Genomic DNA, 72,089 nt, shown 5'->3' with positions numbered 1-72,089 from the left:
CGAGAGAGGCAATGTCACAGCTAATGTTTTTAAAAAGTAGAATTTCTTATGGGAGTCCAGGAAGGGGCAGGGCAAGAAAGCAGTAGATGTGGGGAGGCAGAGCCCTAGGAAGCACGGAAGACTTCAAAGCAGAGAGACCTCAGCTGAAATCCTGGCTCCTCAGCATTACTCACAAGAGCCAAGACATGGCAACAACCTGGATGCCCATTGAAGAGGGATGGGTAAAGAAGATGCAGTATATACGTATATATACAATGGAACACAACTCAGCCATAACAAGAGAATGAAATAATGCCATTTGCAGCAACATGGATGGACCTAGAGATTGTCTTCCTAAGTAAAGTAAGTCAGAAAGAGAAAGATAAATATCACATGATATCACTTATACATGGAATCTAAAATATGACATAAATGAACTTATCTATGAAACAGAAACAGACCCACAGACATAGAGAACAGACTCATGGTTGCCAAGGGGGAGGTGGGGTGGGGAAGGGATGGATTGGGAGTTTGGGATTAGTGGATGCAAACTAGTATGTATAGAATGAATAAACAACAAGGTCCTGCTGTATAGCACAGGGACCTCTATTCAACATCCTGTGATAAACCATAGTGGAAAAAAATATTAAAAAGAATGTATCTACATGTATAACTGAATCCCTTTCTGTACAGCAGAAAAGAACACAACATTGTAAATCAACTATACTTCAAATCAATCAATCAATCAATCAACCAATCAATCAGTCAATCCTGGCTCTTCTTACTAACAGTAACTTGATCCTTCTCCTAAGCCTCTGCCCTTCTGTGCAGGATGGGGTGTAATGCCTGTACCCCAGGCTGAGAACCGAACGAGGCCATGTGTCTGCAGCACGCATTACTCTGCTCAGTGAAGGACTGTTAGTCGCTTATACATATGAAGTAGGTGGGCATAACTAGGGAACACTAGAGGCTCAGCAGGTACGAGTGCTGTTTGCCCCTCTACTCCTACGCCAACATCAACCACATCAGAAGTGGATCACTTTTGCCAAGTTGCTGTCTTCCCCCTCTCGGCTTTTCTGACGTAAGAGTGGAGCTGTTAGGGGACATCAGCAAAGCAGACAGTGTACCCGTGAGCGAGTCAGCTGGGTTGACGGGCTTGACTCTGGAAGGGTCATGTACACATCACCGACATGCCACCCCGTGAATTACTCCAGTCACGGAATCCACCCAACCGCGTAGCTGAGAGCTGCTCAGCTGGGAAGAAATAAAAGTTCTGACCCAAGATCCAAGTCGCAGAGGAAGAAATGGTGTTTTGGTACCTGCACACTTCAAAGAAGGACGTCTGGCCAGGTGGACACAGCCCCTGGACATTCAGACACCAGGGATGGCAGGAGAGAGAGAGAGGAAACGAGATAACAAGAAATGAAAGAGGGATTGGAAAAAGCAAGGGAGAGAGCCTACAGGAAACCTTAGCCCAATTTGTTCCTCTGCTGAGGGCCCTGGTGATCATCCTCTGTAGCCCAGCATTGGTGTTAGTGAGGGTTTAGACGGACCGTGAAGCCCTAGATGCCCTGCAGAAGCTATAGTGAGATCACTGCTGGACTGGAAAGCGTATGCAATTTGAAACAGGAAGACCCAGCTTGACTACTGTTTCCACTTCTTGCTGGTTTTGTAACCCTGAGTAAGTCATGATCGTCTCTTTGCGCCTCAATGTCTTTGTTTGTAAAAATGAAGGTTAGTCCTGGTGGACTCAAAGCTTTCTTCAGGCTCAGATTATAAGGGTCCCCGGAGAGGGCATAAGACCAGAGAGCAAAGCTTCCCTCCCACATGGAGTCTGGGTGTCCTTTGTCTGTATTTCTCTGGGGGAGGGGACAATGGTTTTCTCTAAAATTCTCACTGAGTCAAGAAAACAATGACGTACTTAAGAGTCTTGATGGCCGAGAAACTCAGGCTGTGAATTTGGTCCAAAGACTCTGTTCTGTAACAGGCTCTTCAGACTCTCAGTAGAAGGATGTCTTTGCTTCCGCTGCTCCGAGGTGTATGTGAGAGGGCGGGGAGTCAGGAGGGAGGGGGGTGGCCAACCCCACACACACTGTCTTGCAGCTCAGCGCATCTGTGTCCCTGTACGTCCCCAGCATGTGCCCGCTGCCTGCTTGCCAATTTCCGTGCCTTTCAGCACACGTTCTCCGTTCCTGGACTGTTTCACATCCCAGCTGGTGTTCCTTTCTCCCACAGGCTGCCTCAGAACACACAGCCCTGCTGTCTGTCCACCCACCTCCCCCCAAAACTGCATTCTTTTTCCAGCAGTGCCATGCCTCCCAGCCTGGGGTTGGGGGAGCAGGGGCGGGGGGGCGTCCCGCTGCGAGCCCATTGTCCCTGAGGACCAAAGAGCATGCAGCCAATCCTTGTCCCCTTCCTCTCCCTTTCATTGCACACACACACACACACACACACACACACAGATGGGTTCACACAACCCTTATTTCAGCCTTCCCTCTTCCTTTGGCACATTTCTTTTTATGTAGACGTCTTCGAAATGAATTCAGTTTAGTTGTAAAGCTAGAGTCAGGGACTGGATGTCTCCCTTCTGTATAAATGGTAAGTCAGGGCATTCACTCCACACACATTTGTGATAAGCCCACCATGTGTCAGGCGTTGGGCTGGCTGGGGTGAGTGCGGCAATGAATCAGACACGATCCAGAGAGTGGTAAGCACCAAACCACTGATGAGTGAGTCACCCAGACACTGTTCCTTGAACAGAGTTAACCAACGCAGTCAAGGTAATGATCTCCTCAAGGGACTCTTGTCAGTAGCTCAGTTCTGCTGCTGCCCGAATGGCCAACATGCTCTCCGCAGCATTTCTGCCAAGGTTCCCTGTTCTGCTCCTCACTCTGATGTCACGGGAGGTGTGTAATCTGAGTTGCGGAAAGGGCACTGGGTAGGGGTGAGGAGCCCTACAATCTAGCCCCGGCAACGCCACCTTTGTGGCCTGGGTACAGCTGTGTGTGGCTGTGTGACCTGGGGAGTCGGGAGCCCATTGTTCCCAGGTCCCCATTATCTGCTGCACGCCATTCATTAGAGAAAAAGAGCAAGGCAGAGTCTGAAATCACCAAGCCGGGGAAATGACAGAGGAAATGACTCTCATAGGGGAAGAGGGCCAAAGGGATGTCTGTGATATCCAGAGGAACCAAGGTAACTGAGGCTCCCTAGGGAGAGGCAATGGGATGGAGACAGGAGCAATTAAGCCAGCAGAGAAACCCTGCCTGGGTACTTGGATTGACATCAAGAATGACATCATCATCCCACCCCAGGAAAAGCCTAATGAGAATATGGCTTCTGAAGATAGCAGACTTGATTATTAAAGGCACGCACACGTACGTGTGTGTGTGTGTGTGTGTGTGTGTGTGTGTGTGTGTGCGCACTTCTCCCTGATTACATCTGAGTGCAGGCTACTTCCCCATATCCAAGCCCAGATCATCCTTTCGAGGACCCTGTCTTTGCATTCTAATTGTCCCCCAGTCTGAGCTACTTTATTTCTTCTCCCCCTTTCCTTTCTTCTTTTTCTCTTCCTCTGTTCCTTTCTCCCTCCCTCTCTCTCTTTGATAAGCACACACGATTTTTTTTTTAACTCAGCATAAAATAGTATAAAGTGAAAAGTCTCCCTTTCTTCCCTCCCCCTGCCTCCTACTTCTGGAGTTCCCCTCCCCAGAAACAGTCACTATTACCATCTTCTTAAATTTCGAAGGTATTTTCTGCCCAGACCTGCACTTAGGTATTCCCAGCGCCCCTTTCAAAGAAAGGTGCTGCCTCTTTGTTTTTCTAAGTTTTGTTCAGCCTCAGTGTAACTAGTTTAAACAGTGCACATGTCCCCAGAAAGTTGTATAAATTAAATTTGGGGGGATAGGTATAAAGAGGAAAAAAGTTATAAAAGTTATTTAAAAAGAGAAAATGTTCTAAGCCTTATTAGGCGATTTAAAACTGTAGAGAAACAAAAACAAAACAAAAAATTCTTCCTCCCCTCCCTCATCATTTAACCAGCTGTGTGTGTAGTTTCGTTTTGGGGGTTTCTATCAGTTAAGCATGCCTGTGTTTGAATTGTTCTCATGATTTAACACCTGCATTATGACTTATAGGATGATGTGCATTTTATAGTTTTCCATAATGAGTCAAGAGAGCCCATCAGTATTCAAATGCCAGCAGGATAGTGGTGCCCCAGAAAAGTGCACTGCAAGTGACCTAAATGAGGATCAAGTTTAGACACTATTCTGAAACTGCCAGCAAGAGATTCTCAAGTAAGGGATGAGTACCTACCAGATGCCCAACACAGCCTGAGGCAGTGTCGGAAAGGTAAGATGCTTACAGCCTAGGTTAAGACAAATCTTGAATCAATTTGAAGGAAATCATAAAACATATTGGAATTACATGCTGATTTCATGCATAATTGTACCAGATTTCTGGTGTAGCTGGAAATCAGAGAAGGAAGGGAGGGGAGGTCAGGATGACCAGAGGAGTGGAAAGGCTTGCCGAAGGCACTGGAAGTTGAGTGGGGCTTTAAAGGACAGGTAACATTGGACAAGGGGAAAGGGTGTATGTTAGCATCCCATAACTGTCCTAACAAAGCACCACAAACTAGGTGGCTTAAAACAACAGAAATTTACTCTCTCACAGTGCTGGAGGCCAACATCTGAAATCAAGGTGTAGGCAGGACCACCCTCCCCCTGAAACCTGTAGGGCAGAATCCTTCCTTGCCTCTTCCCGCTCCTGGTGGTGGCCAGCAGTCTTGGCGTTCGTTGGCTTATAAATGCATCACTCCGGTCTCTGCCTCTGCCATCATGCGGCATCATCTTCTTTTTTCCGGTGTGTCTCTGTTTTTACTTACCGTTTTCCTCTCTTAAAATGCCATGAGTCATGTGACTGAAGGGCCCACCCTACTCCAGTGTGATCTCACCTTCACATCTGCAGTGACCTTATTTCCAAATAAGGTCACATTCTGAGGTTCTGGGGGTTAGGACTCCAACATATCTTTCATAGGGGGACACAATTCAAACTGAAACAAATGTTAAGGATTTTCCATGTGACTCCATTTCCAGCCCATCTCACCTCCCGCCACCACCCAAAGTCAGCGTGCAGTGAATTCAGCTCTTCTTTTCCAAGGACCTCCACCTCTCCTAATAGCCCATCCACACAGCCTCGCTGTAGGATTTCTCATCACCCAGAATTCCTGCTCCTGCAAAATAGCAAACTCAGATGCTCTTGTTCGAGCCCAGTTTCCTGCCCTTCTACTGTGCCTTCTCTCTCCCTCCGTCCACATATGCCAGTCCCTCAGTCCCTCTTCCCAATCTGCACCCACCTCCTGGATTCACATCCCTTTTCACCACCTTGGACCCACTGATTCACCTGTGCTCTCATCAATACTATCACCGTCCCTGCCCTCCTGACAGCCCATGTGCCGAAACTTGCAGGAGGGCTGACTCTTCCAGCCACAGATCCATCCTGCAGGAGAGAGAAAAAAAAAAAAAAATCTTTGCATATTCACTTTCAGTAAATACTTTCAGTCTTAGTTATGTCTTAGCTTATGCATTCTCATTCCCACTTGATACCTTTTCCTGTTTCCCACATCAACTTCCCAAACCCTTCCCACCCTCTCCAGTCCAAACCTTGTCCCTCTGGAATTGACATATTTCTCTATAATGCAGAGTAAATACAGTCATCAAATATAAACTTGTTTAACCTCCTCCTTCCAGAACTCAAAGTGTACACCCAGCTTTACTCTCATGCAGTCCCTACCCTGAAGTCCCACAGCATTTTTCATAAGGAGAATAGAATTCATGATATCAAATCCCCCCCCAGGTGCCAGGCTGTATGGTCAGGCCACTCAAGATGGCTGTTCTCTTGCTCTCTGTACATCCCCTGCCTGACCAGGGCCTGCTTTTCCTACACGCTACCTCCATGATTGACCTTCCTATACATGTGCCTCTGCCCCAGCGAGTGGCTGTCCTTATCAAAGGGACAGTAAGGGGCATGCCCCTCTGCTGGTTTCCCTGGTAACTGATGAGCCCACCTGATATCAATTCCCCCTATAACTGGGAATCTCCCCTTCCCCCTGGAATGAAGAATGTTGCCACATCCTGCCTGCCGTCCACAGCACTCGGTGGGGTATTGCTCCGGGACCCTGCTTCAGATGTGTGAGCTCCCCCGTCCATTAAACCATTGATGTCTCTGTCGCTGACTCTGAGCTCTTTCTTTGGTCTAGAAGCTGAGCAAGTACAGGCCTTGCAGGCCTGTGGGGTGCAGGCCAACACAAGCATTATGCTAGGTGTTTTCCTATATTATCTCATGTGTATTTCTACTGTGACACATTGTTCTATTCTGCTTGTTTACCCTTCTATCTGACCCTCCAACTACAAGCTTCTTGGGCAAATCTCTTGGCCATCTCTCCTCATCATGCACTATTTCATGTAATCCTCTAAAACTTTATGAACTAAGTAGCGAACTGCTATTATCTCTAAGTCACAGATGAGGAAACAAGTTCACCAAGGTTAAGCCACTTGGCCATCCTTATATCGTCTGGAAATAGCAGAGCCAGATGCGAGCACGAGACTACCCAGCTGCAAAGCCCATGCGCTCACCACCACATCACGCTGAACAAGGGAAGGGACTCGGTGCTAACAGAGGCCCAGACAGGAGAGAAAATGAGGGTCAGCTTCTGTTTGTTCCATCCGCCACTTCCTTCCTCTTTAACCAGGAACCAACCTCAAAGTCTGGGGTAAGAAATATCTAAGAATTATTCAAGCTCAATGGGGCATCATTTCATTCACACGTTCAACAGATATTTAATGAGTGCCCCATGTGTGTCAACCTGTGCTAGAAGCTGTAGACACAAAACAGAGCTGGGCCCTGACCCTCTCTCCACTCCCCATGGAACTTGCAGGCTAAGGACCCACTCCAAGAAAGACACAACCTCCCAGAAGGTGGCCACCCCCAGCCCCATGCACAGCCTATCCACAGTCCTTCCATTTAGTTCAGGAAATTTGGGCCGCATGGCAAGGGATATATCTCTTCCTTGGAGGGGGAGAGGGTGGGGATGAGGAAAAGGTGGGTTGGACTCTAGCTTTGCCTTCCTCTCCTTGAACAAGGCCCCTTCCCATCACTGAATTCATGGATCACAGGTAGGGTTCAGAACCACTGCTGAGGTCCCTAACTGAGGAGGCAGAATTCCAAACCAGCTCTAACTGCAGCCACGCACCTGTCCCTGCTGCCCACGTGAAATGTGTGCTTATCTCCTGATAGGCTTCTGCTCATACCAGCTTTCACAACTGTAGCCACTGGTGTTTGGATTGCATAATTCTGTGCAATGTGGGGCTGTCCTGTACATTGTTAGATATTTAGCAGTATCCGTGGCCTCTACCCACAGCATCCCAGTAGCAACAACACCACCATCCCACTCACGACAACCAGAAGTGTCTTTCAGACATCGCTAAACACTCCCTGGAGGGGGAAGGGGGCAGAGGGGAAGGCACAATCAGCCCCATTCTAGTGCATTAGAAATGTCTCAGATGGACAAAACTATAATTCGAAAAGATACACGCTCCCCTGTGTTCATAGCAGCACTATTCACAATAGCCAAGACATGGAAACAACCCAAATATCCATCAACAGATGAATGGATAAAGATGTGGTACATATATATAATGTAATACTACTCAGCCATCTAAAAGAACAAAATAATGCTATCTGCAGCAACATGGATGCAGCTAGAGATTATCAAACTAAGTGAGGTTAAGTCAGACAGAGAAAGGCAAATATCATATGATACAACTTGTATATGGAATCTAAAATATGACACAAATGAACCTATCTATGAAACAGAAACAGAATTCACAGACATAGAGAACAGACTGGTGGTTGCCAAGGAGGAGGGGGTTGAAGGAGGGATGGAATGGGAGGTTGGGGTTACCAGGTATAAGCTTTTATATATAGAATGGATAAACAACAGGTCCTACTGTAAAGCACAGAGAACTATATTCAATATCCTATGATAAACCATAATGGAAAATAACTGAATCACTTTGCTGTACAACAGTAATTAACACAACATTGTAAATCAACCATACTTCAACGAAAAAAAGTAAGAAAGAAGAAAAAGATTTAAAAAATATGGTAAGGATTGGTGCCCATGTTTTGGTGGTATTGTCACATATTATTATAATTGCCCTTTCCATGGTCCTAAACTGTAATCAAGTTTCAAAATTTTAAAAAAAATTGCTTGGATGACCTCCAAGTTACCAAGTGGGGATCCACACGACCTGAGTGCCACAGAGAAGCCACCCTGAGGAGGAGAGCCCAGTGCAGCCAGGAATCTCCCTCGGAAGATGACTGCAGATGTGAGGGATGCAGGCAGCCTCCACACACGCAGCTCAGTTCACCTGGAGACCCGGGAATGCTGAGCCATCGAAGTGTGCCCAGAGCCACAGGACATTTGCAGCAAGGCCCACGACCGGGTAACTTACAGGTTAATCGTCCCTGACGTCTCAGATCTGAATGGCTCAATCGTGTGCTTCCCCCCTCCCCCATCATTTCCTGCCAGCTACCTGGTCACCATCACTTCCTGAAATGCTTTCGTTAGAGTATCATCTCTTTTTCTCACACCCTCGCCTCTAAAATGTGAACCTCCCTAGGAGAGCACCGTAAATCGCTGACCTTTTTTTTTGAATTAACTATCAAATCCTTTGACCTCAGGCCCTGCGGTGATTAGACACGTCAGCCGGCTTTGATGGGAAGTTTTCTGTGTCTCTGGGATCTTCTCAATAAATGGCGTTGCAGCCGTGCCTTCTACGTGCCAGGATGAAATTGGCTGCATTTGAGTGTGTCCGTTTGAAGAGAGTTTTTTTTCATCCTAACTCAGCGAACCCCAGAATATCTTAACTAGCACACGGATGCTGCATGAGAGGCCTCCCCACAGGCGGGTCCTCTGTGAGCTCAAGGACCCTAGCTTTGGGGCATAAAATAAAAGCTGGGGCAGCAAAGCAGAGGAGGACAGAGGAAGCGAAGGGGGAGACACTTGTCAATTTGACTTCCTACCTGCTTGTGACGAAGGCCGGTGGAGACCATGACCTGCTAGAATGGTTTCTTGGGGCGCTTTCATTCAGTAAGTATCGATTGACAATTTACGTTGTGCCAGACCCAGCAGGACTGATTGGAACTGTCTTCCTTTGCAGGACTCGTTCTAAAGCAGAACTGAACTCAATGGTTCCCCAGTAAGGACTGGATCATGTGCCATTGGGAGTGTGTTGCCAAGAAATGGGGTCATGTATCCTGCCCCAAATCAGTTCAGTTCTAACCAGTTAGAATACAGACAGGAAGGCCAAAGAGACCCTGATCCCAGTGGCTGCCCCCAAGAATTTCTGACCCTAAGTGTGCAACAGAAGAGTTCTAGGAAATACCTGGGCCTTCAAGATTGTCTTCAACCAACACAGAGGCCCAGGCTGATGTCATGCAATTGTGTGGACCTCACCCTAGAACCCAAACCACTGGGCGAGCTGAAGTCCATCCCTCACAGTTCTCCACAGCAAGGAAATTAAGTCATTTGAATGAACACTCTACTCTCTGTGACTCTCCCCTTCCTGCATGGCTACAGATGTCCAGAAAGTGGCTTGGCCACTGGAAGAGCTACATTCCAGTGTTGCTCAATGTGGCATCCTAGCCACCTGCATCAAAGGCACTTGTGGAGTGTGTTTAAAATGTGGGTTAAATGGGACTTCCCTGGTGGTCCAGTGGTTAAGAATCCGCCTTCCAATGCAGGGGACGCAGGTTTGGTCCCTGGTCAGGGAACTAAGATCCCACATGCCGCAGGGGAACTAAGCCCGCATGCCACAACTACTGACTCCACAGCCACAACTAGAGAGAAGCCAGTGACCCACAATGAAAGATCCCGTATGCTGCAACTAAGACCCGATGTAGCCAAATGAATAAATAAATGTTTTCTAATATGTTAAAAAAGCAGCCCCACCCTGGTCTAGATAAATCAATGCCAAGGTGGTAAGGACCAAGTATCTGATTATTTCAATCACGCTAGGTGATTCTTACCCACACTGATTTGGGAATTGTCAGAAGGTGAAAAGAGCACAGATGTTGAGGTCAGGCTCTCTAGGTTAAAACCCAGTTCTGCTAGTTCTGGACCGTATGACCATAAGCAAGTTATTCAGCCTCCTCTTCATTTCTAAAATGGGGAAGATAAAACCTCCCTGATGGGGTTTGGTATGAGAAGCAGTACAGTGATGTGCAGGAAGGCTCAGTCCACTGGATGTGCTCAGTAATGGTGGGCTGCTGTTACTGTCACCACAGTTGTGTGGAATTTAGACAAAGGATCAAACCTACTCCTGGTCCTCGGAGTGGCTGAATTTTTCTGGAACCTTCCAGCTGCATCCCTGTTGCAGTTTACAACAGCCAAAACTGGGAGGTTCGTGTCACCCAGGATCATTGCTCCCCTCCACTGGAAACTCCGAGCCCCTGAGGACCTAACAGACCTTTTAAGCCATCAGAACTCCCAGAGGGAAAGGCAGACAGATTGCTGGGGAGGAAGATCCTGCTAATGCGTCCACTCCTTTATAAACCCTCAAGCCCGAGCACCTCTGAAGGCCCTGATCTCAGCAACACACACATCACAGTGACCTAGCCTTGCCCGAAGCTTCTCTGAGCCAGGGTGGGTACCTACCATGCAACTGGCAGGCACAGTGTGATAAGTAAGCTATTTTCTGAGTCTGTACCAGGAATGTTTAATGTCCCAGAGCTCATACACATGGAAGAGGCTGCTAAACAGCAGTGTCAGGGAGTTCTGCATAAGAGCATCGTGCATTTTGCAAGAAAATTATTTTTAAAAGCTTCCCACTGACAGTTTCCTCAAAGAGAGACAATGGTTCCTTTCAGAGTCTCCTGAGTTCTAACACAGATGAGCAGCTTAGACCTGCTTATAGGGTGACTAAGTGCTCCTTTATGCTCTTCTTTCTGTCCTGGATTATTCTAAACCCTCAGATTCAGAGAGAAATCAAGTCCCAAGTCTGGGTGTTCAGCAGGAGGTGTCCTGATCACCAGGTTCTGAATTGAAAGGACAAGACTTCATTTTCAAAAGGGGGGTTTCTCCAGGTAGGTATTCTTGGGACTAATCCTTAGTTCATAGCCTCAACCCATCACCATCCAAATTCATCCCAGGAACCTGTGAGTGTTAAGGTCCTGATACAGACTGAATGTCTGTGTCCCCCCAAACCTCATATGTTAAAACAATCTCTAATGAGATGGTATTAGGAGGTGGGGCCTTTGGAGGTGATTAGGTCATGAAAGTGGAGCCCTCAAGAATGGGATTAGTGCCCTTCTAAAATAATCCCCAAAGACCTCCTTCCCCCCTTTCACCATGTGAGGACACTGCAAGAAGAAGGGACAGCCACCTATGAACGTGGAAGAAGGCCCTCACCAGACACTGAATCTATGGACACCTTGATCTTGGACTTACCGGCCTCCAGCACTGTGATAAATAAATTTCTGTTGTCTATAGGCCACCCAGTCTATGGTATTATGTGATAGCAGCCCAAACCAAGACAGGTCCTATAAGAAGTCATCCCAGGTAGGATTTCAAAGACTTATTGAAATATTTCAGGAATTTCAAACATAAGGGACTTCACCTGTGTTTTTGATTTGTTTCTTAATTTGGGTGGTAAATGCCTGGATATCCATCATTTTATCCTTTACAAATTATACATGTCTGAAATATTTAATTAAAAGTAACATTTCCAGATATGCAATGAATATGCCCAGGAAAAATTCTTCTCAACAGTCCCTAATCAATCCAGGTATCACCAGCCTGTGACATGTATTCCTGCTCCCTCTTCTTTGATCATCTTAGCACATGGGACCTATGAGCCTCTTTTGAGAGCAGAGACCTTTGAATTTCCAACATATTGCACAGGGATGGACATCTGGTAAGTACTATTTATTGAATTTTTTGTTCATTAAATTGAGGCCTCTGGAATCTCTTAGAACCACAGCTTTTTCCCTCTTTCTTCTCCCCAAACAGATCCACTGCAGGCTGGCTGAGGCCATTCCAGTGCACATATATCTTATGATAGGGTGATGGACTCTCAGGTTGTACAATGTGGATTTTATAAATTACATGTATACATGCTCATATTAATGAAGTCAGTTTGGCATGAGTTTAAAGCATAACTAGTTTCCAAAGCTTATTCTGTTCTCATACTCCCTTTAGCTATCCCTCTGTTTGTTTTTGGTTTATTTTTTTCCCCTTTAGCCTAGACCCTTGAGTTATTTTTCTTTTTTCAAGGTGACCCCACTTCCATCTTCCGTTTCAAAAGGCACTCAAACTCTGATCAAAGAAACGTGCTGCCTGGGCTTCCTCCCGTTCATGGCTCACAGCAGCCCCCTCCCCGCTCCCTTACTGAATTCCCATCACTCCTCTCTGCTTCCCTCTTCTCAGCTCATGGATTCTTGGAAAGTCCAGGTTCCCTCACAGTGAGATTCCCCAGAGTCACCATCTAGGCTTTCCCACCCCAAGCCCTTCCTACTCCTCTGCCTTCCCTCGTCCAGAACCAGAGGCCACCTCTGGGATCACACCTCCAGGTCACTCTTTCTTCCTATACTCTGCTTCCTCCACCTGTGAGTACAAATGAGCTGCGCCAGGCATCTTCAGGCAAGAGGTTCTCCTGGGCTTCAGAGACATCTCTGCAATGGAGCCACGATGTTCCCACCGGTCTCCTCAAACCCAGTTGCAGTCCACAATGCTCTTGAATATCTGTAAGGACGATGCTCTTTCCTCTGACTTATGTGAACTTAAAATGGGAGGTGGGGGACTTCCTTGGTGGCACAATGGTTAAGAATCCTCCCGCCAATGTAAGAGACATGGGTTCGATCCCTGGTCCGGGAAGATCCCATATGCTGAGGAGTAACTAAGCCCGTGCGCCATAACTACTGAGCCTGCGCTCTAGGGCCTGCAAGCCACAACTACTGAGCCCATATGCCACAACTAATGAAACCCTCGCCCCTAGAGCCTGTGTTCCACAGCAAGAGAAGCCACCGCAATGAGAAGCCTGCGCACTGCAACGAAGAGCAGCCCCCACTTGCCACAACTAGAGAAAGCCCGCATGCAGCAACAAAGACCCAACGCAGGCAATAAATATATTAATTAATTAATTTTAAAAAGCAACAAAAAACAGGAGGTGGGGTACAGACACAGCTTGTCTTTCTGGAACCCCACAATGCTGTCAACTTTCTCAATTCAACTTGTATACAGTGAGGGTCCCTGGGCCCACAGGTGCAATGAGGGTAGGTGGGTAGGGACAGCTTGAATAACAGCCCATCATAACCAACCGCTCTTCCTCTCTGACCCACAGGCCTTATTGCCAGCTCTGGCGTACCCTCCAGAACAATTTCTTCCTTTACAGGAAACTTTCTCTAGGGGATACCTTATTTCCTTCCTGCCATCTTATTTGCCCAATGCCCCTCCTTCTCCATACCTTCATTCCTCTCCCACATCCAACAGAAGGGTCTGTGGGTATCTTCAGCCCAAATTGTGGATAGGGTTTCTGTTGTCACTGTTTATCAGAAAGGCTACTCAGTGAACGTAACAGATTCTTGGAACTAGGAAATGTCTCCTAGCTCTGCACCCCACGTACACCTGGACCAGCTGAGATACCCTGTCATGCTGACATTGGCCTTGTTGAAAGTGATTGCACATCACTTCTCACTTACCTCTCACTCCCAGGACTTCAGCCAAGTAGCTGTGTCCTCCAAATCAAAAGTCCTCTAAGTAAATAGGTTTTTCCTGCTACACGGTGGATTAAAATCAATTTTAGAAAATAATACCCTTAATCATCTAACTCTCAGTTGACCCTAGATTGGGTAGTGCTCTTCAAGGACTAGGAATCAGAGCAAAAAATTTTTCTGGAGATAAATTCACTGGTAGCTTTACCTAATTTTGAGCTAGAGTATCTCACATTTGATCATTTTTCATCCCAAGGAGAGAAAGCAATATTGGTAAGGGCTGAACTCAATGTCTTTGCATCCTCCTCCTCCAAGGTGCTTGGGAAGAGTCAGACGCCCATCACTAACACTGACTCTACATGTGAACACATCTACCTCTAGGAACAATAATCATTGTTTCCCTCCCTAAGAGCTTTGTACTGTCAGATGGATCTCTCATTGGTGGCCACCTAGACTTAGGAACCAGAGTCAAAATTCTGACCAAAAAAGGTTTAGTATCTGAACAGACAGTAACTAAATAACTAACAAATTCTTAAAATGATGAAAACAAATTTATGCAGTGTGCATAAGGGAGAAAGAAGAAACAATAGACTTACTCATTATTACTAAATTCATTTATAGAACACTGAACATGAAATGGTGAATACAATATTCATTGACTAAAGATATGAATTCACCAAAAGTTTCTTGGAAGAAATTGGGAATTAGGGTTGTTTATGGTATGAGAGGGAACACAAGCTAATACCATTAGTTACTTTAAGTAATTAGTATTTGGGTGATAAGAAGGGGAGGTGGGTACTGATAGCTTAGGTTCAGTTACCTAGAAGCTGACCCTGAGATGAAGATTTATTAAGAAAGTGCTCCCAGAAAAAAATCAGCAAGAAGGCTGACAAAAAATTTATCTACTAAACATAGATGACTTTAAATGTAAAAAAAAAAAAAAAGTGCCTCTGAAAGCCTTGCTATTCTAAGTGTGGCATCACCTACAAGACTCTCAGAAATGCAGAATCTCAGGTCCCACTCTAGACCTACTGACTCAGAATCTGAATATTGAAAATACATCCAGGCAGTTTGAGTGTATACTAAATTTTAAGGCACATTTCTTTATATAAAGCTGGGTTACAGCTATGATCAGTCTAAAAAGAACAAGAGATTCTAATGTCTACTGCATAAAGATCCATTAGCCAATTCATATGTCCAAATTTTGTTTAAACTTCTATTATAAGTAAGGAATAATTATCTGTTAAAATTTGTTTCTGCTATTAAATGATGAACTCTGAGAGGTCAGGGATGGTAATATGTGAGATATATAAAAAAATATATATGAAATCTCCAAATGCATAGTTAAGATTTAGTAAATGTACTTGAGTCCCATCTCTTGATGGCAATATAAAATGAGCAAAAATGAATACTTCAAAATTTTTAGCAACAACACTAATGGCTAATTCTGTAACAAACACTTATGGAATATCTATCATGTTCCAAGCATGTGCTAGACATGAGAGTGAAAAGCTGAAATGACAGAAAATAGGAGAGAAAAGGTAAAATTAAGGACCAATCCAGAAGATCCAAAAACTGAATCATAGAAATGGTAAAAATATAGAACAGAGAAAATAGAAAGGAGAAAGCTATCTATAAAATAATTCAAGAAAATTTTCCAGAACTGAAAAGACATTGAATTACCTGATCCAAAAGGCCCACTGAATCTCTAACATAGTAGATGAAACTAGACTGTGGCACTGAGATTGAGGGAAAGATTCTACAAGTCTCCAGAGAGAAAGGCAAGTTATATACAAAGTCTGAGAGATGAGCATGGCTTTAGACTTTTCAACAGTAACACTAGAAGCAAGAGGCAAAGCTTCTAAAATTATGAAGGAAAGTTACCTCCAAATTAGAACGGTCTACACAGCTGAATTATCAATCCTATATGAAGATGGAAAATAAGGATATTTAAATACATAAAATGTCTTAAAAATTTTACCTCCTGTGTCCTCTTTCTCAACATGTAACTAGATGGTATCAATAGAGTACCATAGAATAAATCAAGAGAGCAGTAAATGCAAGAGAGAAAGAAGTGAATTCCTAGGAAGACAATGAAGAACGATCACAGAATGACTGTTGTGAATCAGGCAGAGAAGGCAACAAGAGCAGATCAGAGAAGAGTGACTTAGGAGATTGACAATGCAGGATGCCCACTGCCATTGTGCTAAGCTCTTAACTTAAGAACAGAATGCCTGAATGAGTCTGGTCCACATTCTAACCTGCACCTCTCTTGTCTTGAACATATGCCGATGAAATCCTTGCTCTCCCCACCATGCTTGCTGCCTGGTGAGCCTAAGACAGTCATTTTGCTCCACAGAAATGTTCTGCTTTGACCTAGACCTGAGAGTTTAAGATAAGCTATGGAGATCTTTGAAGCAAAAAATACACAGCAGCCCACTACCCACGCCTATACTCCTGCTGGATATACAGTACATGACCACACAAGAGCCCAACTAGGGTGAGCGTTGGGTTTCAAGGAACCTCTCAGGACTCTCCTCACTCACTTTCCCAAAAGGAGTACTTATCAGCTCTCAGTTTCTTGGGGAATCTGAGGCTGTTGGGTCTTCTACTGAGAGCCTTCATCTGATGCTTTTTCCTTGCACAGTTGTGTTTGTTCTTGCTATTCAGTGTTTCAAAACTAAATAATGTGTTGTTTAATAACACTTAACTAGGTGATACAATTATAAAGAAAATCAAGGGAATGATTAACACAAAAATCAAGACAGTGTTACCTCTAGTGGGGGGAAGAAAGGTGAATGCAACAATAAAGGGGCATTTGTAAGACAGTGGTAATGCTGTAATTCTTAACCTGAGTGTTGGATGGCTCCTTAAATTCTCTCTCTCTATACACACACACACACACACACATTATACATTTGTATACTATATTCTCTATGTATGGTATACTTCATAATAAAGCACAATTTTTTAAAAGGTAGTGAATTTGAAAAACTTTTAATAGATCAAATCAATAGGTAGAGTCAGATGAAGGCAAGGGAAGACTCAAGATGAAGCCAGGTTCTCTGGCTTGGACAAGGGACTAAATAGTGCTACCATTTACCGACATGGGATACAACCAGAGGAACAGATCTGAAAAAAGGTTATACACACTAGGTGGAAGCCTTATAAAACTTCAAAGATGAGATATCTGATAGGCAATAGAAATATATGGGTTTGGGACTTCCCTGGTGACGCAATGGTTACGAATCTGCCTGCCAATGCGGGAGACTCTGGTTCGAGCCCGGGCCAGGAAGATCCCACATGCCGTGGAGCAATTAAGCCCATGCACCACAACTACTGAGCCTGAGCTCTAGAGCCCTCAAGATGCAACTATTGAGCCCATGTACCACAACTACTGAAGCCCACTCTCCTAGAGCCCATGCTCCGCAACAAGAGAAGCCACTGCACTGAGAAGCCTACACACCACAACAAAGAGCAGCCCCTCCTCACCACAACTAGAGAAAGTTCTCATGCAGCAACAAAGACCCAACATGGCAAATAAATCAATAATATTTAAGCTCTTTATTGGAATATAATTGCTCCACACTCTTGTACCAGTTTTTGAGGTACAGCAAAGTGAATCAGCTGTATCCATACATATATCCGCATATTCCCTCCCTCCCACGACTCCTACCCACAGTCCCTGTCCTGGCCATCTAAAGCATCACCCATCAATAAGTTGATCTCCCCTTGCCATACAGCAACTTCCCACTAGCTATCCACCCCACATTTGGTAGTGTATCTATGTATATGCCACTCCCTCACTTCACACCAGCTTCCCCTTAGCCCCCCACCCCCCACCCCAGCCCCACGTCCTCAAGTCCATTCTCTACATCTGCATTTCCACTCCTCCCCGTCACTGGGTTCATCACTACCATTTCTTCAGTTTCCATATATATGAGTTAGCATACGGTATTTGTTTTTCTCTTTCTGGCGTACTTTGCTCTGTATGACAGACTCTAGGTCTATCCACCTCATTACATATAGTTCAATTTCATTTCTTTTTATGGCTGAGTGATATTCCATTGTACATATGTGCCACATCGTCTTTATCCATTCTTCTGGTGATGGGCATTTAGGTTGCTTCCATGTCCTGGCTATTGTAAATAGTGCTGCAAGAACATTATGGTACATGTTTCTTTTTGGATTATGGTTTTCTCTGGGTATATGCCCAGCAGTGGGATTACAGGGTCTTATGGTAGTTCCATTTTCAGTTTTTCAAGAAACCTCCAAACTGTTTTCCATAGTGGCTGTACCAGCTTACATTCCCACCAACAGTGCAGGAGAGTTCCCTTTTCTCCACACCCTCTCCAACATTTCTTGTTTCTAGATTTTTTGATGATGGCCATTCTGCCTGGTGTGAGGTGATACCTCATTGTGGCTTTGACTTACATTTCTCTAATGATTAGTGATGTTGAGCATCTTTTCATGTGTTTGTTGGCCATCTGCATATCTTCTTTGGAGAAATGTCTATTTAGGTCTTCCACCCATTTGTGGATTGGGTTATTTGCTTTTTTGGTATTAAGCTGCGTGAGCTGCTTATATATTTTGGAGATTAATCCTTTGTCCATTGCTTCGTTGGCAAGTATTCTCTCCCATTCTGAGGGTTGTCTTCTTGTTTTGTCTATGGTTGCTTTCACTGCGCAAAAGCTTTTAAGTTTCATTAGGTCCCATTTGTTTATTCTTGATTTTATTTCCATTATTCTAGGAGGTGGGTCTAAAAGGATCTTGCTTTGATGGATGTCATAGAGTGTTCTGTCTATGTTTTCCTCTAGGAGTTTTATGGTGTCTGGCCTTACACTTAGGTCTTTAATCCATTTTGAGTTTATTTTTGTGTATGGTGTTAGGAAGTGTCCTAATTTCTTTCTTTTACATGTTTCTGTCCAGTTTTCCCAGCACCACTTATTGAAGAGTCTGTCTTCTTTCCACTGTATATTCTTGCCTGCTTTGTCAAAGATAAGGTGCCCATATGTGTGTGGGTTTACCTCTGGGTTCTCTATTCTATTCCATTGATCTTCCTTTCTATTTTTGTGCCAGTACCGTACTGTCTTGATCACTGTGGCCTTGTAGTATAGTGTGAAGTCAGGAAGCCTAATTCCACCAACTTGGTCTTTCTTTCTCAAGATTGCTTTGGCTATTCAGGGTCTTTTGCATTTCCATACAAATCATAAGATTTCTTGTTCTAGTTCTGTGAAAAATGCCGTTGGTAATTTGATAGGGGTTACATTGAATCTGTAAATTGTTTTGGGTAAGATAGTCATTTTCACAATGTTGATTCTTCCAATCCAAGAACATGGTATGTCCCTCCATCTGTTTGTATCGTCTTTGATTTCTTTCATCAGTGTCTTATAGTTTTCTGCATATAGGTCTTTTGCCTCCTTAGGCAGGTTTATTTCTAGGTATTTTATTCTTTTTGTTGCAATGGTAAATGGGAGAGTTTCCTTGATTTCTCTTTCTGCTCTTTCGTTGTTGGTGTATAGGAATGCAAGAGATTTCTGTGCATTAATTTTATATCCTGATACTTTACTAAATTCATCAATTAGTGCTCACAGTTTTCTGCTGGAATCTTTAAAGTTTTCTATGTAGAATATCATGTCATCTGCAAAGAGTGACAATTTTACTTCTTTTCCAGTTTGGATTCCTTTTATTTCTTTTTCTTCTCTGATTGCTGTGGCTAAAACTTCCAAAACTATGTTGAATAATAATGGTGAGAGTGGACACCCTTGTCTTGTTCCTGTTCTTAGAGAGAATTCTTTCAGTTTTTCACCATTTAGAACAATGTTGGCTGTTGGTTTGCCATAGATGGCTTTTATTATGTTGAGGTAATTTCCTTCTATGCCCATTTTCTGGAGAGTTTTTATCATAAATGGATGTTGAATTTTGTCAAAAGCTTTTTCTGAGTCCATTGAGATGATCATATGGTTTTTATCCTTCAATTTGTTAATATGACATATCACATTGATTGATTTGCATATATTGAAGAATCCTTGCATTCCAGGGATAAACCCCACTTGATCATGGTATATGATCTTTTTAATGTGCTGTTGGATTCTGTTAGCTAGTATTTTGTTGAGGATTTTTGCATCTATATTCGTCAGTGATATTGGCCTGTAATGTTCTTTTTTTGTGACATCTTTGCCTGGTTTTGGTAACAGGGTGATGTTGGCCTCGTAGAATGAGTTTGGGAGTGTTCCTCCTTCTGCTATATTTTGGAAGAGTTTGAGAAGGATAGGTGTTAGCTCTTCTCTAAATGTTTGATAGAATTCGCCTGTGAATCCATCTGGTCCTGGGCTTTTGTTTGTTGGGAGATTTTTAATCACAGTCTCAATTTCCATGCTTGTGATTGGTCTGTTCATATTTTCTATTTCTTCCTGGTTCAGTCTTGGAGGATTGTACTTTCCTAAGAATTTATCCATTTCTTCTAGGTTATCCAATTGATTGGCATATAGTTGCTTGTAGTAGTCTCTCGTGAGCTTTTGTATTTCTGTGGTGTCAGTTGTTACTTCTCCTTTTTCACTTCGAATTCTGCTCATTTACATCTTCTCCCTTTTTTTCCTGATAAGTTTGACTAATGGTTTATCAATTTTGTTTATCTTCTCAAAGAACCATTGATCTCTGCTATTGTTTCCTTCATTTCTTTTTCATTTATTTCTGATATGATCTTTATGATGTCTTTCCTTCTGCTCACTTTGGGGTTTTTTGGTTCTTCTTTCTCTAATTGTCTTAGGTGTAAGGTTAGGTTGTTTATTTGATATTTTTCTTGTTTCTTGAGGTAGGACTGTATTGCTATAAAATTCCCTCTTAGAACTGCTTTTGCTGCGTCCCATAGGTTTTGGGTTGTTGTGTTTTCATTGTCGTTTGTTTCTAGGTATTTTTTGATTTCCTCTTTGATTTCTTTAGTGATTTCTTGGTTGTTTAATAGTGTATTGTTTAGTCTCCATGTATTTGTATTTTTTACAGTTTTTTTTCAGGTAATTGATATCTAGTCTCATGGCATTGTGGTCAGAGAAAATGCTTGATGTGATTTCAATCCTTTTGAATTTACTGAGGTTTGATTTGTGACCCAAGATGTGATCTATCCTGGAAAATGTTCCATGTGCACTTGAGAAGAAAGTGTATTCTGTCGTTTTTGGATGGAATGTCCTATAAATATCAGTTAGGTCGAGATGGTCTAATGTGTCATTAAAAAGCTTGTGTGTCCTTATTTATTTTCTGTTTGGATGATCTGTCCATTGATGTAAGTGGGGTGTTAAAGTCTCCTACTATTATTGTGTTACTGTCAATTTCCCCTTTTATGGCTATTAGCATTTGCCTTATGTATTGAGGAGCTCCTATGTTGGGGGCATAGATATTTACAATTGTGATGTGTTCTTCTTGGATGGATCCCTTGATCATTATGTAGTGTCCTTCCTTGTCTCTTTTAATAGTTTTTACTTTAAAGTCTAATTTGTCTGATATGAGTATTGCTACTCCAGCTTTCTTTTGACTTCCATTTGCATGGAATATCTTTTTCCATCCCTTTACTTTCAGTCTACATGTATCCCTTGGTCTGAAGTGGGTTTCTTGTAGGCAGCATATAAAAGGGTCTTGTTTTTGTATCCATCCAGCCAGTCTGTGTCTTTTGGTTGGAGCATTTAGTTCATTTACATTTAAGGTGATTATTGACATGTGTATTCCAATTACCATTTTCTTAATTGTTTTGGGTTTGTTTTTGTAGGTCTTTTCCTTCTCTTATGTTTCCTACTTAGAAAAGTTCCTTTAGCACTTGTTGTAAGGCTGGTTTGGTGGTGCTGAATTCTTTTAACTTTTGCTTGTCTGGAAAGCTTTTTTTTTTTTTATAAATTTATGTATGTATGTATTTATTTATTTAATTGGCTGTGTTGGGTCTTTTTCTTGCTGTGCACAGGCTTTCTTTTAGTTGCAGTGAGTGGGGGCTACTCTTTGTTGTGGTGCGCGGGCTCCTCATTGCCATGGTCTCTCGTTGCGGAGCACGGGCTCTAGACACGTGGGCTTCAGTAGTAGCAGCACACAGGCTCAATAGTTGTGGCTCATGGGTGCTAGAGTGCAGGCTCAGTAGTTGTGGTGCACAGGCTTAGTTGCTCAGCGGCATGTGGGATCTTCCTGGAGCAGGGATGGAACCCAGGTCCCCTGCATTGGCAGGTGGATTCTTAACCACCGCACCACCTAGGAAGCCCCTTGTCTGTAAAGCTTTTGATTTCTCTGTTGAATCTGAATGAGATTCTTGCTGGCTAGACTATTCTTGGCTGTAGGTTTTTCTCTCTCAGGGCTTTCAGTATATCCTGCCACTCCCTTCTGGCCTGCAGAGTTTTTGCAGAAAGATCAGCTATTATCCTTTATGGGTTTTCCCTTATGTGTTATTTGTTGTTTTTCTCTTGCTACTTTTAATATTTTTTCTTTGTGTTTAATTTTTGTTAGTTTGATTGATATGTGCCTTGGTGTATTTCTCCTTGGGTTTATTCTGTATGTGACTCTCTGCGCTTCTTGGACTTGATTAATTACTTCCTTTTCCATGTCGGGGAAGTTTTCCACTGCAATGTCTTCAAATATTTTCTCAGACCCTTTCTTTTCTTCTTCTTCTTCTGGGAAGCCTATGATTCAAATGTTGGTGCACTTAATGTTGTCACCAAGGTCTCTGAGACTGTCTTGCATTCTCTTTATTCTTTTTTCTTTTTCCTGCTCTGTGGCAGCTATTTACCCCATTCTATGTTCCAACTCACTTATTTGTTCTTCTGCCTCAGTTATTCTGCTGTTTATACCATCTAGAGTATTTTTAATTTTGGTTATTTTGTTATCTATTACTGTTTGTTTGCTCTTTCGTTCTTCTGAGTCCTTATTAACTGTTTCTTGTTTATTCTGTGTTCTGTTATCAAGATTTTGGATCATCTTTACTATCATTAATCTGAATTCTTTTTCAGGCAATTTTCCTATTTCCTCTTCATTTATTTGGTCTTGTGTACTTTTACCTTGTTCCTTCTTCTGTGACCTATATTTTTGTTGTCTCATTTTCCCCCACTTTGGATGGGCAGGATTGTGCTCCTATCCCACTGGGTGTTTCGCCTGAGGTTTCAAGCACTGAAGTTTGTAGGCTGTTGAGTATAGCTGGGTCTTGGTGTTGAGGTGAGACCCTCTGGGAGACCTCACTCTAATGAATACTCCCTGGGAACTGGGTTTCCCTGTTAGTCCAATGTTTTGGACTCAGAGCTCCCACTTCAGGAGCTCGGGCCTGACCCTGGGCTTGTGAATCAAGATCCCACAAGCCATGTGGAACAGGAAAATGAAAAATTTTTTTTTAAAAATAGAGGAACAGCAGAACAATAGCAAGATAAAAAATATGATAATGGGAAACTAACAGATGTATTAGAAAAAATTTTAAAAAAAGATGGAGCAACAACTGGAAGGTAAAACAACTGCAATAGCCTAAGTGAGGAGGTGGGAAGAAAAAAAAGAAAAAGAAAGAGAAAAAGAAAAAGAAAAAAAAAAGCCAGAAAAGGCCTTGGCTGTGGGGGCAGGGCTTAGACAAGGGTGGGGGTGGGGGTGTAAGTTAGGCAATGGGCGGGGCCTATGCTTAGAAAAGGCCCTGGGGGTGGTGGGGAATTGGGCTTAGGCCCAATGAGCAGACAGGCCCAGGAATGCCTCTCGTACTGGGGGCAAAGGATCAGGTCGAGGTACCCAGCAGGCTCCCTGGGCCCAAGTTGGTGGGAGAAATGCTAGGTACCTCCCCTAGTCCTCCAATCTCAAAGGGTCGCTCCCCCTTGGGTTCTCTTCTTCCTCACCCCTTCTCTCTTATTCCCCTAGGACCCTCACAGCTGCAGGGGGCACTGGAAGGCAGGAGACCAGACTCTGATGCCCAACAGGCTTCCCAGGGCCAACTGGGCTAGGGTAACTCCTGTGGCACTTTCCCAGATCTCCCAGTCTCATAGGGTCCCTGTCTGCCTCTCTTCCTCTCCCCTGCCCCCCACTCTCCTAGGTCCCAAGTAGCTGGAGGGGGCCCTGGAGTGTGAAAGACCAGGTCCGTGAGCCTAGCGGGCTTCCCAGAGCTAATGGGCAGGGGAAATACCTTCTCCTCCTCCCTTGATCCTCCAATCCCAGAAAGCCCCCTCCCCTGCCCGCCTCTCCTCTTCTCCCCTGCTTTCCTTCTACACCCTTAGGACTGGTGAGACCTAGAGGGGCCCCTGGAGGACTGAAGGCCAGGCCTGGGGGCACAACAGGCCTCCTGGTGACCAGTGGGTAGGGAGATTTCCCGCAGCATCCCCCCGATCCTCTGGTCCTGCAAGGTCCCCCCCACTGCTGTCCACCTCTCTTTCTCTTCTCCTCTCCTCCCTCCCTCCCATGCCTATACAACCCACTCAGCCGGAGAGACCGAAGGACAAGACTCAGGAGCCCAGCAGGCCCACCAGGCCCAAGTGGTCAGGGGAAAGGTTCTCTGCACCTCCCCTGGTCCTCTGCTCCTGGAGCATCCCACCACCAGTCCACCTCTCCTCTTCTTCCCCTGCCATGCTCCAACGTCCCCAGGACCAACATGTCTGGGAGGGGACCCTGGAGAGTTGGAGACCAGGCCCAGGAGCCCAGCAGGCTTCCTGGGCCAGCGGGCAGTGGAAATGCCTTCCACTCCTCCCCCAATCCTCTGATCCCAGAGGGTCCCTTCCCCCTTCTGCCTCTCTTCTTTTCCCCCCACCACTTCCCTCCTGTACTTCTAGGACCAATGGCAGGGAGGAGCCTTGGAAGGCTGAGGACCCGCACAGAAGAAATACCCAGCTGCACCTCTCCTATTCTTCTGACCTGGAGAGATCCCCTCCCACACCCACTGTCTGCCTCTCTCCCCCCACCCTGTCCCCCTCCCCCCCACACCCCCCGGATCCTCATGCCAGAGGGGGGCCCGGAGAGTGAAGGACCAGGCCCGGGAGCCCAATCAGCCTCCCTGGCCAAGAGGGCAGGCAAAACACCCTCTCGCCTCCCCATTCCCCAATCTCCAAGCCCCCACCGCCATCTGTCTGCCTCTCCACCTCCTCACTCCTCCTCCCTCCTTCCCACACCCCCAGGACCCAGGCAGCCAGGAGGGGGCCTTGGAGGGTGGAGGACCCCGCTGGCTTCCAAGTCGGGGAGCTCAGCAGGCCTCCTGGCCTACTGGGTGGGAGAAACCCAGTTGCAGTTTCAGATCTCCCCAGCCCCCAAAGATCTCTCCAGGCGGGAACCTCCCCCCTCACCCAGCCACCCGCCAGGGGCGCCGGTCCCGTCTGGCTTCCCCTTCCCTGCCCCCCTGACTTCCCCCAGGTCCTACCCGGTTTCTCCGGGATACCTGCGGTCTGCTTGGGCCTCAGGTCCCCCACAGGCCTTCCGCAACCTATCTATTTGTGGGGAGACACGATCTCCGCGTCTTCCCAAGCTGCCATCTTGACTCCGCCCCCTAAATAAATAAATTTTAAAAAAGATAGAAAGAAAAAAAAATATGGGTTTGGAGCTCCAGAGAGGAGCCTGGGTTGAAGAAGTAGATCTGGCAGCTGGAGGATATAGTTGGCAGTTAAAGCTATGACACTAGATGATATTGCTGAAAGAAGCACAACAAACAAGAAGAGAAGAATCCTATGGAGCATCAACATTTGAGATCTAAGTGGAAGAAGACTTTGACTCAAAGTTCTTAGAGTTGATGGTGAAAGTTTATAATTTATTAATGGAGCTGTCTTGCTAAGGACATTAGTTTGCATCTGGGTTTCATTTGGTTTGCTTTGGTTTGATCAGAATACCTGCCAATATATTTGCCCCTTTGGGTCTTGGGAGGCTATGACTGATCAGTATCCAGGAAGGAGAAAAAGAGGATAAACAAGGACCTGGATTCTCTTCATAAAGATATGATGGTTCCAAATCTTGAGAAGTTCAGCCAGAAGTTCCCTAGTAGCAAATAAATACCATGTATAAGACCAAATGGGCAAATAACCCAATCCACAAATGGGCAGAAGACCTAAATAGACATTTCTCCAAAGAAGACATACAGATGGCCAACAAACACATGAAAAGATGCTCAACATCACTCATCATCAGAGAAATGCAACTCAAAGCCACAATGAGGTATCACCTCACACTGATCAGAATGGCCATCATCACAAAATCTGGAAACCACAAATGTTGGAGAGGGTGTGGAGAAAAAGGAACTCTCCTGCACTGTTGGTGGGAATGTAAGTTGGTACAGCCACTATGGAAAACAATTTGGAGGTTCCTTAAAAAACTACAAATAGAACTACCATATGATCCAGTAATCCCACTCCTGGGCATATACCCAGAGAAAACCATAATCCCAAAAGAAACATGTACCATCATGTTTATTGCAGCACTATTTACAATAGCCAGGACATGGAAGCAACCTAAATGCCCATCAACAAATGAATGGATAAAGAAGATGTGGCATATATACACAACGGAATATTACTCAGCTATAAAAAGGGATGAGATGGAGCTATATGTAATGAGGTGGATAGAACTACAGTCTGTCATACAGAGTGAAGTAAGTCAGAAAGAGAAGGACAAATATTGTATGCTAACTCACACATACGGAATCTAAAAATGGTACTGATGAACTCAGTGACAAGACCAAGGACGCAGATACAGAGAATGGACTGGAGAACTCAAGGTATGGGAGGGGGCGGGGGGTGAAGGGGAAACTGAGACGAAGCGAGAGAGTAGCACAGACATATATATACTACCAACTGTAAAATAGATAGTCAGTGGGAAGTTGTTGTATAACAAAGGGAGTCCAACTTGAGGATGGAAGATGCCTTAGAGGACTGGGACGGGGAGGGTGGGGGGGACTGGAGGGGTGGGGAGTCAAGGAAGGGAGGGAATATGGGCATATGTGTATAAAAACAGATGATTGAACTTGGTGTACCCCCAAAAAATAATAAATAAATAAATAGGAAAAAAAAAAAAAAGACCAAATGGGAAGGTAGGATTCAGGGGTAAGATGAACAAAGGGTCAAGAAGAAAAAGCTCAGAGCGGGTGTCCAAGCAGATAGACTGGGATGAGGAGATCAACAAAATCAGGGGGTAAACCAGCATTGATCTGATACTAAAACCAAAGAAAGACATTACAAGGAAAATGACCAATAACACTCATAAACATAGAAACAAAAATCTTTAACAAAATACAGCAATCAAAAACAATATATATTATTTTTAAGTATAATACACCACATATAGCAAATAGGATTTATGAAAGGAAACAACAGTAAAGGAAAACTGTCTCTCTACTCATAGCATTATTGACACCAAATGTGTGGATTTTCCACACCAAGCTATTCTCAAGTTTCCTGCAGACATCAGCCATGTGCCCTACAATTTCATTCAGTCCTGACACTAACTACTCACAGAATTAGTACAGACCCCACAGGTTTAGGGCTCAGTCGCACAAGACTGCCCCCAACTTCAGATGCCCACTGCAAGTAGTGGATTCCCAGATCACCCACACTTCTGTTCAACATGGCTACAAATTGGAGATTTCCATCACCCCTTCCCCAGGTTTGATAACTTTCTATAACAGCTCACAAAACTCAGAGAAACACAACGTATGTTTACCAGTGTTTAATTAATATAAAGGATACAAATGAACAGCCAGATGAAGAGGTATATAGGGTGAAGTCCAGAAGAGTCCTGAGCAGAGGTTCTTCTGTCCCTGTGAATTTGGGGTACATCACCCTCTTGTTATGTGGATGTGTTCACAAGTTAAGAGGTTTGTTTTGTTTGTTTGTTTGTTTTGTTTTTGTTTTTGTTTTTTTATGGAGGCTTCAACATGTAGGCATGATCAATTATCAACCCAATCAACCTCCCTGGCAGATGGGACTTGGGGCTGAAATTTCCAAGCTTCTAATCATGGCTTGGTCTTTTTTGTGATCAACTCATATCCTGAAGCTAATCAGAAGCCCACCAAAGGTTACCTCACTGGAACCAAAGATGCTCCTATCAGCTAGGAAATTCCAAGGGATTTAGGAGCTCTGCTTCAGGAACTAGGATCAAAGACTAAATATCAAATTCCTAGCACCCCTATCACTCACGAAATTATGAGGGTTTTAGGAGCTCTGTGTTAAGAATCAAGGGCAGAGGCCTGATATATATATATGTTACTATGTGTGTGTGTATATATATATATATATATAAAATGTCACAAATGGTGATATGGCATTCAAAAATCAATGAAATTTACCATATCAAGAAACTATAGCATTTGGCAAAATTCAACACTCATTCATGATGAAAGAGAAAGAAAGAAAGAAAGAAGGAGGGAAGAAAGAAGAAAGGAAGATTTGTCTCAGCAAATTAGAAACCTGACAAATGACATCTAAAAAGATGTACAGCTAATATTATACTTAGTGTTGAAAACTCAGTGCTTTCCTCCCAAATAGCAAGAAAGGCAAGGATGTCCACTCTCACCACCTCTATCTAACACGGTACTGGAGACCTTAGTACAATAAGGAGAAAAAGAAAAGACATAAACAGATTGGACAGGAGGAATTAAAGGTATCTATTGTGAACAGCTTGATCATGTACATAGAAATTCTTAGGGAACCTAAAAAAAAAAACAAGTGCCAAAAGGTGAATTTAGCACAACCTCAGAACATGTGGTCGATATACAAAATACAATGTATTCTATATGTTAAAAATGAGGAATTGAAAACTGAAATTTAAAAGTAATCTAATTTATAGTATCATCCCCAAACACAGAATATTTATGAATAAATGTAATAAAATACGTATAAGGTCTGTAGCTTAAACTGATAAAGTGTTGCTGAAAGAAATTGAAAAGATTTAAATAAGTGGAGAGAGATGCCATATTTAGGGGTTGGAAGGTTCAATATTGTTAAGATGCTTACTCCCCACAAATTAATATACAGATTTAACGTTATCCCAATCAAAATGCTAGCGGGTATTTTATAGAAACTGACAAAGCTGATTCTAAAATGCAAAGAACCATAAATATCAAAATAATCTTTTTAAAGAAAAAAAAATTTTAATGTGATTTTTTATTTATATTTTTTTGAGGTGCACTAAGTTCAAGCATCTGTATTTATACACGTATTCCCGTATTTTAAAAGATTAGAAGATTTGTATTACCTGATACCAAGACTTACCATAAATCCACAGTACTCAAGATAGTGTGATATTGTCATAAAGTCAGTAGATCAATAGACCAGGATAAAGAATCCAAAAATTAACACATGCATTTATGGTCACCTGATTTTCACAAAGGCACCAAGGAAATTCAATGAATGAAAGTATAGTCTTTTCAACAACCAGTGCTGAAACAATTTGGACACTTATATGGATAAAAATTAACCTTAACCTTATCTCACGCCATACACAAAAGTTAATTCAAAATGTACCATACACCTAAATATAAAAGGTAAAACTTCTAGAAGAAAACATAGTAGAAATCTTTGTGACCTCAAAGGAAACCAAGACATCTCAGATAGGACATAAAAAAGCATAAATCATAAAAAGAAAAAAATTGATAAAATGAACTTTACCAAAATTAAACACTTTTGTTTGACGAAAGACACCACTGATATAATGAAAAAGTAAGCCACAGACTGGGAGAAAATATTCACAATTCATATATATATACACCAAAGGCTGTGTATCCAGAATATATTTCAAAGCTCTCAATTTGATAGTAATAAATCAAACAGTAGAGTTTAGAATGGGCAAATGACACTTTACAAAATAAGTTATTTAAATAGCCAATGACCATACGGAAAGGTGCTCAATATCAATAGCCATCTGGAAGTGTAAAATAAAACCACAGTGAAATACTTCTGCACACCTCCTAGCACTAGAGTGGCTAAAATTAAAGATATTAGTAATACCAAGTGTTGGCAACAACATGGAGCAACTAGAATTCCCACATATTGTAGGTGGAAGTGTGAAATGACACAACCACTTTGGAAAAGCTTGGCAGTTTCTTATAAATTTAAAATATACACATCATGTGACCTATCAACTCCATTCTAAGGTATTACATAATATCAAAAAATTACTAACAGTGGACGACTATTTCAAATCTGACTTTATTCTTTTCACTAACAAAAAAATGCAATCAACATTTTCCCCTTCCAGTTCTAATTCATTAGAAAACTTCTATTCTCCCCAGTTTCTGGTTGGATAAGGAAACTCTTTGAAGACAGGGACTGTGCCTTATTCAGTTTGGGATCATTAGCACCTAGTTTACACCTGGCACATAGTAAATACTGAACAAAAGTCTGTTGGTTGTGATATCATTCAGCACAATTTTAGGTCCTTCAAAGGACATGATATTACTTTAAATCACAACGTTAGCACAATTTATAACAGACGTGTTTCCCCTTAGTCCTTTTCTGGGGACTGTATTGGAAGCTCTCTTCCATAGTGGTTGATGTTGCCACCCTGCAGTAGCTCTGGGCAGATGACTGGGGTCAGGATGGTGACGACAGCTGTTCCTCTTTTTATTGCCCTGGACTAAGATTGTGCAGCAATAAATGACGAAAACACTAAGCACTGTAATTCTAAAATCAGAAAGGTTCTAGATCGAGTCTCAAAGGGAGCTGACACGTCATTCTTTCCTCTTATTTAAGGGAGATTTTACTGCCAGATGTGAGAGCCTCATGAAATAAGGAAAAAGACAATGAATTAGGTCCCTGGGTCTCCCAGGCAAGTCATTACTATCAAATTCAGTGGGATTCAATAACTAGTTTAACTTGGGTATGATTGTAAGATTAATTCCAAACCACAACTGGGTAAGTAGACAATATAAAACTAAAGTGGCAATAAGAATTCTACTTTACTCTGAATTGACATTATTATTTTCAGGTTCAGCTCAGCTGAAAAAAATCAAAAGTACATTATTCTAAGCAGCTTCCAGGAAAATAATATTTTTTAAAAATCCTTATGACAAAGTTGGTTCACCCCTTTGTTTCTAAGCAGGAAGTGGTTTGGAACATCAGCAGGTAAACACAATTAATTGTTCCACTCACGGCAGCTAAGAGAGTCTTCCCTTCATTACGGCTGTCCTTGCAAAGGCAATGAAAATGCCAAAGTTCAAAAAGTGTTTTAAGATAGCATGCATGTTCCTAAAACACCAGAAAGATTAGGGATCGTTATAAAATGGAAATGTAAGATGAGCTATGGTTTTTCCGGTACAATCACTACATTGTTTATTCCTCTTATTTTCTAGTCTCTTTTATCATAATTGCTGTTTCTCGTCTTTGAGGAGATGTTGGCACTTGGCAAAAATCTCCTAAGGGCCCAGAAGTTCTTTCCTGCAGGTTTTGCAAGTTTTAGCCACTGGTTTCTCAAATAATTTTATCTGTTATAAAAGAAGACCCAGTCATCTTAACTTTCTGGAGCTTGTCTGAAAAGTTTCAGGCACACTTAATTAATGAAAGCAAGCTGCTTTGTAAGGAAGTTGTATAGGCTGGATTTAAATATATCAGACTAACCTACGTTCCTCTTGGAGATCTGCTACTTATTATGTGACCTTGGCCTAATGACTTAGCATCATTGAGCCTCAGTTTCCTTTCCATAAAAATACTATTGTTGGGATTAAATAATAATCTAGGTAAAACAATGATTTGTGCCTGGCACAGATCTAACCCTCAATAAAGTTATGTTTAAGAGAATGAGGGAAGTAAACAGGTCAAAGAGTAGGGACATGGAAGGAAAGGTGGGGAAGGAGAGAAAACAAACAAAAATTAGAGAAGCCAGAGGAGGGGAAGATGGTAAAACAAGGCACGCCACCCTAAAGTTCTAGAAATCAACTACAAGGGTGAATCAAACATTACCTGAACTCTGGCTGTGGAATTTATGGACGTTTTAATATAACCAGAATGCGGATAATTTTTGACTTACCATCGTAAATATGCATCTGATCTATGGACAATTCATCAAGAGGGCACTGCCACCAAGATTTCACAAATCACCCTTTGTTTTGTGGGTGCTCAATAAATTGACCATGATTTAGATGAACTTTGCCCACCCCTCACCTTATATTCCTTCAAAGATACTGGAGAACTGTCATTTAATGGGATAGTAGGGAAAATTGGCAAATATTTGGGGCATCAAATTTGAAAAACTACGAAATGTCCATTCCATCAATTGACAAATTGCCGGGTATTTATTTCATTTGCATAGATGTCCTACCAAATGGACAGTGCTCCTTAAGGGAAAATTTTGTCTCTGTGTCCCCAGTATGTGGCAACCAGGAAGTCTCAATAAAGATTTCTTGAAATGAGTAAATCCAACATTCCATGGGGTTCAGTGCTGAAAAATAAGAAAAGCTTAAAAATAGGTCTTTGTCCTCCAGGAATCAATACTCTGGAGTTGGAAAGGGCAAGATCAGTGCAGGCTGGATCAGTCTGGAAAGACTGCAGATTTCCTCAGCATGGACTACCTGTAGAAGAATCCTTGGGGGAAATGGGGCAGCATAAGAGTCTTAGTAGAAAGTACAATTACCTCCTAATACTGACTCTCAGGAGTGAGGCTCTTGAATAAAGCAGATGTGAGAGGAAGCTTGAAAAACATTGGCCAAGAGCATCATAGGATGAGCCAAACAAAGCTGAAAGGCTTTCTTGTCTGACTCTTACAGTTTTCAGATGAAGATGTTAAGACCTAGAAAGATGAAATGATTTCCCACGAGTCGCATAGCAAGTTCAAACCTCAGGACCCCTGAATTTGAGTCTCTGCAATATTTGCTATTCCATGGAGACTTTTCTGTCTGTTAAGAAAAACTCCAGTGATTAACTGAGTATCTGTAACCCAGGCTCCTCCAGTCCATCAAGGTGCCACTGCCAGTGATTTCCTGCTATATTTCCAAACACCTTCTTTCTCTTAGCATTGGCATCAGCACTTTTGGTCCATATACAGCAGCAATGTTAATTATATTGCCACATTAATCATTTCAGCAGAAAGAAATAAAATAGAGGAAGGAGTACCATTTCTTACTTTGGAAAAGAGTGTCTTGATCTTTTGTTTTAATTTGTTATCCCTCATATACACAAAGAGCAGCCCCAATGTCCCTCCCCAGCCTGCAGCCTTCCTCTCCCTCAACTACACGTGCACTTATGTCCATCAGTTTTTGTTCCAGCTCTTTCCTTGACCTAGAGTAGTCTTCCCCAACTCCCACCCCATCCTTTTCTTCATCTACTCAACCATCAAGATTTCATTTAAAAGATTCCTCTTCTGAAAGGCTTCTCAGATTACTCAAAATCATGACAAATGGTTCTTGTCTCAGAGACCCCAGACCTGGGAAGTGCAGCCTCTGCCTCTATTTCAGGTCTCAGATCCTCAACTTAGATGTCATTCCAATCACCCTCTAGATTTCAGATCTTTAGAAAGCAGAGATAAGATACATCCTTTTTTCAGTGTTTCACAAAATATCACAGAGGGGATGTTGAGTACATGTCTGTTCAATGAAGAGGTAAATGAAATAGCTCTTCCTATTTGGATATTTCAGAATATTTAGTATGTCTGAGCAACTATGTAAATTATCATATTTTAATAATTTCACTAGTGAAGGAATAGTTACCGGGTGATAACAGAATCCAACTCAAAAATAAATTTATTATTACTTTAGGAAATAATACAAATGAGTTTAAGTAAGGAAATAAAATTCTTTTAATAAATTTATTTATTTACTTATTGACTGCATTGGGTCTTCGTTGCTGTGTGGGGGTTTTTCTCTAGATGTGGCGAGTGGGGGCTACTCTTCATCGCAGTGCTCAGGCTTCTCATTGTGGTGGCTTCTCTTGTTGTGGAGCATGGGCTGTAGGCACGAGGGCTGCAGTAGGTGTGGTGCAAAGGCTCAGTAGTTATGGCGCAGGTGCTTAGTTGCTCCGTGGCATGTGGGATCTTCCTGGACCAGGGATTGAACCCAGGTCCCCTGCATTGGCAGGTGGATTCTTAACCACTGTGCCATCTAGGAAGTCCCAGGAATAAATTTTTAAGAAAGGTTAGCTAGGCCAACAGAGCAGCTGGGATTTGAGGTTCTCTGGCAAAGTGATCCATGATCCCTTATGATGAGGAAAAATAATGCAGGAAGACCACCCTGACAGCCCCACACAACTGTACAATCGTGGGTCTACAGTGTTAGAGAAGTAATAGAGGCGGGGGGTGATTATGGGAATTTTTGTTTCAGGTTATACACTGCAATGCTTTGAGAATACTTCTCTTCAATGTTTTTATCCCCACTTCCTTCCAACTAAAGTTTGAGGACACTAAAAACAACATCACAAGGAAGCAGAGTGCATAGTAGGGCAATAAATCTATTTTTCAAATTTGTGTCTTTATGTATGAAAGATGAAGAAAAAACATCACAACGGGCACCTTCCACAGAAATAATTTTTGCCAAGACATGGGTATTAGAGGGAAAGAACATCATCTAAAAATAATCCCAAGTATCTATGATCACTACAAGTAATTAGCAGTAGCGATGAAGATGTTCCATCAGGAGTAAAGTTATCAGGGCTTCCCTGGTGTCCAGCAGTTAAGACTCTATGCTCCCAATGCAGGGGGCCCAGTTTCAATCCCTGGTGAGGGAACTGGATCCCACATGCTGCAACTAAAGATCCTGTATGTCACAGCTAAAGATCCCACACACCACAATGAAGATCCCGAGTGCCACAACTAAGATCTGGCACAGCCAAGTAAATATTAAAAGAAAAAAGAAGAAGTAAAATCATCAATTTTTCTAAGGATGTTGAGCACCTGGAGATTTGGTAGGAAACAAAAGACAAATGGCTTCTCTGAAAAGTTCAGGTGATGACAAATTATTCATTTAACAAATATTTATTAAGCATAGAATGAGTGTAAGGCACAAAAAGATGAATTACTAAAAGATTTATCCTTAAAGACCTCACAGCCTATAAGGGAAAGAAAACATTACCATATATACTATATTACAACCCAACAACTCTTGATTAAGCATTTACTATGTCTTAAAATTCTCCTAAATATTAAGGTTGGATACGTAAAAGAAGATGATCACTGTTCCCAAAGCACATATAATCTAGCTAGGGAGACAGGTAATGCATATGAAACAATTTGCGAACCACGTAAAACATTTATAAGTAAGTATTTTAACCTGGCAGTATGGCAAATAATTTTGAGAATGGAGACTTACTTATAGCGTAAGATAATCAGGAGAGGCTCAAGGGAATAGAGGAAACCAAGAAACTAAGGTAAGCCTTGAAAGATGACTTAGAATCAAGATCCATGGGGGAGGGTGGAGTGAGGGGTTCAGAGTCAAAACCACAGCATCTAAAGAAGAAGGTCATGTGACTGAGTTGAGAGTAGGAAGTTTGTTCGTGATTAAGTAATAAAAGTTATATTTCAAGACCAGGTCAGAGGAGATTTTTAAATGCCTAGAATCCTGGTCTAGAACTATGTGTCCTAAAAATGTGTTTGTCACCTGTTGGCATGTGGCACTGTAGCAACCTTGTCCAAAACCAGTTTGATCTATTTAATCTTTGAGGCTAGACCCACAAACTAGGATGCATGCCAAGCCTCTCTCCTCCAAGCGAGAGTTTCAAATCCCTTATCTAACTCCAGAAACCTAGGATTTCAAGGACGTAATGATCAAAACAGAGCAGAGGAAAATGTAAAATGTAAACATTAGCACGGTAGATAGATGCTGAAATCACAAGCAAGCCCCATCCACAGCATGCGGGAAAGCATTCTTCCCCCATTTCTTAGTGACTCTATACGGTTTTGAAAATGAGATCTTTCTGCCTCGTTTTTCACAGTATAGAGAAGAGAAACATTCAACTGTTTTGCAAACCGGAAAAAGAATACACTTACATTTTTTCCTATTCAACAATAACTTAGAGGCAACTAATGAGATTTTCTTCCCTTCCCTGTGCTCCCAGAAGCCATCCATTCTCTACCAGGCAGGGTCTAGCCGTCAAATTTTCCACCCAATTTATGGTTTTTCAGACAGCTAGGAGAGGGATGAAAATGGTTTAGTAATGGGAGTTGCCATAAAACTTATAATTACAGAATTTGCTACAGTGAACACCATAATGGAGTATTTGTTTAAATCAAATATCTGTTGACTCTCTCCAAAGATAAATGATGGATTCTATATCCCATTTTCTCCAAATGTACTAAGACAGTCTTTTCGCGCAAGAGTGGTTCCTCTATCTTTCTTCCACACGCCAGCTGTGCTGGCTGCAGGAAGGAACCTCCGCCTCACTCAGGAACCACACACAGACGCCGAGCACAGCCCAAAATCTAAGCCCAGCACTAGCCAGTAACACAATCAATTAATACGTTCTCATAAGACCTTCAAGGTAACTGGACATCTTATCTAACAGAGATGCCAAGGGCAGGCAAAGTAACGAACCAGTCTTGCTCTGTGTGACACTGAGATAATCTGACCTTTCTCTGCCTTAGTTTTTTTTTATATATATATAAATCTATTTATTATTTATTTATTTATTGGCTGTTTGGGGTCTTTGTTGCTGCACAAGGGCTTTCTCCAGTTGCAGCGGGTGGGGGCTACTCTACATTGCGGTGTGTGGGCTCGTCATTGTGGTGGCTTCTCTTGTTGTGGAGCACGGGCTCTAGGCACAAGGGCTTAATAGTTGTGGCTCATGGGCTCTAGAGTGCAGGCTCAATAGCTGCTCAACATGGGCTTAGTTGCTCCATGGCATATGGGATCTTCCCAGAGCAGGGATTGAACCCGTGTACCCTACATTGGCAGATTCTCAACAACTGCACCACCTAGGAAGTCCCTCCGCCTTAGTTTTGCATCTGTCAAGTCAATTAGTTGAATTACTGTACCTCCAAGGTTCTCTAATGCTCTACAGTTCTATATCAGAAGGAAAACTGGGATTAGAATTAAGCTTATACTCAAGTCCTTAAACAAAGCTGGCTCCACAGAGTTTATCCTGTAAAGAACTTGAACCAACATCCTTGATGGAGAATTCCAAGAGGTGACAAAGGGATTTCCTCTCAAAATCTCTCCTCTCCTCTCTCTCCCCTATTCTGTATTCTAGCTAATGGTGGGAAATATGCTTTGAAGCTTTAAGACACTTATGGAAAGAGGAAGAGTCATTTTCCTTCTTTCCTATTGTTAGCCAACTATTCACTGTCCCCACAGGATAAGAGATGTTGAGAGGATTCATTAGTTAATCTTTGTGAGTCTTTTGCAGATGAGGAATGCTACGCATAGTATTAAGGAACATTAATACCAGACCGATTTCACACCAAAGAGTAAAAGTCCCAGAATAAGAACACATCACAGGATTTGAAACAACTGAGAGAGGTAAATGAAAGGGGCTGTGACAGAGTGGGGCGATTCTATTTCACTCAGTTTGGAAGGCAGGGAAATCCAACCAGGAAAGACAGGGCAATCATCCAAAAGACTCCAAACAAAGCACTTGAAAGTACATGTGCTCTGAAAGAGAACATGGGAAAGGTAAGGAGTAAGGTGTCTGAAGTCTACAGATTAAAAACTCCATCCTATGAAGGAGAGAACCTGGGAGGCCAGCTCTTTCATGGGGGCTGTGGGAAAGAACAGCTCTGTGTTCTATCCTCCAAGGCCTTCTGGAAACCTCTCTTTCAAAGACCAATCTGCTCCCACAGACCAGGAACGCTGTAAACTGCAACTAGAAAGGAAATTTCTACAATGGGCTCATTACTCATTTCTCAGGAAGAAAATCCTAGCCCAATTAGAACCAAGAAACTCAGGTTGCTCCCTTCTGCAGAAAGAGGATGACTTTTCTTTTCTGCACAGCAAAGAGTTAAAGCTTGGACAAAGTACAGCCAAGAACTGACGTATTTAGCCTACCAGTTTAGACCAAAAGCAATAAAATATTGGCTTTCTTCCTGGAGATTTAGGAAAAAGCCTAGGACTAGCACTGTTTCTTGAGCTGGGAGATGCAGTAAACCACCCCACCCCTCCTGCCCCATACCCCATAGATTGTCAAACACTCCTACCACATAAGCTAAAATTCTGGTCAAGGCTGCCCATAAACCTATAGAGGAGCCAGTGTAGCAGCACACTCAGACACTCAGAACCACCCTTCACAGCAGCCTTTGCTATTCTGGACCCTTGTTGTGCAAAGGAGGTCGTAAAGCTCTGTCTCCTCAGTACATTACATCTAATGTGTGTGGATGGTCCACAGAGAGTTCCTAATTAGACACTCTGTGCGTGGCTGGTGCCTGTCAATCAACTAAAGTTCAGCCGTGATGAGAAAAAAACGCATCTGTGTAGACACATCAACACGTAAGATAAACTGGACAATTTAATGACTGACTGTCCCCTTTACAGGACACACACTGAAGGACTGTTGGTATTTGGGATTAGAGGACACAGAGCATAAACCCAAGGGCCCCCGTCTTGACCTCTAGCTTTATAACCTCGGAGAAGTTATTCAATCATCCTGAAACATAAGGTTCTCAACTATAAAGTGGAAATTATAATAACGTTTACCTCATGAAGTTGTGATTACATAGAAATAGGCATGAAAAAGTGCTTAGCCCAATCCTTGCCCTCAGTAAATGCTTATTTCTATTAGTAATTGTATTTTTAAAATTTTTTGGTAATTTGATCTATGTGAAGGACAAAAAACTATGAAGATTTAGTTATAATCTCCTTAATGACATGTTTTTATTTTTCTATATTCCCTTGCCATTTTTTATCCTTGAATAGATGTGTAATACATGTATGTTATATGCATTACACATCTATCATTCTACTATGGATATAACTTTTTGTTTTATTTTGTAACTTAAATCATTCCATAAACACTTTCTATCCTATTCCATAGTCTCTGTAGTTACCATGTATAAAGCCTCCACATTGTTCATTAAGTTGGCAAACCACAGATTAATAAAAAGCCCCTCCACTGGGGAATGGTGAGAGTGTGGTAAAGAGAACACCGAACTTGGAGCCAGCTGAAGACCTGGATTTCTCATTTCCTCTTCCAAAGGGCATGCACATGAAAGGGCTTTGCTGTGGTTCTTTTTGACTAGCGTCCTATCTTTCTGGGTTGGCTTTCCCAACTACGCAAAATTTTCCAAACTCTACCTCTCATTCTCACTGTGCAACCTTAAAGAAAATGCACCATCTCTCTAAGCCTGTTCCCACATTTCTAAAATAGGGAGGAAAAATAAAACCACCTGTCCTGGAGGGTTGTCATGAAGATGAAATAAGATAATACGTGTGAAAAGGACTTAAATGCTATGCTATAAGTGAAAAAAAAAAAAACTCTGTATGTTTAAAAAAAAAAAAACACAGTAATATATTTCATAACTTTCTTTTTCTTTTAAATGATTTCCTTGGTATCATTTCCCAAGGAGGAATTACTGTGTCTAAGAGTTTGTCTGCTTTTATGACTCATGGTAATACCTATTATTATAAGTTAAATTGCTTAAACTGGAAGCAAACGGATAAAGGTATGCTCAATCCATTACTCCACTATTCTAAACAACTACATCCCAAACACAGAGATATGTGTGTATATGCATAAAATACAAGTGTGCATGAGTGTGGGTATATATGCATATATATTCATATACACAATATATACTAGTATGTTTTGAGCAGTGTCAAGTCTGACACTAGAGAGCTGGAGATAAAAACAGGGATGTAAATAAAAACCTTTCTGTGCACTTTATTCTTCTTTTATCATTATCCATTCAAAGTCACGGCATTTTAAAAATATGGGAAGGGACTTCCCTGATGGCGCAGTGGTTAAGAATCCACCTGCCAATGCAGGGGAATACGGGTTCTATCCCTGGTCCGGGAAGATCCCACATGCCTCGGAGCAACTAAGCCTGTGTGCCACAACTACTGAGCCTGTGCTCTAGAGCCCGCCAGCCACAACAACTGAGCCTGCCTGCTGCAACTACTGAAGCCCATGTGCCTAGAGCCTGTTCTCCACAAGAAGAGAAGCCATCGCAATGAGAAGCCCGCACAGCACAACAAAGAGTAGCCCCTTCTCACCGCAACTAAAGCCCACGCGCAGCAATGAAGACCCAACACAGCCAATAAATAAATAAATAAATAAATAAATAAATAAATAAATAATAAATGGGAAAACCAGCTTCTGCCATCTATGAAAAGCCTTTGATTGAAGTGAATACATACATATTTGTCCTGGACCATTTTCCTCCACCCCATCTGCAGAACCTCCACAATGGATGGGACAGGCACCCACAAGGGAGAATGAAAAGGAGAAATTTCCAAGGACAAGCTTTGGAGTAGGAGACTTAGACAGGGTCCCTTACACAGGATGGAAATGAAGAAAAATGAGGCTGTGCCAGCCAAGCCCATCTGCAGTCAGAAGTATGCCTGCTAAAGGCATCTCTCATTCTGTGCTTTTCCATCTTCTTAAACTGCAGCCACCGCCCCCCCCCCCCCCCCCCAATTAGGGAAAGCTTGTTTGGAAATGTTCAGTGTCCTCTTGGGGGTTGGAAACTAAAGGAAAACAGGGCTGTGTCCCCCCTCTGCAAGACCACGTCAGCAGGGTCCGTGTGCCCCTAGTGGCCAGGTGTGTAACGGTGGCCACAGGACAAGGGCTTGTGAAGACCTGGTGGACATCCAGGAGGACAAACATGTGAGGCCAGTGTCCCCTTCGTGTTGGGACGCAGCAACAGACAGGCAGCACCCACACCCACTGCAGACTGAGCTCACGGATTATCGTCTAAATTACTCCATCACACACGTACACTAAGTCACAAGGGCAGAGCACCAACAGCAAAGCACGGTGACCTCAGGCTTCCAGACCAATCTTTCAATCCGGGCCTCATTTCCTTACCTACATACACCCTATTTTACTCACTCGGTGGAATTTAGCAGTGGTGTAGGGCATCCTCCTCATGAAAAGGAAGGTCCATGGATCAGACAAGAAAAGCTTTGAATCTCAGCTCTATCTGAGAAACTTCAGGCAAGTTTTGCAACTCCCTTGACCCTTGGTTTGCCTCATTTATAAAAAGGGGTTAATTCAAATCTCCCTCATCAGATGCTCAAAGTCCGCTTAAACAATCAGAGATATATTGCCAAGCACATTTCCTAAGACCAGCACTTAGAGCCCAAGAATGCAGTGCCTGTTTTATATCACCACTTAAAAGAACTGCACGCTCAGACATGTTAAGAAAACAGCGTAGTAACAGAATTTGAGCTTTTATTGTTCTTTCCACGAAATCCCTAATTTAATTTTGTCGCACTGTGGACCCAAAGAGTCAAGCTCTGGTCTCAATTACTGAAATCCAACTCCCAAATGGAGAAGAACAATCTCCTGAAACACACTTGGACTCCAGAATGCAACAGCCCAGAACGTCATCTCACCATGTTTACAATAAAAAACAGAGGAGGATGAAGAAATTGCTCTAAATTGACCATTTTCCACAGAATGGCTGCAGCAAAATCACAAGAAGGGTTTTTAGGACCAATTTCTTATCCTATACTGCAGGTCATTTCAGTTCAGTGGAGAGTTATCAGAATCCTTACCCCTCCCCCCCCACCTCCTTTCTCTTAATCCCAGACGTAAATGAGTATATAAGAACGCTACAAACATCAAGCTAAATCTCTGAGATCCATAGTCCATTTCACAGGTAAATGTCCTTGAACCATCTGCACATTGTAGAAGACTTTCTGTTTCCCTCTCTTGGTTCCTCTCACATTATTATTAAATCATTGTACAAATGGCTCAAATTATGTGACCCCAAATTGTGGGTAGAAGAGAAAATTCTGGCCTGTAAGATATGAGGGAAGACATTGGGAAGCCATCTCTATTTCCTGGAAGACTTTATGTCAACCCTTCCAGTTTTACTTTCCACCTTTCCCCTTCTCTCTTCTCCCTTCTTCCTTCCTTGAATATATATGTGCTGACTGGAGCTGCAGCAGCCCTCATGCAACCATGAGGAAAAAGGCAGGAAAACTGAAGACACACTGCTTTAACATGATAGAGCTGGCAATCACTATGTCTCCACTTCTTATTATGTGAAAAATAAATAAATCTCCACTTGCCTAAGTCCCTGTGTTTGAGTGTCCCATTTATTAAATTGGATGGAACCCAAACAGATATGCCTGACAACATTTCTCTCCCTGAAGATGGTTTCCGAGCAGATGTTCTGCTTTACAGCTCCATGGGACAGGCTTCCACTCTGACCCAGGCTCCTAATTACACCAGGCCCCAGAGCACGGCAGCAGCTACCTCTCGGTACCTCCCAGGCTCCTTAGATCCTTACCATCTACAAACATGTGTGACCTAAAGAACTGTAAACTCACCAGCCAATAACCTAGGTCTATTCAAGTCAGATTAGAAACAAAGCAGTCAAAACAGTATCAGGAGCCTACTAGATAGGCATTCTTTAGAGTAAAACATGTATCATCAACTTAGGAAGGAAAGAAAAAACAAAGGCAAAGAAGAGGGAATGATAAAGAGTAACAAAAAACACCTACCAAACCTCTATGTCTTCATAATTATCGGGCACTATAGCTGAATACCATCACGCTCTTTACAAAGCTGATGGGACATTTCAATAGAGACAGCATTTAAAGATATACTCTTCATAACTGCTTTCGGTTAGTTCTTTACTACGTGAGTGCTCCTAGGTCCACTACCACTTCCTTCCACCTATTCTCTCTCCCTTCCCTCCTCCTAGAAGAGTGTATAGAATATACTCTAGAATCCTAGAATACTCTAGAATATAATATACTCTAGAATATACTATAGAATCCCAGAGCCTGAAGAACTTTAGTGGTCTTTTAATCCAAACTTTAAGAATCCCCTCTAAACCCCTCTTGAAATGTGGTCACTCTGCCTTCCTTTGAATAACTCCTGCCTACTGCTCTCATGGCAGCCAAATTCCACTGTTTTCCAGCTTTCCTTGCTGGAAAAAAACTTCCTTAAGTCAAAGTCTCAAGGAGGCAGTTTCTTGTAACTGTCTCCAACCTCCCTTAATAGCCACTCTACTGACACGGAATAAACCTAACCCCTTTATTTCATGACGGGTCTTCAAAGGAGCTTTGAAAATCACTGCTTAATGTCTCATTTCTCTTCAATTCTATAATGTGTTAATATACAGCTTAAATATAGCCTTAGGAATGCAGAAATAGCATGATCAAGGTACAATTGGAGCACTCTGTGCAAGTTCACCCCATGCACACTTTTACCTGGGTATATCACTTTTGTAAAATCCTGGGCTTGATTTATCTGAAACAGAGGAACAAGTTTTTTCTACAGATAAATCTATTCTTACTTTACATACTAATTAAAAATCATTATGAATACATGTGATAAAATTTCACAGAACTACACAAGACTGAATATAAAAACTGGTGAAATATAAGGCATGTAAAGTATAAAAATGTCAATTTTCTGGTTTCAGTATGTACTATAGTTATGTAGGATGTTACCACTGGAAAAGTCTAGATGAAAAGGTACATGGGACCTCTCTGTATTCTTTCCGCAAATTTCTGTAAGTCTATAATTATTTCAAAATTTAGAGTTTTGTTTTTTTTTAAAACTGCTGAAGGTTCTAGAAAGAACCTATTCCTAGTACACCATTAATTCACACTAAGCTGTGTCACTGTTGTTATGTTATTTACATGAGTACCTGGTATCTCAGCCTTTCCCATCTGTCCTTGTACACTTGAACTTTTAGAAAAATACAAATCTTTGACATTTGTTGTGTTGGTTTTAAATTCATTGTTCTAATCTGTCAAAATCTTCTTGAATCTTGATTTTGTTATCCAGGAAGTTAAATATCCTATCTTGACCTTTTTTATGTTTGAAATATGAAAATTATGTCTTCATCGAGGCCAAGGGATTCCAGACTGACATGCGTCCATTAATCAGTACTCTTCATGTATATTCATTCAGTAAACTCTAAAGGCACATGGATGTATACATCATCCAACTCTCATTTTTCCATTTTATCCACAAGGATATCATGGCAAATTTTGTAGAACATGGATGAAGTCCTTATTAAAGGGGTTTTGTGAAATTTCCCTAACCTACTGGTGTAAACACCCCATTTGTACTTTAAAAACTATGAGCTCAGAGACCATAAAAGAAAAGGACAATAACTCTGGCTATGTATTTAAAAAAAAAATCAACGTGGCAAAACAAAAAGCCATTAATCAAACTCAGAGGACAAATCAAAAACTGGAAAAATATTTGCAACATATGATGAACAAAGGAAAATTGTCTTTAATTTATAAATATCATTCAAATCAATAATAAAAAGTTAAGCAATATATTAAAAATGAACAAAGGCTATGAGGAGGGGTTCATAAAAAGAAAAATGTGAATGGTGAACAGAATTTTGAAACAATGCTTAAGCTTATTAGTGAATAAATGCAAGTCAAAACACAAGAATATGATGGTTTTTTTCCCTCTATTAGATTATCAATTTTCAAAATACTAAAACCTAATAGTGGCAATGATGTGGAAAAAAACAAGCATTCTCATGTCCTTCTTGAGTGAGAATAAGGCAACAGAATCATACTTGAGAGCATTTTGCAATATTTAAGTGCATGTACATTTTAATTAATTCTACTTGTAGGAATTTATCTTATGGATATACTTAGAAATACATATAAAATATGTGTACAACATTATTTATTGCATCATTGCTAGCAATACATAAAAGACAAACATATATAATATTAATATTTTTAAATATCTCTAAACAGTGAAAGATATGAAGGAAAACTATACAACTGTTAAAAATAATGAGGTAACACTGTGAGTGTTACCATGGAAAGATCTTTGATACACGATTTTTTAAGGCAAAGTGCAGACTAGTGTACTTGCAGAAAGGGAGAGGGCAATTGTTTTACATGTAAATTTCCTTTCCCAGAAGAATATACAAAATCTTTAAGAAAGCCTTAACGGGTGAGAGAGAGGAGTTCACTTATCTTGCAGTGGGGTTACAGGCCATCTTGGCTTTCTTTTTACACTTTTCTGTATTTAAACATGAGGAACATTCTTTAAAAGCAGCAATGAAACAGCACAGAGTCTATTTGATGTATTTTAGCTCTTAACACTCAACTGCTTTCCTTGTTAAGCATTCTAGATTTTTGTCAGAGATCAATGTCAAGTTAACCAAACTATAGTTTTCAGGATCCATCTAATTCTGATTTTAAAAAACTAGGAAGACTTTGGATTTCCCTGGTGGTGCAGTGGTTAAGAATCCGCCTGCCAATGCAGGGGACATGAGTTTGAGTCCTGGTCTGGGTAGATCCCACATCCCACGGAGCAACTAAGCCCGTGCACCACAACTACTGAGTCTGCACTCTAGAGCCCACGAGCCACAATTACTGAGCCCGTGTGCTGCAACTATTGAAGCCCGCGCGCCTAGAGCCCATGCGTCTCACAACAAGAGAAGCCACTACAATGAGAAGCCCAACACCACAACGAAGAGTAGCCCCCATTCGCTGCAACCCCCACTCACTGCAACTAGAGAAAGCCCGTGTGCAGCAACAAAGACCCAACATAGCCAATAAATAAATATATTAAAAAAAAAAAACTAGGAACACTTTATTTGCCAATCTACGATTCTCTACGGCTTTTCAGAGTGCCAACAGCATACTGTTTGTAATGACAGCAAAAAATTCTTTCAATACACTAGAAGAGTAATTCTGAAATTTTGGGATCTCAACTCCTTTTGAAAATCTGATAAAAGCCATTTTCCTCCCCTCTTCCCAAAAATGCATATTGAAAAAAATATTTGTGTCTCATACTAGAGGGTTAGGAGACCCCCTGAAGTCCATCCTTGGAGTCCGTTATAAATTCGCTTATATCAGAATCACCCGAAAGGCTTGTTAAAACACAGATTGCTGGGCCCCAGGCCCAGAATGCCTGAGTCAGTAGGTGTAGGGTGGACCCAAGAATTTCCAATTCTGAGAAATTCCCAGGAAATCCGGATGCTGCTAGTCTGGGGACCACGCTTTGGAAACCACTGCTTGAGGATATAATCTACCTGGCCCTGGAGGTGTAAATATAATCAAAAACTATTAGGAGATCTCCTTACTACTTTCTCAATTCACTCGGGTTTCACTTTTCTTTTAATCCTGTTTGCCCATCCCTTTATGACTTGGCCACTAGTCTCCGTGTCAGGGCGACACCGGATATTATACCTGGCATTACCTGGCGCCACACCTGGTCATCCTGGAGTCTTCATCAGGCTCCACAAACTATAAACTGTGTTTCTTATTCTCAGCGTTATTCACAGGCTCCCTTTATTTTCCTCATTACCCCTCCTGACACTTTTCCCACACACCATTTTTTTGTATTTATCTTTGGTGGTCATTTGTCCCCACATTTTATATATTTGGGGGTGAAGAGGGTATATTTTTTCATCAAAACTCACCAGAGAGCTACCTGGGTAGCCTTTTTTATCTTCACTACGATAATTTTTAAAATTTGAACCACTGCTGTTTTAGAGTCTCGAGCCTTGGGCTTACTTTTACCTTTCCCCTTGAACCCTGTTTTTTAAAATTCTGAGGTAGGTGCAGAGCTAACCCACCAGTCCAGTTAGCAACAGCTACCTTGGCAGTTGCAGACTTCGCAATGGCATTTTTCCCCTAGGTTTCCAGCTAATTTACTAACCAGCAACACCCTCTTTAGTGAGAACTAGGTCAGTCCAGCAATCCCTTCATTGCCGTCTGTCTCTTCTTGGAGATGACACTGTCCCTATCGAGGTCCCATTGATAACTAATGGTGGAGAATTTGGGGCAACGGCCTGACCAAACATGAATTTCCCATTATGTCTGTGTGTCCCTGTGATGGTTTTATGACCTGCTTTAGGAAAGCATCACTGTATTCTCTGGTGCCCACATGGGTCTATCAGTAAAATGCTTCGAACCATACCTCAAAGCAAAACCAGACTCTCATACATTTAAGAAAAGAGGCAGTTGGATGAGAAGGGCGTCGCTCAGCTGGAAGAGTGAGTGGAGCAGGACCTGTGATGTCAGCAGAGCAACCTGAGCCTGTGAGGTTGGTCAGTCTAGAGACACACAGACCCATGGGCTCTTTCGTCACCCAGGTCTGCATTAGTTGACTACTGCTCCAGTAACAAATTACTACAAACTCAGAGGCTTCAAAGCACACATTTATTATGTTATAGTTCTGGAAATCAGACTTTGTCTAAAATCAGGGTGTCTGCAGGGCTGCATTCCTTCTAGAAGTTTCAGGGGAAACTGGTTTCCTTGCCTTTTCCAGTCTCTAGAGGCCGCCTGCATTTCTTGGCTCACGGCCCCTTCCTTACATCACTCTGACCCCTGCTTCCCTCACCACACCTCCTTCTCCACCTTTGGCCCTCCTGCCTCCCTCTTGTAAGGACGTTTGCAATGACATTGGGGTCACCTGGGTAATCCAGGTGACTCTCCCCATCTCACGATCCTTAAATTAATCACATCTACAAAGTCTTCTTTGTCACCTAAATTAACATATTCACAGGGCTAAGGATTGGGATGTGGACATTTTGGGCGGCCATTACTTAGCCTGCCACAGGCCCCAAAGTAAAATGGTATGACTCAGGAGAGATGAGTGCACCCCCGTAAGCAGGGTAAACACTCAGGGCAAGGATAAAACAGAAAAGAATTTTCTAACTGGAAGAGATCATCAGGATTCCACACATACACACACATATACTCTCAACTGTGGCTCAGAGAGGTCAAGTGACTTTCCTGAAATCACACAGCTAGATAGTGCCAGATCTGAAAACCCTACATTTCCTGACTGAAACAAATAGGTATTTTAACAAAGGCCATGTGCTCCCGAATTCCAGGACAAGGCATTAGACCACCTAGGCAGGACTTACAAAGGAACTGAACAACAACAAGTTCTGCCACAACCCAGCACTGGAAAATTCACTGGAGAGAGAATTCACTGGAGAGAAATCCCTTATAGAGAGAGTGTTGCAGTGGGTGTATTGTGTATTCACACACACACACACACACACACTTATGGGAAGGAGGTGGGGATTTCCACCTGGGAAAGGGGGAACTTTTAAGAATAATCCAAGAGGTTGAGACGTGTTTCCCATGGCTTTGGAGACAAGGGACCAGAACACAATTCGAATCCTACAAAGTCTGAAAGAGTGAGGTTGTGGAGATGGTGCAAATAGGGCCACACTGGGGACAACCTGCCCTTTTAGGGCTTGGCTGGGCAGGGAAGCATGCACGCTCTCATGGCCCAGGGATGGGCTCCTGAAGGGAAAAGTCAGACCAGGTGCTCAGGAGAGATTGCTCTATGGAGGGGCAGAAAGGATTCCCACAGAGCCCGTGAAGATGGCACCTGAGGGAGAAAGGAGTGAAAAGGAGAAAGAATAGTCAAAGTGTAGCGGCTACAAACAACACGTTCTGTTATCTGACACTGTTTCTGAGGGTCGGGGAACTGGGAGAAGCTTGACTGGATGGTTCTGGCTCAGAGTCTCTCATGCAGTTGGGGTTACGGTGTCCGCTGGACGGCAGTCTCACCTAGTGGCTTGAGTGGGCTGCAGGATCCACTTCCAAACACACTCAGGAAGCTCTTGGAAAGAGGCTCCAGTTCTTCGCTGGCTATTAACTGAAGCCCAACTCCCTCAGCAGACGGGTCTTTGACAGGGCTCCTCACAACCTGGCAGCTCACTTCTTTCAGAGCTAATGAGATGGCAAAACAGAAGCCACAGTGCTGCTTATAACCTAAGCTCGAAAGTGACACCAGCACTCCTGCCATATTCTATTGGTCACAGACCCACCAGGGTACAGTGGAGGAAAGGAGGTAGTACCACACAAGAATGTAATATCAGGAGATAGGGGTCATTAGAGACCATCTTGGAGGCTGGGTACACACACCTTATGAGAGAAAAAATCTGCATTTGGAACCCTACATGATCAGAGGACACCAGCTTCTAATGATCACCACACAACCTCTCCTCCCTGCAACCCTGGAGGGGCCCAAGGTGACAACCAAGGGAGGGAGGAGATGGGGGCAGAGAGAGAAGAAGCCGACCACATCCTGCTTCCATACTTCAGGTTTCATAAGCTGAGACAGGCCCTGGCTGAGGGCGAAAAATGTTTAAACTGGATGAGAGTTTAGAGTTTTGATATTACATTGACTGGGACTCTGTACAGTGTCGGAAAAAGCTCTTGGACCTTCCCATGACTCCATCAAAGGAAGACGTAGAGGGAAAAGGCTTTGCTTGGAATAAATCTGCTTCCTGCTTGGACCCCATCAGGTCCAGCTCATTTAACAAACCAATAACAGTTAGTTAAACTCAAACCCAAGTGTCCTGACAGGGTTCAGCCTGCTTTCCTCTGCACTACACTGTCCCATAGACGTTGTCCTGTGTCTTTTGGTCAGGTGAGGAGGAGGGGGTGGGGAGAGGCTGGTGGGGGGTGGGGCGGGTGATGAAGGGGAAGAAACCAATCTGTTACTGAGCTTCAAACTAAACACTTTCCTCAATGGGAGTGGCCACTAGCCTTCCTCTTCCCTTCAAACATATTTCCTGTTTTGAAATCTGGTTTCTGCTCCCAGGATTCCTTGGAGTGCAATGGACGGCTGCTGTAGTCCACTGAGAGTGATGGCTAGAGAAATACACACTCTGGAATCTTCAGGTTTGGGCCCTCGATCCTCTTCGGCCATATGGTATCTCCCCACCCGTAATCATGAAAAATTTTATTCTAAGCGAACACACACGTATGTTCTCCCAAGTGCTATAATCATCCACTTCCAGGAGAGCACTGACAGATCACAACTGCAGAAAGAGAGACGGTGTGGATCACGCATTACCCTTTATGATGTGCCTTCACAAACATTACTCTCCATCTCCGTGGGTATCAAAAATATTCCCATTCTGTAAGTAGTCAGGATCCCAAAGAAGTGACACATCTGACTCAGTCCCAATAGATGAGTTAGATTCTAATGACCAATTACTCCATGCTTAGTTCTGTGGCAGATTTGGGAAAGAGCACAAAAGATGGAGAAAACAAGCATCAGTCTTGAAAGATCTTATAATCCAATTGTCCAGAATCATGCAGAGTCATTTATTTATTTAACCAATATTTATATTTATTTAACCAATATTTATTGAGTAATACTATGTGCCAGTCACCCCACTAGGCACTGGGATACATGGTGAAGAAGGACAAGCTCTTGACCTAAAGCAGCTCATGGTCTAGTGGAGAAGACAAGAGAGTTAGGGGAGAAATACACCAGGTCCGTGCCTGTTGCAAAGTAGCTGCTCATTAAATATTTACTGTATTCACGAGCACAGTGATGATGAGTGACTGCACAGAGATATAACAGAGCACGTGTGAGAGGCTTGGGGGTTCACGAAGCCTACCTGGAAAAGAAGACATGGCACAGGTAATAATCACTCCTTATTATTAAAGAACAAATTGTGGTATAAGCTATGCGTTAGCTTTGCTGCAATAACAACCCCAGATCTCACAACAAGAGTTCGTTTTCACTCGTATTACCTGCCAGCTACTGCTGGGAGTGTCTCTGACTCTGCTCCGTGTGTCTTCACCTTCCAGGGCACAGGCTGAAGGAGCAGCAACCGTCCAGGACACATGCTCCTTCAGTGAGGAGAGAGGGCAGGAGGCAACCACACGGTGGCTCGCAGAGCTTCTGCTGGACACGGCACACACGGCATCCCCTCTCAACACATGGGTCAAGCGAGTCACACGGCCAAGTCCAACCGTGAGCACGTCCGCTTCTCCCAGGAGTGTAGGGAGGGCACCACGGCCATGGGCAACAGCAAGGACACACATCCTCATGAAAGGAAGGGAAGAGAGAATAGCAAGGACCGTAACACAAGCTCTTGCCAGGTGTTAGTCTGCCCCGGCCGCCACACCCAAAGACCTCAGCCTGGGTGGCCTGAAAGCAGAGCTTTATTTTCTTATCGTTCCGGAGGCTACAATCTGAGCTAGAGGTGGGGTTGGTGTCTCCTGTGGCCTCTGTCCATGACTTGCCCACAGCCACCTTCTCACACGATCTTCTTTCTGTGCACACTCTCCCTTAGTTCTCTCTTTATGTCCAAACTTCCTCTTCTTGTAAGGACACCGGTCAGATTGGATTACAGCGCACCCTGAGGGCCTTGTTTTAACTTAATCGCCTCTTTGAAGATCTTATCTTCACATACAGTCACATTCTGAGGTCCTGGGGGTTAGAGCTGCAACAGAGGAATTTGGACAGAACGCACCCACCACCCACCAGGAGTACCAGAGCTGTGCAAAGGAGGCTGAGGACACTGAGGCACCAGAAGGGCAGGCCCCATCACTGATGGATGAATGGAGAGGAAAGAAAGGCGACTGCAAGCAAGAGAAGTGACACGACCAGGGCCCCACACGAGAAGGAAGCAGGATGAGCTTGTGCGCTGATGAGGAAATGGAGCTTTTGAGACCAAAGAGTAACATGTGAGGCTAAAGGGATGGGAGGGAAGCAGATCCATAAAAGCTTAGAAACCCTGAGCCGGAGGAGGGGGTGGGGGAGAATTTCGAGAACAGGGTGGCATGGTGGATACTGCTAATTTGGGAAGATTCCTCTGGAACTAGTGCTGGGAGTGGGGGCAGCAGTTCACAGAAAGAAGACAAGGAACAGAGGGAGACATAAACATTTTTATCAACAAAGAAATCATGACAGATACTTGCTCCGGAGGAAACAAGCAAACAAGATTCAGAGCAGCCAAGTCTCTGACCCCCATCAGCCCAGGCTCTCCCAAGACCATTTAGGCATTTTCCCCCCATGTCTCTTGCAAATGTGAATTCAAATTTAATGAATTTTGGTTTCCCCAGAGTTATGAAATAATTACAAAAATGTTACCTGAGAGGTCCAAATTCTGCATAACATCATTATTATTGTGGGTTTTTATTAAAAGAGAAAAATCATCCAAATCAGAAGAGAGAAATACCAGGGTTAATATCTGCCCCCCCAAAAAAACAGAGAAAAAAATTGAATTATATTTTCCGGCGCCAAACACCCCTCAGCACCACCATCCTAACCTCCTGTTGGTGAGCAATCCCTGTTTAATTTAAATTGAGAGCCGACTGGGGGGAAAAGAAATAGGTCTAATTCTGTTCGACAACACCCACTGCTCTCAATGGTGAACAATTGATGTTAAAAATAATGATGATGACAGTAATTATTCCTGCATGTCCTGCTCAGTACGGGTCACAACACCATCCAGGATGAAATAACAGGCAGACACACAACCCCATGCTGAAATGTGCAATCATCAGAAAAGCTGCTTGGAGCCAGGGGAGTGGAAGAGAATGTGGCCTCGTGTTGGGATGCTCAAACCTGCAGAGCCCTGACAAGCCCTGCCAAGAATTGCCTGCTCAGGACCTGGCAGGGAAGGGGGGGTGGGGGGTGAAGGGAGACAGCTGTCAGGTCGCCACCCTGTGCCCCTCACAGTGGGCACCATGAACAGGTGTCAGGCCATCATGTCCCAGAAGCACCCAGGACAACCCAGTCTCCCCATGCAGTTTGAACAAGGCTGCCAAAGGATGGCGAAAAGCTCCACCCATCCTCTCCAGGACAACGGGTGCCTTCCAAACGACAGCATTTATTTCAATAGCTCCCAGGATGGCTTTGCAAGTTGATTCCTCTAAGAATGAACTGTTGTTGGAGGTGCGTGGGGTGGCCTCAAGTTTGCATGCTAGCTCCTATTACAGTGTGAAGAGAAAGCTGGAAGAAAGCGTGTATTCAGAGCAGCAGAGGTGTCAGTAACATAAAACTGACTGGCCTGTGCCAAGAACCACAGCAAGGTCAGAGCTAGCACATCAGGCTTCCTGCCGGGGGAGTATCTAAAAACATCTCTGCAGCCCAGGTCAGAGGCAGTAGCCCTGCTAAGGACACTCCTATCTCCCTGCTTCCCCAGTATCCCCACAGCCCTCCAGGAAAGCAAGATGGCACCATGGTCAACCACATGCTCTCTGCAGCCAGATGGCCTGAGTTCAAATCCTTGTTCGTGGTGTATAAACTTGAGGGTGAAATTTGCATTTGTCTCTGTGGTTTGAAACCCTGAATCTGCCCTTGTATATAAGGTTGGCAGGCACCTTAAACATCCTTGTGAATCTGGGCAGAGTACTTGACCTGTCTATAAGTAAACGATGTCGTGATTTCTAAGTAAGATAATGTACAGAGCGCACTTAGCACTGGGGTGTGATGAGCCCTCAAGAGGCAATAGAAATTTTTAATCTTCATTATGGTCCTTATCATCTCATATTCTAATTTTACAATGTTTCCATTTTGCCCACAGTGTTCTTTTAAACAAAAATGTGAGTTCCTCCAATTCCCAGGGCTGCATTTTCTTAGTGGATCCATCCCAGTTCCTAGCCTGGTAAAGGCACTCGGGTGGTCAGAAACAGATATTTGGTGAATTAATGAGTGATCAAAGTAATTGGGGATGATCAGTCTGGAAAAGAGAAAACAGGCAGGAAATAATGATTTGTTTCACACACACAAAAAATCTGAGGTGTCTGGAGAAGACTGGAGATGAAAAGTTACAAGGAAATTAACATGAGATGAGAATACAAGAGAATTTTCTTAAGATGCCACAGGTGGAGGGAGGGAGCGGCTGCCTGAGAAGGAGGGTGGGGCTCTGCCTTGAGCACCACTCATCAGGGCTGGGAGGACAAAATACAAGCTGCCCCATGCTGGATTTAATGAGTCTGTAACAGAGTAGCAGCAGGAGGACATTTGGGTTCACCGCTGAAGAGCAAAGCAAAAGGATTCTGCCTTCTACCTTTTCCCTCCGAAATTCCAAACTCACACAAAGACAAAGAAAAGCTCTGGGGAGGTTTCCCTCCCTCTTTCACTGTGATGATTTTCAAAAGATGTCCCCACGTGGGAAAGGACCAGTAGAGCCAAAGACGGGCCGGTGCGGGGGAGAACAGCATGGATATGCCAATGCGTTAGAAAGACTCTCCAAGGAGACGAGGCCTTGGGAAAGCATCGCCCTCTGTGTCTGCCAAGGCCAGTCTCCTGGGTCTGCCAAGGCAGTGCCACTCCCACGGGCTGGGGCTGCCCTGGGAGCCAGAGAATGCTAGCCGTGAAGGACGTTTGCCCAGACAGAGAAGTGATAGTCCAGGAATTCTGGACACCTTCCTCCTCAATTAGCCTTGTGGGCTCCAGGGCCGTGCCCAGCATGACCAGCCTGCAGGGCTGTGCTCTCAGAGCCAAGGCAGCAGAGACAGTGACTCAGAGGCCAGCCTCCCGCGGAGTTCCCACAGGCGGTTTGCAACCCCCTGCTCTCATGTGCTGGCTCTGAACTCGCAGGACCTCAGAGCAGGCAGCTTTCTAGGCTACCTCCGAGTGCTAATTATAGCCAGGCTCGTCACTGCACTTCCTTTCTCACAGGCCAGGAGCTGGGCTAGGCTGTGTCGTTGCACCTGTGCTGGTTATAGTGGTTTCCTGTGACTCGTGGAGCTCAGTTGGTTCAAGGGCAAAGCCACAGGTGCCCCCGGCTGCCTCTGACACAGCTGCTCACCCTTTTCTCCCCGCCTCCTCTGCCTTTTCTCTTTCTCCCTTTCTGCTTTCTTTCCCTGCCCCCATGATCCATCTTCCTCCTCCTTTTCACTCTTCCCCTCCTAGAAGTTTTCATCTCTCTTCCCTACACTCCAGGCCTAGAAGCATCAGACCTCCTTGTAATATTTTACAATGGGAGGCGGCCAACCTCCACTTGCAGGATCACGTTTTGTTTAAAGAAAGGGATTGTACACCTAGTGTATGCCAGGCATTGTACACATCTATACAGGATGTGTGTGTGTGTGTGTGTGTGTGGTTGTCCCCAAATTCTGCTAGAATTTGATGCATAAATTTCATTTCCCTCAAGTAATTTTTACTCTCATGTCCAGAATCCCTTAAAACTAGCTATTTTCTCCATCTTTCCAGAACAGCCTCTCAAAACACAGCACTGTGCCTGTGGGCTGCATCTCTTGCCCTCTCATCTTCTCAGGGGCTTTGCTCCTGCAGTTACTGCCTCTCCCTCCTGAATCATCAATCTCTCCCTCTTCTTGATTCTTCCCATCAACCGACAAACATGCTTTAGGGCTTTTTCTTCATTGAACAAAGCAAAACACCCCAGACCCCGCATCTGCCTTAAGCTTCCACCCCACATCACTAAACACCACAGAAAACTTGAGAGAGTGGTCTATACTGGCTCCATTTCCTCACCTCCCATTGGTCCACCCACCCATTCCCCTGGGATTCCCAAGCCCTTCACTGAGTTGCAACAGCCTTTACCAAATGACAAGTGATCTCCACGATGCCAGTTTTAGTGTTCCCTTCTCTGCCCTCATCTTTCTCAGTTCTCTCAGCAGCAATTGATGTAGATGTTCACTCCTCCTACTAAAAACTCTTTTCTCCCTTAAATTCTACGAGCACACATGCTGGGCTCCTTCTCTAACCAATCGCTAAATATAGAAGCCTCTCACAGCTCAATCCCTTATTGTCTTCTTTTCTCTTTGTCTTTTAAGGGGATCTCATCTATTCTCATGTTTTTAAGTACCTTTTATACCAACTTTTAAATAGATGTGCACAGCTCCAATCTTGTCCATATCCAATAGGCATCTCAAAAGTATCATATCTAAGTTATGATTGTCAAAACTCCTAAGTCTCTTCCTCCCCCAATGTCCACCCTATCAGGAAATTGCAACTCCACCATTACATGAGGTACAAACCTTTGCTTTCCTTTCCTTCACCCCCACCCCTGTCTAACCCATCAAGTCCTCTCTATTCAGCTCCAATATATACTCCAAATCTCCTCTCCAGCATCACTGCCTTCACTCTACCTTAAGCTGCCTTCTCTCCATTAAGACAACTGCAATGAATGTTCTCTTGTTCTCCATCATGCTATCTTGCCAGCTTCTAGGCCATTCTTCAAATAGCAAAGTAGAGGGATCCTTATAACACACTTGTCTAAGGATGTTACTCCTCTTGTAACAACTGTCCAGTGGCTTCCCATTGCTCTTAGAACAGTACTTGACACACAGTAAGAGTTCAATAAATAGTTGTTGGGTGAATGAATACATAAATGCTCGGTCAGGTTTACATGACCGAAGGACAAGAATGGATGATTTTAAGTTGTAGAGGAGAGTTGCTTGTGTTGTTCTTTGCACATTGTTCAGGTTTGTTCATTATTTGATGGATAAATGGCAGCTGCCACTTGTTAAATGTGTCTAGTACTAAACTATGAACTTCGGTTTATCCATCTCCGTGATTCACATGACAATACAGCTAGTGAGTGCCAGAGATGGATTTATTTTTTATTTATATTTTTTATTGAAGTATAGTTGATTTACAATGTTTCAGGTATACACCACAGTGATTCAGCCAAATATATATATGTATATATATACACACACACACACACACACACACACACACACATATATGTGTATATATATTCTTTTTTAGATTCTTTTCCATTACAGGTTATTATGAGATAGTGAAAATACTTCCCTGTACTATACAGTAGGTCCTTGTTGTTTATGTTATATATAGTAGTGTGTATCTATTAATCCCCAATTTCCAATTTATCCCTCCCCCAACCTTTTTCCTTTGGTAACCATAAGTTTGTGTTCTATATCTGTGAGTCTATTTCTGTTTTGTAAATAAGTTCACTTCCATCATTTTTGTAGATTCCACATATAAGTCATATCATATGATATTTGTCCTTCTCTGTCTGACTTACTTCACTTGGTATTATAGTCAGTCTTGGGACCATCGGTGTTGCTGCAAATGACATTATTTCATTCTTTTTTATGACTGAAATGTATTCCATTGTGTATATGTACCATATCTTCTTTATCCATTCATCTGTCGATATTTAGGTTGCTTCCATGTCTTGGCCACTGTAAAAAGTGCTGCTATTGGGGCGCATGTATCTTTTCAAATTAGAGTTTTTATCTTTTCCAGATATATGCCCAGGAATGGGATTGCTGGGTCATATGGTAGCTCTATTTTTAGTTTTGTAAAGAACATCCATACTATTTTGCATAGTGGCTGCACCAATTTACATTCCCACCAACACTGTAGGAGGTTCCCTTTCAGAGATGGAATTTAAGCACTGGACTGTCAGACTCCAAAGCTCACATTCTCTCCCTCTGTTCAGCCAATCATTCAACAAATATTTATGGAGGACGAATTATATGTTTACATAGGTCCACCACATATGTCAATGGTGGACCTTATCTTCAGGGTCCTTACATTTCAAGGACCATCCTCTCCCCAAAAGGGAGTGAATGAATAAATGAACAAAAGGACTAAAGTCAACAGTTTGTTTTTTAATTGAGGTATAGTTGACTTATATTATATAAGCTTCAGGTGTACAACATAGTGATTCACTGCTTTTAAAGGTTATATTCCATTTATAGTTATTATAAAAATATTGGCTATATTCTCTGTGCTGTACTATATATGCTTCTAGTTTATTTGATACATAGTAGTTTGTACCCCTTAATCCCCTATTCATATCTTGCCCCCCCCACCCCCTCCCCACCGATAACCACTAGTTTGTTCTCTATATCTGTGTGTCTATTTCTTTTCTGTTATATTCACTAGTTTATTTCTTAGACTCTTCATATACATGATATCATACAGTATTTGTCTTTCTCTGTCTATTTCACTAAACATAATACTCTCCAAGTCCATCCATATAGTTGCAAATGGCAAAATTTCAGTCTTTTTATGGCTGAGTAGTATTCCACTGTGTGTGTGTGTGTGTGTGTGTGTGTGTGTGTGTGTGTATGACATCTTCTTTATCCATTCATCTGTTGATGGACACTTAGGTTGCTTCCATATCTTGGCTATTGTAAATAGTGCTGCTGTGAACATTGGGGTGCATGTGTCTTTCTGAATTAGTGTTTTCATTTTCTTCAGATATATACCCAAGAGTGGAATTGCTGGATCATATGGTAGCTCTATTTTTAGGTTTTTAAGGAACATCCGTACTGTTTTCCACAGTGGCTGCACCGATTTACATTCCCACCAACTGCGTACAAGAGTTCACTTTTCTCCACTTCCTTGCCAACATTTGTTATTTGTGATCCTTTTGATGTTACCCATTCTGACAGGTGTGAGGTGATATCTAATTTTGGTTTTGATTATTAGCAATGTTGAGCCTCTTTTCATGTGCATGTTGGTCATCTTTGGAAAAATGTCTACTCAGGTCTTCTGTCCACGTTTTAATTGGGTTGTTTGTGGTTTTTAGACATTGAGTTGTATGAGCTGTTTATATATTTTCAATATTAACCCCTTATTGGTCATATCATTTGCAAATATTTTCTCCCATCCAGTAGGGGGTTTTTTTTGTTTTGTTTTGTGGATGGTTTCCTTTGCTATGCAAACACTTTTAAGTTTAATTAGGTCCCATTTGTTTATTTTTGCTTTTGTTTCCTTTGCCTTAGGAGGCAAAGTTTAAAAAAAATGCTATGATTTATATCAAAAAGTATTCTGCCATGTTTTCTTCTAGGAGCTTTATGGTTTCTGGTCTTACATTTAGGTAGGTCTTTAATCCATTTTGAGTTTATATTTGTATATAGTGTTAGAAAATATTCTAATTTCATTCTTTTACATGTAGCTATCCAGTTTTCTCAGCATCACTTATTAAAGAGACTGTCTTTCCTCCATTGTATATTCTTGCCTCCTTTGTTGTAGATTAATTGACCACAGGTATGTGGGTTTATTTCTGGGCTCTCTGTTCGGTTCCATTGATCTACTGTGTCTGTTTTCATGCCAGTACCATCTAAGTCAACAGTTTTAAATGGGCTACCACGTGCCAAGTGCCATGGAAGGCACCAGATATGGTGACTATACCAGGGAGTCCCTGCCCTCGAGAGGCTCTACCGGCCAACTTCTCAATAAGCTCCCCCTGATCTACCCATTTCTGACTAATCACTTGATTTGTACCTCTCTCCCTTCAAAGTATACCTTCAAATCACACCTTCAAATTACAAGTAATGCCAGCATTGTTCAATATTATGTTGTTCACAAAAAGCGTGTAAACATCAGATACCTACTGAACATGTGTGTCAGTTCTGCCCAAGACAGTATTGGTGATCTTGGCTTATAACCAGGGACTGTCTTAAACCCTAAGAAGAAGAGTCAGACCCCAACAACTTGAGAAAATCCCTCTGGTACCACCCTGTCCAGCTGGAAATTAGCCTTCTTGTCATTACCCACCTGCTTTCCAAAGGGCCTTTTAAGCACCTCAGAAAGGGCAGCTAAGGTGCCCTGTGCCACCAGAATGTGCTTGCATTTCCAAGTAAGGCTTCACAAATGGCATTTGATCTGGGCCTCAGTGAATAGATCAGATTCAAACACAGAAGCGGGGTGACATTATTCCAGGTGAAAAGAAGTGAGAACTTGGGGTGATAAGATGAGGAGGAACAATGAGGGAAATTTTGTAAAAGGTGTATAAGGTGTTGAACATAAGGTACTTTTGTAAACTATAAAGCTCTGTACCGATCTGAGGAATTACTGTCATTCGCTTAAACTACACCCTGAAACTCACCCCTCTGAATTAATATTTTGTTGCTTCAGTGACCCACTCCTCCTGAAAGCAATTATATCAGGAAGAAGAGCACTTAACCTACAGCATGTTTCCTGAACGAGGTATTTGTTTTGCTTTGTTTTTTGTTTTTATATTAAATTGAAGTAAAGTTTACATAACATAAAGTTGACCTTTTAAAATGGACAATTTAGTAGCATTTAGTATGTTCACAACGTTCTGCAACCACCATCTCTAATTAGTTCCAAAATATTTTTATCTCTTCAAAACCAAACCCCAAGTTCGTTAAGCAGTTACTGCCTATTTACCACTCCCCTAGCCGGTGGCATCCACCAATCTGCTTTCTGTCTCTACAGATTTACCTATTCTGAGTATTTCATATAAATGGAATCATATATGTGACCTTTGAGGTCTGACTTTTTTCACTTAGCATAATATTTCAAAGTTCATCTATGTTATAGCAGGTATCAAAATTTCATTGCTTTTTATGGCTGAATAACATTCCATCATATAGATATACCACAATTTGTTTAACCACGCATCCATGATGAACACTGGGATCGTTTCTACCTACTAGCTATTGTAAATAGTGCAGCTAAGAACATTCGTGTACAGGTATCTGTTTGAGTTCCTGTTTTCAATTGTTCTGGGTATACATCTATGAGTAGGATTGCTGGGCCCTATGGTAACTCCATGGCTTTTTGAGGACCTGAAGGAGTTTACTGATCCTCTAGCAAAGGGAACTGGGAGCACAGGATCGGGTTGCTGGGATGAATGAGAAGTGACAAGTCATGAAGCCCTGGATAGACAGAGGGTGGGGTTGTCCTGAGTGGAGTCCAAAGGTGTGGAAAAAGGGAGGCAGGTATCCTGAAGTCTACTAAGGAGAGAGAACCAATGCAAAATGTGCATGCAAAGCACATAGGAGACGTTCCACAAGAACATGGATGAATGAGAGCTTGATGAATCGGAAGTAGGGTCAAGGTATACCCTAGCTCGCTAACAAAGTTTCCTTGAGCTGTGATGAGCTCTTCCAAGCTGGGAACTCTAATCCTATTAGTTCAGAGTGTAGAAGTCACTCAGGCCCAATTGCTTGGCACTGAACAGAGCTTCACATACTGGTAACTTCATACTGTTAACTCTCATATGGTCATTAAACTAGTTGTGTATGTTTGCCTTATCTTCCCATCTCCTTCCTAATTTTTTAAAGAGCTGGGACCCTGACTATTTATTTGCTTACTTTCTTACTTATTACTTACCTCCTATTCTGCCTAATAGAGTGCCTCAGCAGGGCAGATCCTTAATAAAGGCAAGTTTCTTGCTTGATTGATTTTTAAATCAATTAAATCCCATATATAATGTGTATCTGTTTAATACAGAGCTTACAAAACTACTGTCAAATTCAGTTTTCTGCTACTTAACTGTACAACTTGCCCTTGATATTTTTGTTAAAAGCAATAAGATTATTCCTTATAAGCCATTATCAAGTACCTTTACTTTTCACATGAGCAGTCTGTTGTCAGTGCTCATCCCCATGTATTCAGAGGGAGGATGGAGATGACAATTGAGATAGTTGGGCCAAACTTCAGTTATCTTTTATTTCGCATGCATGGGCTTTATGCCTGGAAACCATCACTTTCTGCCTTCATCTTCCACTTGCATGTGTGTGGAGGGGGGCGGAGGGGACCTGAAAAACACAGAGTTAAGTTTGAAGTTCTTGTGACATGTCCAAGTAATCATATGCTACTAGCTTTTTATTATCCCATGAAAATGACAAATATTTATAAACTATTACTGATGTGGTAGATGATTAAATAGGCCCGCACACTCCAAGATTAAAAGGTTAGGATAAATGAGACTTAGAGCAATCATTTGCCCAGAAGTAGCATAAGCTGAAAATACGAAAAAAAATCAACGAAAGTTTAAGACTTCATCAATGATCCACCCACTGTGAGTTATTTAGAGCCCCATATAGCAGTTGTATTGGGGACAGGCCTAAACGTTGAGTCTAACAGGCTGAAGGCCAACCACTTCTTCCCACGATGCTTCATCCAGGTCCCCACGGCACAGAAATCTGAACGGAGGGAGAACGCAGGGAGTATTTTTGGATCTGTCCAGGACAGAATTTCACCCATCCCAAATGCATGCCTTTGTATCATTAGAGAGAGCTGGAGTTTGGCCATCTGTGGCAATTATTGGAGAGTGAAATGAAAGACTCCTCGTTACAGTGTGAGTGAGTGATGTGTGTGTGTGTGTGTGTGTGTGTGTGTGTGTGATGAATAGGGATGGAAGTGCATCTCATATACTGTGAACATTGATGAAATTGCAAATGCACACACCCTTTGATGTTTGCAAAATTGAAAAAAAAAAAGGGACACCTATATGTCCCTCATTAATGGACTGGTCTTTAGTTTAGACCATAAGCTGAGACATTGCCAACCAAAGTCTACACTCTTCAGAAGTCCAATGCGTTATCCATTGCGCTACGGAGCCCAAAGTCTACACTCTTTAGTCCAGAGACAGAGCCTCTCACAGTCTGTCAGCCCAACTTCCAGCTTCACCCCCTAGCTCTCTCCATAGCAATTTCATCCTCCATCTGAACACTGAGCTCCTGGAAGACAGAGACTTTAGGTAGTTCCATATGTACCTGAGTGACACAGTGGTCAGCACAGAGCCTGCCACATGGACTGATCAATAATGATCTGTGGGTGAATGGATGCCTGAACGAGCAGTCCTGATGCCCTAAATTCACCATCAAGTCCCTTCTCCATGTTGGTCTTGCTGTTTGGAATACCCTTCCCCCTCCTCTGGTGAAACCCTACTCACTCCTTAAGCCCCAATTGAGTGACTGTTCCCCAAGCCAGCATGCTTCTCTCTCATTCCTATTGCCAGAGCCCCTTACTCCATCTCCATCACAGGGCTATTCCCTCCAGACCCCATCAAATGTACATATCTGCTACCCTCTCAAATTATAAAATCCTTGAAAGCAAAAGCTACTTCATGTTTGTATCCCCAAAGCCTGTCATGGTCCTGACACAGGTTGTACTTGATAAATATTTGTTGTGGAAAATAGGTTGTGAAGGAAAAAGAAGAAACTCGGAGAATCTTCACTCCTCATCTCCTATTAGCTCAGGAATCTAAATCGGCCTTCCAACTCAATTAATTGCTACCTTATACATCCAGAGATCCTGGCCTTTAGGACTAAGATAAAGAAACAAAAATTTTAATGGGGCGCAGGATACATGGAGTCACTATTGTTTCCAAAATTCACTTGTTCTTTGAGATAGACCAGAATTCAGGGTTTTTCTTCTCAGGAGAAATTCCCACAGTTCTTTATTGAGACATGACTTTCACACTACCTGAGCCACTGAATCCCCCATAAGGAAACTTATCAAGTGAAGAAATCCAGGCCAAATAAGAAGTTCAGCTGTGTGTAGGGAAGGCCTGAAATTGCCCCAGGTTGCCATCACCCCCGTGACCAAACAATGAGCTATTTCTGCCCACTCCTAGTTGGGGGAGGAAGGTCCTCCAAGAGACAGGTGCTGATGACAAGAAGCCTCAAACTGTGCAGGCACACTGGTGCTGGAACCATTTTCAGCAGCAGTCAGCATCCTAGCCAGGTGAACACGAGACACCTGCTCTGTTGTGGGGAAGACCTGCTTGACTGGCGAGTGGCAGCAATTTCATTGATTTATTTACGAAGAGCCCATATGAATGTACTTCCTAAGGCAGTGATTTACTAACTGCTGGCTACTCCAAGGTTGCAGCTTTAATGTTATCACTGCCTGCTCAGCCAGAGAGACAGAAAGACTTTCCCATAACTCACAAAGCGCTCAGTCCCCTGAGATTCACCACACTGTGATTTACAGCACCCCCAGCCAGGAGGGAACAAAGGTGCTAGTCCAGTGGGTTCATTGTTCACGCATTCATGCCCTTCTTCGTTTGGGCAGCATACCTTTGTTGAGTATCCACCACCGCCAAGCACTGTACCAGCATTATGAGACAAAAAGAAATTAAAAAGACACAGCTGCTGCCTTCAGTAGCTCCTGTAGTCCAGTAGGGAGGGTAAAACATGAATCTAATTAACCCTAGTTGATGGTGGTACTTTGCATGGTTTAAAAAATGCTAAGGGGGATTGGAAGATTCAGAGTTCGTTTACGACTGCATCCATCTGTAAAAGCGTTGTGAAAGAAATGGCATTTCGACAAAGCTGTGAAGGAAACCTGGTTTTTCCTGCATAGCATCTTGGAAGTTTATAGGATTAAGGAAGTAACTCAAGTAAGCCCGATGACATGACGAAAAGGCTGCCAGGTTGGGATGGAAGTGATCTGGTATGTTGTCCCATAGCTGTCACTTGTAGATCTGTGGTCCTGAGCAATACTCTTTGGGCATCAGTTTCCTCATCTAGAAAATGGTTCCAGATCATCTCTAGAAGCAGCCAGCTTGCATTCTGCATGATCCCTTCAGCTCTCAGAGTAGGAGGTGACAGGCCAGGAAGAAAGAAAGGCAAAGAGTTAGCCAACTCTCAACTGCATGCATTTCACCATTTATAAGCAACATTTCAGAGGTTACGTGTGTTGACACCCACATATGGAGGTGTGCCTTCAGATATGAGAGGTGTATCTGGGCGGAGCAGGAGGGGAAAAGATCAGCTTGTTTAAGCACATTTTTAAATAATTTCTCAGGTTGGATATCTCTGAAAAGGGTGAGATCTCAACTCCACCAGTGCAGAGCAGGAGCAAAGGAGAGTGGAGAGGGCGTTTGCTTTGGCTTCTTCCTACTTGTCCTGAACTGACACAGCTGAGCAAGTGCAGTAAAGGAGGGGGGCCAGGCAAGACATGGCTGCACCCCAAGAGCTATAGGTGAGCGGCATCATTGAGACAGCACAGTCCATAAATATGATGGTAGGAAAGTGCCAGAGCGTGATAAGGGGGGAGAAGAATATGAGCGCTGAGCACCAGAGAAGAGGAAGCGCTGAAATAATTACCTTCTTTGAAGAAAGTAAAAATGTTCAGTAATGCCCCTCATGCAGGATGTTCAAAACCCCAGAAATTGGTGGTTACGTCTCTCTCTCTTTTTTTAACAGCAGGATCTTATTTTTGGATCTTCACGTGATGTGCAAATGACTGTATGACAATACAGTAGGGGTTCCTCCATCATAAACCCATTACCCACTCCTCTACCTAAGTTACCTTCCAGACTCTGTGCATCTGTGAAAGTCAGGTGATCACTCATTACTGCCAGTTCCATCTCCAGACACTTGGGGAAGGAGGCAGACACAAGTCCTAATGTGGACGAGTTCATTTATTAACGCCAGTCACAGACAGATATAATTCACGGTTCTGAGAAAGCTCTAGGCCATGGGCAGCAGTGGACCTAACAGGAGGAGGCTATGTTTTTTAGGAGGTACGCAAACAACATTAATTTGATAGGAAAGATCATCTGCACCAATTTTAGAGGAAACAACCCAAATGGAAAGCATTTGGAAACACAGGAAAATGGAGGAGAAGGGAGTCACTAGCAAGAAAACTTGGTTTTCTTCACACCGGGATGCAGGTACACAACACTGTTTACCTAACATGGGTCTCTTTTGAAAACATATTTATACTCAGGGATATTTATTGCTCACTTAGCTTCAGATTTAGCCTGCAATCTTGCATCTGGTCAGCCCTTCCCAGGGACCAGCTTTGACCAGTCATTGGATCCAGTCTTCTGTCTCCAAGAGGCTGTCTATGCAATAGACACATCTCATTTTTAAAGTGTTTAAATCCCTGGTGATATGCAATTTTACATTCTGCTTTTCTCCTCTTAATATTACATTATAATAGTTCATACCAGTCTTAGTAATCACCTTTTAAGAAATGACAAAAGCATTCTCTAGTGGATGTGCTATATTTACCAAACTGTTCCCTTTGATTAATCAATTAGATGGCTTGTTCTTTTTCATTAAAAATAACACACTGCACTGTGGAATATTGGGGTCTAAATGAGGAATCCCAGTGTGGGAGGGAAAACTCATGGTGCGTCCCACCTAACCATGAACTCTTCTCTCAGAGCAGAACTAACAGTTAATGTTTAATTGAGCACCTACTAAGTGCCACAAAAAGAATTCTCCAGTACTTCCATCACTGAGCTTACTAAGCAAAAATTATAAGCATCAAGATCTTCCTTTTCATTTTCTTATCTGTCAACTTTTATTTAAAGTGATAAGTCAGAAAAAGAAAGACAAATACCATATGATATCATTTATATGTGGAATCTAAAATATGGCACAAATGAACTTATCTATGAAACAGAAACAGAATCACAGACATAGAGAAAAGACTGATGGTTGCCAAGGGGGAGGAGGTTGGGGGAGGGATGGAGTGGGAGGTTGGGGTTAGTCTATGTAAACTTTTGTATATAGGATGGATAAAAGACAAGGTTCTACTGTATAGCACAGAGAACTATATTCAATATCCTATGATAGACCATAACAGAAAAGAAATTTTAGAAAGAATTTATGTATATATATAAAACTGGATCACTTTGCTGTATAGCAGTAATGAACACAACATTGTAAATCAACTACACTTCCATTTTTTTAAGTAAATAAATAAATAAAAATAAAGTGGTTTTAGGGCCAAAAATCTGAGGGAATGAGATGTTTGCCTTGCTTCTTAATGTTTTCATCTCAGCTGTAACATAACAATATTCAGGATACCATCTATGGCCTGTTACATGTATATATTTTTTCTTCCCAAAGACAGCCTTGAAAATGTAAGAAAACTTATTAACACTGAAAACTGGCAAAATGTGATCCTGAACTCTCTCTCAAAAGCGACAAAGCACACAAAACTGCTGTGTGTAGATAGTGCTGACAGGCTATCAAGACGGGCCAAGCAAAGCAGCGGGACCTAGATAACGAGGGGTGAGCAGAAAGGACAGGATTCAAAAATGACCTCAGAGCAGCCCAAGAAGCTCCAGATTTTGCTTCTTAACAGACGAAACTGGGAAACACCGATTGAACTGCAAACAGGCAGATAAACGAGAAAGCTTTTGCAATGAACAGGCAGTCTTCAAAGGCATTCAACTGCTCACAGAAGAAATTCCAAACTTCTGAGCAGAGCAAGCAAGTCTAGGACATCCCCACCTCTCCTCACACTGCTTTTACTGCAACCCAGACTCTTCCCGGCTTGCTCCCTTTCCCAACCCCACCCTATCCCATGCCTCTGCTCACCTGGTTTCCTCCACCACAAAGACTCCGCCCCCTCCTCCCTAGAATCTGGTCTAAGTCTGCCTCATCCCATAAACACTGCAAGCCCAGTTCTAAAGTCACCCTCCGCTCACTCATTCCCAAGCCCTCCCAGCTGGAAGCAATCTCCTGTCACCATGCCACTGTACCTCTTCTGCTGGTCCCCACACATTCTCCAGGCTTGGCCTCTTTCCCTACATTGTGTCTTCTTGCCCAGCCCTGTCTCGTTCACATTACTAGATCCCATGTCTGCCCATGGGAGCATCTCCATAAATGTTTGCCTAATTTTCTTAAATCAAACCAAGGACCAAACAGCATAGCTATCTTCTTAATTGAGGTGGACGTTGCATCACGGAGCCTGAAGAATTTTGATTGGTTAAGAAAAAGGAGAGATATGATGAAGGCAATGGAGACAAAATATGGGACTGCAGCCTAAGGACACAGTGACTTTGTGAGAAAATGACGCCATAGAAGTCATCGCTTAATCAGGAAAGGGCACTGGAGTTAGGCAAACCACCTTTGCTCTCAGCTCTGCTTCCTCTGGCATTCTCTCCCTGCCAAGTCCCAGCCCTGCTTCTAAGCCAGATAACAGAAGACTGCCTGAAGCAGGTGTGGTGATAACTCTGAAATTTTCTGATAAGGAGTATGTGGAGAGAGATTTCTTTTCCTTTCTTTCTTTCTTCTTCTTTTCTTTTCCTTTTTTTCTTCCATATTTTGTTTCCAAGATCACAAAATAAATTCAGAGGGGAGGGTATATAAAGCCAAAATTGTGTGAGCTATGTCTCAAGCAGTTGCTTTTAACAGGATGAAGTGGGTCAGGGGGAAAGATGAGAGGCTGAAATAATCTCAGAGCCAGCATGCTGACGGCACACCCTGCTCGAGAGCGTGACCACCCTCACCCATGTGTGTGACTGGAGGTGACGAAGGCAAACACCTGAGTATGCTGAGTATGGGGTGGGGGAGGGCTCCAGAGAGCCCCACACACCTGAGCCCTGCACTTTTTAAAGGTAAAAAAAGAGATGGGGAATTCCTTCAAGGTCCAGTGATTAGGACTTGGTGCTCTCACTGCCAGGGGCCCAGGTTCAATCCCTGGTCAGGGAACTAAGATCTCGCAAGCCACGTGGCATGGCCAAAAAGAAGAGGCCCAACGCTTACTCCTCCACCCACACCACTGACCTCATGTCCCCCCCACCCCCCAGCACTTCTTTTCAAGAAACACCCGAAATGTATTCACTGTGCTTCCCCCTAGTTCCCTGCCACCCATTCACTGCCACCCATCCACTCAAACCTCCTGTCTAACCTCCTCCCAATTCTCAGGAAGATGATGGCCTTGCCTCCACCTACATCCCTAAGATCAAGGCCATCTAATAGAACTCCCTGAATTCTCTCCTCCAGAACTCTCAGGATCTATCTAGCTATCAATTCTATAACCGAGCAGGACCCTAAGGGGCCTTCCTGGAACAGGCCCGCTCCCCCCCACCATGTCCTCTACCTGCCTCTAGTCTGTAGAAAAACTTTAGCCTCCCAGGCCTTCCCTGAGTTCCAAAGAGTAAATTTAATCAGAGAAGTGAGAAAATACAGAAAGAAAGGAAAACAACCAAGCAAGACAAAATAATAACAGTTTAACCATTAAACTAAGTCAAGGACTTTTAGTTCTTCCTCAAGGACTATAGATAATATTCTGAGCCATATTTTGGGGGCTGTTTTGCAGATACTGAAACTCTATGCTGCCCACAAGCACGTAGACCCCAGACAGTTTGAAACCAGAAGGTTGATGATGTTGACTCCCAATTACCTCATCATCAACCAGTCAGAAGAATGTTCAGGAACTGATCACAAGCCCCCAATGCCCCTCCCTCACTCTGTCTTTAAAAACCTTTCCCTGGGACTTCCCTGGCAGTCTAGTAATTAGGACTCTGAGCACTCACTGCCAAGGGCCTGAGTTCAATCCCTAGTTGGGGAACTAAAATGCCACAAGCCTCACATTCCCAGGAAAAAAGAAAAAAAAAAACCTTTCCCTGAATGCCTTCGGGGACTTCAGTCCTTTTAAGCACTAGCTACCTGGACTCCTTGCTTGGCATCTGCAATAAACGCTGCACTTTCCTTCACCACAACCCAGTGTCCATAGATTGGCTTTACTGTGCACAGGCAAGCAGACCCAAGTTTAGTTCAGTAACATTTCCATCTCTTCATTCTTGGAGGAAGGAGCCTCAGGATATATCCTCTCTCCCCCCCACTTCTGCATCCTTACTTTCCCTCCCCTTCCCATCGTTCCCCTCCCCCCCAACCCTCACCCCTGTTCTAACACTCCAAATCGGGTTTTTCCACTTTTCTTTCTGTGCCTGCTTTTTGTTTGTTTAATTGTATGATTCATTTACACAGAGAATTCGTTTGGGTTGATCTATTGACAGTCTTTTCCAATTTTCATCTCCACTGGCCAAATATATTTCACATGAATGTTCAACATGTACTTGAATGTATTACAAATCAGCCAGGGCACGGGGTTGGGATCCACTCCACCCGCACTAAAAGATCATTTTAAAGACTATGATATCACTGTTATTTTAATAGAAAAAATTAAACTGTAATTTCACTCTTTCTACATATCACCCATGTAATATTTTATAATGTCCACCAGCATCTTCTCCATCTTATTAATAAATCCATAAAAACTGATCTAATACTTTCAAATTTTCAGTACATTTTCACTGTTTCTTTTCAAACTTATTATCTGCAGGGAGATAAATTTCACTTTCTACAACTTACTGTGCACCCCAAATTTGCTTTTACTGTCTCCTTTTACATTCTAGAACAATCAAACTTTTTTACTTTTAAAAAAACTGCTATCTTTTCCCCTCTTTTTTAACTTATTATGAATTTGCCTCCCCTCTTGCATTTCAGACAGTACTAAAACTTTCAATAAATTTCTTAAGGCAGTTTCTTTCAGTCTAGATCCAATAAGTCATGTCACATGCATTCATCACTCCAAAATGTTACACTTAAAAACTGTAGTTTTCTTAATTGGCTCAAAAACAGTATGGCTAAAAGAAAAAGCAACAAAAGAGACATTCCAGCAAAATATCAAGAAAGTAAAAGGGAAACATTTATATGGCTATGAAAGGGAAGATCTCTTTGTAAAAAATTCCTAATATCAATTTCTAAAGAGTGTTTTCTGACTCTTATAAATAAAAGCACAAGTTTAATTCTACATAATACCCCAGCACTGAAAAATATGAAATGATCTTAAAATATTTGTATAGCTCTAGAAATGGATTCGAGATGATGAAGTCACAGTATAAGTGATAGTGATATTATATGATAATGGTAAAATATTTTCTGCAATAAAAATAAGATCATATGTGAATGTGTTACAATAAAAAAAAAAAAAAAAAAAAAAAAAAAAAAAAAAAACAGTATGGCTTAGTTTCATTTGGTAAAGTTGATATGATTAAACACACATGCTTTTAAGCAAGGAAGAAAGAAATTTTAAGAACATGCCAAGTTGAAAAGTCACCAGAATTTAAAAAAAAAAAAAAAAAAGCAAATACTAAAATCTACTTTACCATGAAAAATAACAATTGGCAGGTTAAATGAACAAAAAAATGAGAAATATGCAGTGAAAAACAAGATAAAGAACTTCAGTTGATAACATGGAAAATCTATTAAGTTTAACAGTCTGTTTTCCAAATAAGTTATATGAATTTTGAAATTCTACAAACATACATTCCATGTATAATTTAGGTGCCAATGTTAAAAACTTCAAATTTTGCAAGCTAAGTTTATTTTAAAAATACTGATAATAACCCAGTATTTGCAAAATTCTAAGTTTGGGCACACATTGTAATTATCATAATTAGTTGGCATTGTAAAGTCATGATGAATCCAGAATTAGGAGAAAATCCATTTCATAAATATTTTATTTGATTAAAAATATCAGACTTGGGACTTCCCTGTTGGCCGAATGGCTAGGACTCCACACTTCCACTGCAAGTGGCCCGGCTTTGATCCCTGGTCTGGGAACTAAGATACTGCATGCCCCATGGAGCAGCCTAAGAAAATTTAAAAAACAAAAACAAAAAACTTGCGGAACTTCCTAGGAGGTGCAGTGGTTAAGAATCCACCTGCCAATGCAGGGCACATGGGTTCAAGCCCTGCCCCAGGAAGATACCACATGCCACGGAGCAACTAAGCCTATGCGCCACAACTACTGAGCCCACGTGCCACAACTACTGAAGCCTGCACATCTAGAGTCCATGCTCCACAACAAGAGAAGCCACCACACTGAGAAACCAGAGCACCACAACAAAGATTAGCCCTCGCTCACTGCAGCTAGAGAAAGCCCATGTGCAGCAATGAAGACCCAATGCAGCCAATAAATAAATAAATAAATTTATTTCTAAAAAAATTTGCATGTTCTAAATGAACTGAAAACTTACATCTTAAAAAAACAACATTAATTTAACATAATCTGTATACCTTTAGCTGCCATTAAAAACAACAACAGCAACAAAACCATAAGAAATGTTAAGGCTCCCATGCTCACATTACAGACACCAGGGCCTTAGCTCTGGGGCTGGGCCGCTACTCTTTTTTCCCCATTTTTAGAAAAGGCTTGCCCCTCCAGCTCTTCTACTATCACCCTGTCCTTTATTGCTAATCATCTTGAAAGAGAAACCTCCTCAACCCCCCATGCTCTACTCAATTCTCTGATATTTTATTCCTTCTTACCTCTTCCAGTGCACATAAACTATATTCTCAAAGGTTATGAATTGCTTAATATTAATTGGCAAAATCCAAATCGCCCTTCAAATACCCCTTTGCAACTTCAGAACACAGCTGATCACTTTCTCCTCGAAATTCTCTCCCCATCGGGCTGTGAAGAGATCCCTGTCACTCTCTTCTATCCTGACCCCTCTTCCTCCTTTAGAAGTACCCCTGAACGATTTGCCTTCACCATCATCTTTTTTGATACTCTCTTCTCTGTGTACATTCTAGAGCCACGCTGTTTCCATTATCATCTTGATAAAGACTTTATCCAAATCTACACTGGGACACCTGACTTTTCTCTTGAGTTACCACCTCACGTGTCAGTATCTTCCTAGGAAATATTACAGCAATATTTTAGTCTCAATGTTGTCAAAACTGAACTGAAAGTTTTCATACCAAACTTACTTCCATTCATGGATTACATGTTTCTACTAGTAGGATCCTTTCATCCTCCCAGTTCCCAAGGCTCGAAATTTCAGAATCTTCCTTTACCCTTTCCTCCTTTCAGCCTTTTAATTATTGATTGAATTTTCCTTTGCAGAATCACTCAAAACAACTTCCAAAGGTCCTTTATCTGCTCCCACTCTCTTAGTCCACACCTTCATTAACACTCACTTTTATTGTTGCACCAGCCTTACCAGCCATTCCCCTGCCTCTGGGCCCTCCCTCCTCTAAACCAAACCACATCGGGCACACAGAAGTGTCTTCTTTAATCACAACTCAAGGACTCTCTTAAAAACTTAATTAAGTCCTGATTGATTACTAAATGAATTTCGAACTCCTAGCCATGGCATTCAAGTCTTTTAGAACCTGG

This window comes from Hippopotamus amphibius, chromosome 11, assembly GCF_030028045.1.
Source record: "Hippopotamus amphibius kiboko isolate mHipAmp2 chromosome 11, mHipAmp2.hap2, whole genome shotgun sequence".
NCBI classification, from domain to species: domain Eukaryota; kingdom Metazoa; phylum Chordata; class Mammalia; order Artiodactyla; family Hippopotamidae; genus Hippopotamus; species Hippopotamus amphibius.
This window is presented reverse-complemented; position numbering follows the sequence as displayed.